Here is a 60,474-nt window from a genome sequence, read left to right as displayed (position 1 = left end):
CCTCTGGACCTCACATGTGTCCCTCATGTCTCTGCACAAGCCAGGACAAAAACAAAGGCATCAGAAGATCTACTGCAGAGTTTTCACAGGCTTAAAGGAGGTGTCTTGGAGCAGCCTTCGCCCACTGAGCCTAATGAGTGGCCTTCTGATATCAAGGTCACTCTCTACATTTGGAAACCACACAGGGAGGTCTCGGCCTTCTGGTTCTAGCCTCTGCCTGACATTGCCACTGGATGTAGCCCATTGGTCCATTAAGGCCTCAGAGACTCGGGGTTCTTGAGCAGGAAAACTTAAGGCCAGGCCAAATGCCATCAGCTCTGATTTTCAGGTTTCCCTGACCATGTGTTGTCCTGCAATTCTGGCTGCCTAGTATGTAGGAGACACAGGAATCTGGAAAAAAAAGATTGAGTTTGTATTCCTCAGAGCTGTTTCATGCTCAGGCGGTTGGGTTTCATGTCTGTGAGGGCCACCTTCCTCCAGGCAGTGTGTCTAGACTTCATAGGTACCTCTGTAGCCAGCACTGCGGGTCTGATCTACCATGACTGGGGTGGGTCCCAGTGGGGGAGACATGCTCCATGATGCCTCCCATATAGCACCTTGGGACACCCACATTTGGGCCAAAGACAATCCCAGAAGGCCTGAGGGAACACTACCCTGACCTTTCTGGGAAACCATCACACTGGCTTTGGTATGAGAGCTAACAGAACAGGTAACCCAAATTCTATATTCCTAAAGCAGAATTTACCATCTGTCCCCAACTCTGAAGCTCCACCCATGTTCTCATCACTTAAAAGGCACTATCATTTACCCAGGGGCCCAAACTAGAACCCTAGATGTCATACCATGGGCCGAGTGACCATGGGCAAGTTACTTAGCCTCTCAGTGCTGCAACTTCCTCATCTGTAAAATAGGGATAATAATAGTACCTAAATCATAGAGTTGATATGAGGATTGGATAAGATAATATATAAAAAGCACTTAGAATGGTGTCTGGCACATTGTAGGTATTATAAGTGTTTTCTAGTATCATGCTTCCTCCCACTTCTTCATCCCTTATATCCAGATTATTGCCAAGGCCTGCCAAGTCTTTGCCCCATCTGTGTGTAATCATAATCATAATAATAACAACAACAATAGAAAATACCTATACCACTTACTATGCTGCTCTGCATCATCATTGTTCCCTCTCATGTTAAGTCCTGCCTGGTGTGGGGCAACTGTGAGAAGGGTGTTCCCAGGGACATTTTGGATTTAAGGAGACCACAAAGAGAGCAGCACCGTCAGGTCTGGAGATTCTCTGGCCCCAAACTTCTCAGACTTTCTGACTTTATCTGTGTGGACAGTCCCCTTTTCAGCAGCCAGGACATTCTTACACACCCTAAAAATAAGATGGGGCCCTAGAAACCCCCCCACAGGGATAGTTGTAATATGGGCAGGAAACCTCAGCTACTGTGCTTGAATAGGAGTAGATGGGGCCCAAGCCCTAGCTAGGAAAGCGTACAGACTCTTCTATCACCTTAAAAATTTCTACTTTAGGGGCCAGCCCCACAGCGTAGTGGCTAGGTTTGGCACACTCAGCTTCGGTGGCCCGAGTTTGTGGGTTCAGATCCCAAGTGCGGACCTATACCGCTCGTCAGCCATGCTGTGGTGGCAACCCACATACAAAGTGGAGGAAGATTGGCACAGATGTTAGCTCAGGGCGAATTTTCTTTCTTTTTTTTTTTTTGAGGAGATCAGCCCTGGGCTAACATCCGCCAATCCTCCTCTTTTTTTGCCAAGGAAGACGGCCCTGGGCTAACATCCGTGCCCATCTTCCTCCACTTTATATGGGACGCTGCAACAGCTTGGCCTGCCAAAGCAGTGCGTCGGTGCGCACCCGGGATCCGAACCAGGGAACCCCGGGCGGCCGCAGCGGAGCACGCGCACCCAACCGCTTGCGCCACCGGGCCAGCCCAAGGGCGAATTTTCCTCAAGCAAAAAAGAGGAAGATTGGCAGCAGATGTTAACTCAGAGGGAGTCTTCCTCAACAAACAACTTTTAAAAAATGAAAAGAAAATTTCTACTTCTCTTCCAAGACCTAGTTGAGAAATCTCTTTCTCCAGGAAGCCTTCTCTGTACCCCATCTTCCCACCTGGATTAGGTGCCACTTCTTTTGTGCTCCTGTGGTGGCCTGCCACGTGCTTGTCACGGATCTTAAGTGTCACACTGCATTAACACTGTGTGTTTTACTTGTCAGCCTTGTCTCTCTGATTCAATTGAGTCCCCAGGCACAAACTCCAAGCTTGGCTTGTTTTAGTATCTATCTTCTCAGCTGGAAGACAAGGTAAGGCCATCTTTGTTTCCTTGGTGTCCAGTGTGGAGCCTGGCCTAATCTCTAAAAAATGTGTCCTTGATCTAGGCTGCTGTGGAAGGCTTTTTAACCAGGGAAGGAAACCAATCAGTCTGGGCTGTGATTGCCAGCTATACTGAGGGGCTTGGTGGGAAAGACATAGGGACATCCCTTATATCTGCTTATCTGCTTTGCAATCCCAGTGCCTCTGTAAGACTGGATCATTCGTTTGCAGGCGAAGATTCTGAAGCTTGGCAAACGTCCTGCTAGGTGGGTAACATTTTACTGGCTGAAAAGGGCAAGGAAGTCTTTAAAGTTAGGTATATAGACCTCCCATCCTCCTCTTATTTCTGTTGCAAGATGCTGTCTCTCTCTGACCCTCATTCATTCCTGTTCTTTTAATTACTCTCAGATTTCCTCCTGCTAATGGTCTGCCAGACCCTAGTTACCAGCACGAGGGTCAGCGATGGTCACAAAATGTGGCTTCGCAGTAGACTCGGGGAGGGGAAGGGTCCTCTTCGCGGTAGACTTGGGGAGAGGAAGGGTCCTCTCCGTCTTTGGGCGTCAGGGACCACAGCGGTCCGTCTCACGGGGAGCCAAGCCCAGCAGGGGAGACCAACGAGATGCGAAGGCCTCCGAGCTTCCTAGACGGACCCGGAAGTTGCTCCAAGGTCCTAAAGACCGCAGAGGTACTCGCTTCCGGCACGTTTTTTTGTTCAGGAGTCGTCCGAGGCGGCTGGTGGGGTGGAGGTGGGCTGGGCGTGCAGGTAGGTTTGTCTGCTCGGGGCCCCAGGGTGAGAGATGTGGTCCCAGGCTGGCCCTGCCCCGGTGGCGGTGGTATTGACCCTCTTGCATGACACAGATGGGTGACAGGCCCAGAGAGTGGTGGGGACCGCTCGGGGATCCCAGCGCTTCAGCGACGGCGTTTGGTGGGAACGCAGGCCTCTGCCTCCCCGCCTAGTACCGCCCGCCTCTCCGTGCTTCCTTCCCGAGCGTTCTACCCCAGTGATCTTTGGAGAGCGGAGCGCTAGACTCCTTGTGCTCTGTTTTGGTTTAATCCCCGCCCCAGGCCTGTTGTCCTGGCCCCCAACCCCCTTACTGGACCTCCAGCTCGGCCTCTGGCCCTTCCTGCTGCAAACCAGGATTGTGAGCAAGGACTTGTGAACCGACGAAGGATCCTTAGAGTTGCTAGTCCAGCCACCACCTTCCTACTTTGCAGATGGGGAAATGGGCCCACACAGGCATGTGAACCGAGACATACTGTTCCCATTGCAGAGATCTTGTCTCTTTCTGAGCCAGTGTCTGTGACCTTGATTCTCCTAAAGCACAGTTCTGGTTTTGGAAATAATAAACTTGACACTATTGGTTGTAATCTTTCAGTTTCTAGGTATTGTCGGACCTCAGATTTGAAATTCATAGTCTTCCAGAAGTGTCTCAAACATAGACTGGAATTTCTTTCCAGCCTATGAGTATGACAGACCCCAGCTCTGCCACTTACTGTCTGGGATTTGTGACCTTGGGTAACTAATCAACTTCTTATGCATCTGCTGAGGCTTAAGTTTCTTCATTTGTGAAAGGGAAAAAAACAATCCATGCCTGTTTACCCCTTAGAGCTAGGAGGATTAAGTGAGGTAAGCTGTGAGCTTTGACATGTCCTATTAAGCACTATACAAACATAACAAAGACATCTACCCAAGAAACTGTTTGGATTCTAGGAGGGAGGGAGATGGGGGAGTAAGTCTGGATCTTGGAGTCAGGGACAAGGGGCAGGCCAATACTGGTGACTAACAAAAGTTAGTATGTGATAGCCAACATAAGAGAAGTTCAGAGAGCCAAGGGAGGGATTGATCTTGAAAGGGTCAGGATTTAGACACGTGTAGGGGGAGAGGTAACGTGATCAAATGTTGAGAGATACAAATTTGGGGGTGGGGTGGGGTCATTATTTTAGTTCAGGTTATTTCCTATTATAAGCTGTAGGGAATTAACAACAACAAAAAAAACAGTGATGTCATCTCTAGTTTAGATATATAAAATCTATGGGCCCCTAAGCCACCATAATGTCCCATGATGATCCTGTTCTTCCACTACTTTAGAGAACAGGTCATACTTACATTCCTTATTGCTAGTTGACAGTGGGAAGAGAACCAAGAAGAAGCTGAGCCCTGATACTCCAGGGAATTTGTAAATTCACTTCATATATGAGATCTCCAGAATGTGTCCATCTGCCCTTGGAGCTCTTCCATGGCTAAGCCTATGTCTTCTTTTCTAAGAGTATCTAGCAGATTACTCTGTGCCCCAATAACACCAATGTTCCACACACTAATGTTTCTACAGATTAAGCATTCAGACCTCCCTAAGTGAGAGGATGTTTCCTCCTTCCTCAGAGGAGGCGTTCTGGAGGGTCAAGCTAGTTCTCCCCAATTAGAGATGGGCAAGAGTATTGTTTCCTCCTTCTCTCTTTCCTAGTAGTGCCTGGAACAAGGCTGTCCCCAGGGGCCACTTGCCTGAAATGAGCTGTGCCTGTTCCCCTATTATCCTAATTCCCTGTCATTTCTGGCTTCCTTCCACTGCCTGGAAACTGATGGAGCCTGGGAGGAGGCAACAATGAAGAAAAGTCTGATACCTCTCTAAGTACTTTTTGCAGTTAGAAAGGGCTTGTTTTTTAGTCATTGGCATCAAGTTTACTGTTAGGGATGCACAATAAGGTTTGGAGAGTAAAGGTCTAGTAGAAACTTCTCCATGTGAAAAGGTCAGTTGCGTATTGGAATTTGGCTTGTGTTTGTTCTTTGCTTCTTGGACTACAACTCTGCTCTAGAAGAAACACCGCCTAAAATTTTAATGTATGTTTTCTTTTCTGATTTTTCTAGCTGTCTTGCCACAATTTTGTTTTATCTCGTTGATCCTAATCACATACCTTGTTCCAGACAATTCCATTCTGCTGTGGTGTCCTCCAGCTTCAAAACTCATAGCAAATACTAACCACTAAAAATTTCTGGAAGCACTGTCTGAAAAATGAACTTCTTATTGCTGGCTTCCACCTATGTTTTTGGATTGCTTTCTCCAGTCTACATTATTTCAAGCAATTTCTGGAATGTCAACTTCATTTAGTTCATGCTATCATTACATATTCATATCTGTTATATCCCAACAGATTGAATGCAGAAGTAGATATGAGAATCCAGCCACCTTCTGTTAAAAGTCTTTAGTCAACTTACAATTTACCACTCCAGGCCACTCAGGTCCAAAATCTCTGATAAGTGCACTTAGAACAATAAATTCAGTTCAATCTAAGATTATCTTCCCTCTCTTGTCAAATTCCTCGAATCTATTACTATGCATATTGTTTGGATCCAATTTAGAGGATTCTCATAAAACCCCAAGTAGATATTACCCTCTTAGGAAAGCTGTATTCTCTTCAATCTCTACTTTCATCATTCTCTTGTAGCTCTCTGCTGAAAGCAGTAAGAAGTAAAAAGCACACACCAAAATTCTGAGTCCTGCCACTTCCTCTAACATTACAGCTTTAGTCAGCATATGGTTTACATTGCAATGGACAACATGTGGCTGAACAAATATTTTTCCACTACATAACAAGGGTCACCAGCAGCATCCCACTACAACAGGGTTTCTCAATCCCAATGCTTTTGAATCAGTAAATTCTCTGTTGTGGGGTGCTGTTCTATGCATGTAGGATGTTTAACAGCATCCCTGGCATCTACCCATTAGATGCCAGTGGCACCCACCTCCAGCCGTGACAATCAAAAATGCCTACAGATATCCCCTGGGGAGCACTACAGGTTCCAAATTCTGTATCAATGAATACAGCACTAAAAAACAGTAGCTGAAACAATAAGTTTATTTTTCTCAATATCCCCAAGCATTGCATCTGCATTCTCATCAGGACTGAGGGGAAAGATCAGGTCTTCTTCCCAGAAGGCTTTAAAAAAAATTATGTGGTAAGAGACACCCTCACCAGGGACTTTCTCTTATACATTAGAACTGTGCATATGGCCACCCTTAGTTCTAAAAGAATCTAGGAGACTGAATATTTTAGGTTTCTAGCCTCTATAGCAGCTCTGTCCAATAAAATGTACTGTGATGATGGAAGTGTTCTATATTTGCTCTGATAATACAATATCCACCAGCCACATGTGGTAACTGAACGCTCAAAAATGTAGTACTATGACTGAAGAAATGACTTAATTTTATTGATTTAAATTAATTTAAATTTAAACAGCCATATACAGCTAGTGGCTACCATATTGGATAGTCACAGCTCTAAAATAAAGGAGGTCAAGGAGAAAAGGGGTTGGACAAGATGTTGGGTGAGCCAACCTAGAGTATCTGCCACAGGGCTACTCTTACTTTCTTGAACTTCCCTTCCACCTTGACTTAGTGATAACATACCCTCTCAGTTCTAATTCTTTGACACACCCTTGCTAATATATAGCATCACACAATTACTGGGCTCTCAATATGGACCAAGCTCTTCATCCACTCCTTAAATGACAGTGTTCCCCAGGGTTTTCCTGACCTTCTTTTCATCTAACTTTTCACACTTGCCCTCTCTGGGTGAGCTCATCTACTCGCTGTTTCACTCAACCCCCACAAATGATGAATTCCAAATTTAAGTATCTAATACTGTGAACTCCAACTTCATAATTTATCTCCCTACTTGTCTCTGCCTACATGTCTCATGGGCACCTCAGACTCAGCCTTTCTCAAGTTGAATAGTTACTGATGGGACAGATATTTGTTTTGCACCAACTGAATGCCAGCGAATGGGTTAGATATGAGGATTAAAGATACAAATAGGCTAGATATGGGTCTTTTTGGTGCTTATAGTTTAGCAGGTACAATAGGTAGATTTTCTCTACTGAACTGGCTTCAGCCATCTTCATTTGGTTCTATTCATTCTCACCTAAGTGCAGAGGTTTTTTCCTTTCACAATGCCATCCTTTTAGATCAGTGGTTCTCAAACTTGTCAGGCTCAGGAACCTTTGACACTCTTAAAATTGTTTAGGACCACAAAGAGCTTTTGTTTGGTTATATCTCTTGAGATTTACTTACTAGAAATAAAACCAAGACATTTAAAAAATATTTATTAATTTATTTAGAAATAATGATAAACCCATTAAGTGTTAATATTTACATTATTTACAACATATTTTTATGTAAAATAACTATATTTTATAAAACAAAAAGATCAGTGCGAATAATGGTGCTGTTTTACATTTTTGCAACTCTCTTTAAAAACTAGTTTAATATGGGCTGGCCCCGTGGCTTAGCGGTTAAGTGCGTGCACTCCACTGCTGGTGACCCGGGTTCGGATCCCGGGCATGCACCGACGCACCGCTTGTCTGGCCATGCTGAGGCCGCGTCCCACATACAGCAACTAGAAGGATGTGCAGCTATGACATACAACTATCTACTGGGGCTTTGGGGGAAAAAATTGTTTAATAGAAGTTGGCTGGATTCTCACATCTGCTCCTGCATTCAATCAGTTGGAATATGACAGATATGTAGCCTCTGACTCCACTGTACCCTCACGAGAGAATGAGAGTAAAGGAGGCAAATAACATATTATTATTATTATTATGAAAATAGTTTGGACTTTGTGGACCTCCGGAAGGTGTCCCAGGGATCCCAGGTATCCTCAGACCATACTTTAAGAATTGCTTTTTCTCTAGACCACGAGAACCACTGTCTTTGCCTTGGGAGGCTTACAAATGATCTAGGCTGTTGAAAAGGTGGTTTGGATGGGCTATGCGTGCTTCAGGTCATAGATTGTGTCTCCCCTGCTGGTTGGCCAAGGATAGTCTGCAGGCAACTGCTGAAGAAAGACCCTCAACAGATGGCTCCTGGCCACAGCAATGTACACTTGAATTTCTAGGAGTGGTCTTGAGTCACTGGCACAACAATATCGACAGTTAACAGTGATGCATGCACAAATAGAAGCTGGGCACATTCCACGTATGCATTTACCTCCTCTCCTTATGGTCTCCCCAGTTCCAGAAGGCCCCACCAAACTCCTCTCTCTCCATGCTTCTTCATTTCTCTTGTGGCCCTAGGTTTTTCCTATGTCCCAGCCCTACTATCCTCTTATATTACCCTTTTTCAATCTAATGTTTATGACAAACCATTATCCCTTGCTCCTTTGATTGACTTATTGTTAATAAACATCTTGGTTTTCAAGACTATTGTCTCTGATGTGCAGTTTCAAGAATCTAATTTGGATATCAAAGCTAAATATTGTTTCATTCTCTTTGCATTCTTGTTGCAACAATTCTAAATTCTCCCTCCTCAGTTCTCTGTTTTCCTCATATCTCAACATTTCACTGACTAAATTTAGTAGTACAGAACCATCAGCAGTTAATTTCTATAGGTAACACATAGATTGGAAGACAATGACAATAATTCTTATGCTCCTATATCAAGAGTTACCATTTAAAAACATTCATCCTCCTCTCTGAGAGGGTACCATTTAAACTGAAAATTGAATGAAAAAAGGCTGCTACATCCTTGAGGGTGTGGAAGAGGAGCATTCCAGGCAGAAGGAAAAGTTGCTGCAAAGGCTCTGAGGTGAGGTGTCACTGACTTGGCTGATCAGGTAACAACAGAAGGGAGGCCACTGTGACTGGATAAGAGCGACGGAGTCAGAGATCCTGTCAGAGGCGGACAGGGGCCAGGTTAAGGCGTTTGAGGTTGCTGGGTGAAAATTGATTACGGGGTCAGGTGGGAAAGCAGGGAGGCCAATTGGCGCTCCATTGCAGGAATACATTTGAGAGAAGACAGAGACCAGGACCAAGGGTAAGGTGCTGTTGAGCAGGAAAGAAAGGGGTGGGTTTGCCATATATTTTGGAAGCAGAGTGAACAGGATTTGCTGATGGTTTAGATTGATGGTGGGGAGAAGTGGAAGAAAAAGAGGAATTGAGGATAACGTTTAGGTTTCCTGACCTGGGGGCTGTTCCTTTTTATTAATATGAAATGTTCCATTTTGTACCTTTTAAATGCTTAACCTTGGAGTCTGTTTTGTTATATATTATAGTTTCACACCAGCTTTTTTTGTTGTTGTTTGGTATATCTATATAATTTGCTTGGTATATCTTTTTCCATCCTTTCTTGTCAACCTTTTCTATTATTATGGTTTTAGGTGGGTCTCTTGTAAATCTCCCTCTTTCTCTGCCTTTTAATAAGAGAACATAACGAGCTTACATACATTAAGATTAGCTGATAGCCTTGGACTTTGTGCCACCATATTAGTGTCTTTTATACTCCATGCTTTCTTCTATATTCCTCCTTTCCTGCTCTTTGATACAGTAAAAAGTGAGTGGGAAAACCGGAAATAGAGAGGCTTAGTAGAAAGTTAGTGCAGTAGAGCAGATATGAGAACAATTACTGCCTGAACTGGGGTGGTGAGAAGCAAGGGGAGGATGTGCGAGACATTCTCAAGGAATAATCTATGGGAGGGAGGAGGGAATCACAGTGGTGGGAGGTAGCTGTGAGAATGCCGAGATCCGAACTGTGGCATGGGGAGAGTTGGTTTTACAGGAGAAGAAAATGAATTTTAGACGTTGAGTTTACAGTGCTGAGAGACATCCAAGTGAAATTCGAGCAAGCAACAGAAAATGCGGGGGAGGCTTTGGGAGAGAGCCTGGGCTCCCGTTTTTCAGAGGCCCATGGGAGTATATGTAGAAAGCCAGTATCTTACTTTACCACATGTCAAGTCCACCAAAAATGAAATCAGCCAGCAAAAATATTTTTACTTCACCAAGTTAAATATCAAAACTATTCACGGAAAATATGCCAAACGCTATATAACAAGGGATGCAGGAGCAGCTGAAACCCTGTACCAAGTGAGAACAGAAGAACATGGGATGAGTTGCCACTGTCTGCCTGGATCACTGGATGGGCAAGGGGTAGCCTCCATGCTGTGAATTTGCCATTTTTGTCATTCTTGTCGTTTTGTAAACAAACAGTAAGTTATTTTGCAAACAAACGCTTGCAGAGCAGAAGTCTGTTTATCTCTGACTGTTTATAGTGGGCACGTGAAATAAATGCTTATAGAATAGAATTGAAATAGTTAGAAGAACTATTTCTGTTAATTTTTCACCCACAATGTTTCCAACCTTCAGTTCTCTGTTTTCATCAGATCTCAGTATTTTACTGACTAATCTTAGTAGCCCAGAACCTTCAGAAGTTTATTTATAAAGGTAACACATAAGTTGGAAGGCAATTACAGAATTCTTCTTCTCCTATATCAACAGGTACCGTTAAAAAAAAAACTTTTTGGGGCCGGCCCAGTGGCGCAAGCTGTTAAGTGCACGCGCTCCGCTTCGGCGGCCCAGGGTTCGTGGGTTCGGATCCCCGGCGTGCACCGATGCACTGCTTGTCACGCCATGCTGTGGCAGCGTCCCATATAAAGTAGAAGAAGATGGGCACGGATGTTAGCTCAGTGCCAATGTTCCTGGGCAAAAAAGAGGAGGATCAGCATTGGATGTTAGCTCAGGGCTGATCTTTCTCACACACACAAAAAAACCCCAAAAAAACCTTTTTATTTTGAAATAATTTAAGACTCACAAGAAGTTATAAATATAGTATGGAGAGTTCTTATATACCTTTCAGCTAGCTTCCTCCAATGATAACACCTTATATAACTAGAGTACATTGTCAAAACCAGGAAATTGACATCGATATAATGCCATTAACTAAACCACAGACCTTATTTGGATTTCACAAGTTTTTACATGCAATCTTTTTATGAGTGGGGAGTGTAAGGTCAAGAATGGCTCCTTTAAAGACATCCACTTCCTAATTCCTGGAACCTGTGAGTGTTAGTTTATATGGCAGGAAAGGATTTGCAGATGTGATTAAATTAATAATCCTGAGATGGGAGGATTATTCAGGTGGGCCCTAAATACAATCACATGTATCTTTATAAGAGAAAGACAAAGGGAGATTTGACACAGATAGAAGAGGGGAAGGCAATCTGACCACAGAGGCAGAGGCTGGAGCGGTGCAGCTACAAACCAGGGATAATGGCAGCCACCAGAAGCTGGAAGAGGCGAGGAACCGATTCTCCCCTAGAGCCTCTGGAGAGAGTGTGGCCCTGCTGTCACCTTGATTTTCGGTCCAGTGAAGCTGATTTTGGATTCTGGTCTCCAGAAGTATGAAATAATAAATTTCTTTTGTTTTAAGCCACTAAATTTGTAGTAATTTGTTATATCAGCCACAGGAAGCTAACACAAGGTGTACAGTATTATGAAATGTTATCACATGTATAAATTCATATAACCACCACCACAATCAGAATAGAAAACTGTTCCATCACCACAAAGAAACTCTCTCATGCTTCCCCTTTTTACTCACATGTACTCTCCCCTCAACCATAACCCCTGGCAACCAGTGACCCATTTTCCATCTTTATAATTTGTTATTTTGAGAGTTCCATAGGTACCTTTGCAATTACTTATCAACAACCACAAAAAGGAAGTAGAGACCATAGAAAACTTAACAAAAGCAATCCAGCATTCATCAGAAAGTTGCATTTGAACTTGATGCAGATAAACAAGTATATCCAACAGAGCATAAGCCCAAGATACTTCCCTAATCCTGATGGAAACACTCTAAAAATATTCTCCCAGGGGGCTGATCTCATTTTCTTTCCCAGCAACTGGGCTCCTGGTACCCTCTGAATTTTTCCCTTCCCTGTTTCACTGTCTCAGGCCCATCGCTTGCAACTGTCAGTGACGTGTAACCAGCATGCCCCCTCCCATACCAATACAGCCAACTCTGCCTTTTGCACTGGTTGGAGCATAGGATTGTTCTTGGGGGAAGCCAGAATATGTTGTATCAGGAGTTGGTGGCTTTTGAAAACCTGGCCAGGCTGGCCTCTGCTCAGTGGACCCTACCTGTACAGGGTTGTGGTGCTAGAGAATTATGGGGACATGACCTCCCTGGGGAAGAGCCTAGGTGGGCCTGGGAATCAGACTCTGCCCCTTGGGGCTCCATACCTGACTTTTTCCTAGAGGCCCTAGAGTCTCAGATGTTTCTAGCATAGAAATAAGGCCCCCTGTCCCACCTCCTCAGGTTGCTGGCCTCCCGGGTCTCTGTTTGGGGCTGCCTTGCAGTCTGATGCAGATGAATTGGCTATGGTGAAAAGGAAAATGAGCTGACCATTCTCTCTCCTCAGGTCTGGCCTCTCTGGGATCAGGATCCAGAGCTTGTTTCCTGAATCCCCTGAACCTTCCTCACTCTCCCTCCTGGGCGTTTCCTTTTTTGTTCCACCAACCCCTACATGAATGAGCCTGGGAAAGGATCTGGGAATAGCTCTCTGACCCTCCACTCATCTTTTTTGTCTCATTTCATTTCTTTGAGTGGCATTTCCATTCCCTAACCCTATTCTTTAATCCAAACTGAAAGATGAAATGAGCCATGGAGTCCTGATCCCTAGGAAGATCTGGGTGGAAAAGATTCTAGCAACAGGAAGAGAGGCAAGTGATAGAGAAAATTCTTTTCTTTCCTTATGGCACTTTCTTTTCCAGTATTTTCACATATATAAGTCTTCTCTGTGGTATGGATTTCTTGATGCCTCAGGAGAGATGAGTGATGGCCAAAGGCCGAGGTCATGAGATATCAGCAGACATCAGAATTGATCTGCCTGCTCAGAGTTCGTCTAGGAGGGCCTGGCTGAAATCTGACCAGAAATGCCTTCTTGGAAAAGACATGCCAAAACTATGCTTTGGGGATTTTCCCTTCTTTTTTGCCAAAAGGGGTTGTGGTCTCTTCACTATAAAAACTGGTAGGTAGGTTGGCTGAAGGAAACAAAGAATTTCAATCACATAAAGACCATGTAGCTCTTTCTCTGTTTTCCAGCAATTGCTTAAATGCTAGTAATGAAAAGGCTTTGTGATCTTTCTTAGTCCCTTTGGGTTGCTGTAATAAAAATACCATAGACTAGGTGGCTTATAAACAACAAAAATTTATCTTCTCATATTTCTGGAGGCCAGAAAGTCCAAGGTCAAAGAACCAGCAGATTCCGTGTCAGGTGAGAGCCTGTTTCCTAGAGAGCCGTCTTTTCAGTGTCCTCACAACGTAGAAGGAGTAGGGGCTCTCTCTTGGGTCTCTTTGTTTTTGTTTTTTTTTTGTGAGGAAGATCAGCCCTAAGCTAACATCTGCCAATCCTCCTCTTTTTGCTGAGGAAGACTGGCCCTGGGCTAACATCCATGCCTATCTTCCTCTACTTTATATGGGATGCTGCCACAGCATGGCTCGACAAGCGGTGTGTCAGTGTGCGCCCAGGATCGGAACCGGCGAACCCTGGGCTGCTGCAGCAGAGCGCGCGCACTTAACCATTTGCGCCACCGGGCCGGCCCCCTCTCCTGGGTCTCTTTTATGGGCACTAATCCCATTCATGAGGGCTTCGCCCTTAAGACCTAATCACCTCCCAAGGGCCCCACCTCTTAATACCACCACTTTGGGGTTTAGGATTTTGCAGCAGCTACAGATGAAGAAAACTGTAGCCAGGAACACACAAGACCGCAGTCACATACCCTCCTTTTCTCCTCGCCTTATAGAAAAACTCCAATCTTTCTTTGGCTCAGGGAGTTACCTAACTTTGAGGTGGTCCCTGATGCGCATCAGCTGAATAAAGCCTTTAACTTCTATTTGATTTACTTTTAACTATTTTGTTTCCTTGACAGTATGATTAGACTTGGTGCTGGAAGAAACTTCAAATGTTGTTCTGTCCAACATTCCTTCAAGAACAGGAAGTGCGATATAATTCCCTGCATCCGGATGAACTATCATCCTTTCATAACCTGTAAATGGATAGCAAGGGGATAGGACTCTGCAGCTGACACAGGCAGAAACAGCTACTGAAAGCTGTGGACAAGCGACACCAAGGTAATAAGTTCAAGGTTTTCCAGAAAGCAGAAAAAGAGCACTGAGTTAAGCAGTGACTGATAAAGTGTAATTTTAAAGTACAAGTTAAACGTGTACCATTTTAATCTTGCCCTAAAGGTATCTTTAACAGATATGAAAAAGGTAGTTATTGGTATGAAAATGTAAGACATTTTTATGGCTAAATAATGTGCTTTTCTAACTTCTCTGCTCTCCATGCCTAAGACAGGTCATCTGTTAAGGTCTCCCTCATGAACAGCTCCTGGACTTATTGTAGCCTCAGAGAATCTACGATTATTTTCAGTTTGCGCAACGTTGAATTTACCTAAGCTTTGTGATCCTAGTAAACAGGAAGGGCTAAGAAATCCCCTCACTCTTTTGTGTTCTGGAAAACAGCTTACTGTGAAGAATCACCCTTCCCCATATGACTCAGATAAGACTCACAGACCCCCTCCTTGTTCACTTATGACAAAGCCAGATACAGACTCTCCAAATTCCCATTCTTTGCCTCATTAACTGAACTACTTATCCACACTGATCAATTGGTACAAAATGCTTGTTAGCCAAACTTTAATCAGGCTTCTCTCTTTCCTACAGGCCCCTCAACTCTGCTTCCCCCCGAGGCTGAGCAAGCACAAAAAGGTGGAATATGTCCCCCCTTATCAGCTTCTCTGGGAATCGGCTGACCATAGGGAGATTCTTTCCTGTCAGATCCCAGTGGTCATTTCCCCTTGCTTGTCCAGCTTCCCCGCCAAAGATTCTGCTTATCTCTGCCTCCTCCTTACCCTACAAAAGAAAAGCCTTCTTCTGTTTGACTTTGAGACACTTGCAGATCTTATGGTCATGATCTCCCTCTCGCAATAGGCCCCCTCCCCTTCTTGCAATAATCGTTTTGAATAAAAGTCTCTCCTTACTAAGTCTGAACTGGTTTTTCTCTGGCAGTTTCCTACCGCATTAGCCATCTTTCAGTTTGCAAACACACTAAGCTCATGACCACTCTGGGGCCTTTGCATGCTGCCCCTTCATCTAGAATATCCCTTCCCATCTTCTCTGGCTGGCTTCACAGCCCTCATGCCTAGCCCCAACCCTGGGCTCCTGTACACCTGGCCATACTTTGGATGCCTACTGCCACAGACCTAGAATGAGTCTGAGGGCCAAAGATCATCAGTAGTATCTAAACTCACATTCAAGAGCTCCTCTTGTTTCCCCCTAGGTAGCTGGGGAAATTTCTGTGCTCTGTGGTACTCTCTATCCAGAATCTAAGTCAGAAGGAGAGCAGGAGAAAATCAAGACCCAGATCAGTCCAGAGATAGGCGGTAGGTCTTCCTGCACCCAAGCACAGTTGTTCCTAGGCTAATTAATACAATTAATCTTCCCTCCACTTGTCATTTCCTCTTACCCTCCCCTTGAAACTTAGAGGTGCTGATACAGCGATTTGGCTTTACATGGGAATATGCACAATGAGGGCCAGGGGTGGGGAACAGGCTGGAGGGACAAGCAGTCCTGTGAGGGCAGCAGTGTTTTCTAAGATTTAAAGTTTCTTTTGATGGTGGGACACACACAATGACCCTCAGATAGTTGAAAGGCAGAATTTTTTGCTGCTCCCAAAAAAAGAAGGCTGACAGGCAGGACCACACAGGGGGATGTACCTGGGGACAGGGTAACAGCAAGCTGGAGCTGTAGGGGCAGCTTATGTGTGGCAAGCAGGGTGGAGTGACATAGGTTTCAAGGGCTCTCTGCGGATTGGCTATTTTGAATAATTTCTCTTGGGCTCTGCGGCATAGGGGCTGCCGATAGTTGTCTGGTATCTGGCCCTGGGGTGATTAGGGCGGGTTTATATCAGCCCTAGAATGTGAAAGCCTATAAGGGAAGTGGTTGGGGTGTGGACTTAATCAGCTGCTCAAAAAGAGGAGCTGACTACTCTATAGGCAGTGCCTCAAAACTGGGTTAAGAGAGCATTTTTTTAAAAAAAACAAACCTGTTATAACTAGTACCCTAAGCAGAACCAGCAGCACTGTTATGGGGGATGTTAATGGCGTGTGCCATTGTTAATGACTGACAGTGTTGAAAGGAGACTCTGCTGTGACCCCCACTTCAGGAGTGTGGACTGCTGTGTCTGTTGGGGTGGAATGGGAGTAATGAAGCAAACAGCCTCATTTATTCAACTATAACTGGGGATGTGTGCTCATTTCTGGCCACTCTCATGCAAGAGGAATGTTGGCAAGAAAAAGCTTAACTGAAAGAGGCTAATCAGGCCTGGAAAAGATACTTGAGAAGGAACTGTTTGTCTTTTGCTCTTCGAGGAGTTGTCATGGGTCAACAAGAAAGCTGTTAAAAGGCTCTAGAAGGTGTCTATGGTTTGACAGGTAGCTCTGCTGCAGTCCCTAAGGCCCTGCTTGCCTCCCTGGGGCAGCCCCCAGCACTCCCTACCTGCTCCTGGAAAAGGGCCCTGGATACCAGTCCCCTGAAAGGCTCCTTTTTCCCCTCTTCACTCATTTGCATTCCTTGGAGCACACCCCTTGCCTGAGCCTCTGGGAACTAGCAGCAAAAAGTTCACTCTCAGGAGGGCTGTAGGGACTAGAGAAGGAGGAGAAGCACATCATTCTTCTGTCTTATATCTTACTATTTCCTAGCATTTTAGTGTCACCAGGAGAGTGGCACCTTAACTCTGTCGCCATTGGTTGCCACTAATATGATTTTTTTGTGTACGTAGTCAGTGCTTATTTCAGTTTACCCACATATTTGCCAGTTTCTTTGCTTATTACTCCTTCTTTTCATTTCACTTTCCTTCTTTCCAAAGTGCATTATGGAGTAGTTCCTTCGATAAGATTCTATTAGTGGTAAACTCAGTTTTTGTTGCTCTGAAAGTATCTTTAATTCTCTCTCATTCTTTTTTTGTAAACAGCTTTATTTAGATATAATTCACATACCATACAATTCACCCATTTAAAGTATATAATTCCATGGTTCTTAGTATATTCACAAAGTTGTGCAATCATGATGACAGTCAATTTTAGAACATTTTCATCACCCCAAAAAGAAACACCACACCCTTTAGTAGTCCCTCCCTATTCCCCGCAACTCACCCCGCCCCCCTGCCCCGAGCAACCACTAATGTATTTTCTGTCTCTATAGATTTCCCTATTCTGAACATTTGATATAAATGCAATCATGTAATATGTGGCCTTTTGTGACTGGCTTCTTCCACTTAGCACAATATTTTCAAAGTCCATCCATGTTGGAGCATGTATCAGTACTTCATTTTATTGCTGAATCACATTCCATTGTATGGACATACCACATTTTGTTTAATCATTCCCAATTGAGGGATATTTGGGTTGTTTCCACTTTTGGGCTATTATGTATTATACTTTACTACAAACATTCATGTACAATTTTTGTGTGGACATATGTTTTCATTTCTCTTTGGTATTCTCAAAACCAAATTCTATTCTGTTGGTATTCTATTAGAAAAACCACCAGTTTTTCCCTCCTGAGTAGGGAAACCCAGTTCTTCCCTCCTGTGTCTTTCTTTCCTGTGTTTCTCCTTTACTACTCACACAGAACACTTCATTTATGACACTCCTGGTCACCAAATGTGTGGAGGTTTTTTCCCCACACCAAGCAATTCTTTGCCACACCACCTGGTTGTCCTACGATTTAACTCAGTTCTGATACTATCTACCTATCTATCTATTGCTACATAACAAATTACACCCAAACTTATGGCTTAAACAAAAAAATTTCTTTATTTCTTTCTTCGTTTTGCTGAGGAAGATTGGCCTTGAGCTAATGTCTGTGCCAATCTTCCTCTATTTTGTATGTGGGTCACTGCCACAGCATGGCTGCTAAGGAATTGTGCAGGTCCATGCCTGGGAACACAACCTGGGCCACTGAAGTGGAGCACACTGAACTTAACCACTCGGCCATGGGGCCAGCTCCAACAAATATTTGTTATCTCACAGTTTCTGTGAGTCAAACATTCAGGAGCAGCTTAGCTGGGTTGTTCTGGTTTAAGGTATCTCCTGAGATTATAGTCAGATGTTGGCCAGTCATCCGTAGTCATCTGAAGGCTTGACTGGGGCTGGAGAAGCCACTTCCAAGATGACTCACTCACTTGACTGCTGAGAAGAAGCCTGAATTTCTCACTAGCTATTGGCAGGAGTCCTCAGTTCCTCACCATGTGGGCCTTTTGTAAGGCTGCTCAAGTGTTCTCAAGACATGGCAGCTGGCTTATCTCAATGTGAGTGGTCTCAGAAAGAAAGAACAGAGAGGAAGCCACAAGGCCTTTTTATTACCTAGACTAGGAAGTGACACATCATCACTTCTGCATTATTCCGTTTGTTAGAAGCAAGTCACTAAATCTAGCCCAAACTCAAGGGGAGAGGAATTAAGATCCATCTCTTGAAGGGAGGAGTAGCAAAGAATTGTGGACATATTTGAGAAACACTACACTTTGACATTCCTCCATGGGTTGTAAACGTAGCATTAGCACCACTGCTCCATCCGGACCACTATTCCACCTGAATTCACAGCCTTTCTTCTTTCAAAGACCTTGATGTCAGCCTTTAGCACCTACTACTCCTCATGTCAGGAATTACACCTGGGTGTTGCCACGCGTGAAACCTGCATCTTGGCCATGGCTAAACCTGGGAGGCCTTAGGAATTGTAACACTTCTTCCAGAACCCAGACAAACCTCAGATGGGTTACCCCAGACCTCATCATTGACCTATGTCCCTCACGTGGTGGCAGTAGATAGCATTGACACACTTCACATGAGTCCCTGTCCACGTCAGTCATGGCCTATGTGTTCATCAAAGAGATGCCCTGCCCCTATGACTATCTAGCCACTTGATTTCTGACTACTGTCTCTTGATTTTGGAAGGAACAGTTGAGGCATTCTTTTTTTTGTGTGTGTGTGAGGAAGATTAGCCCTGAGCTAACATCCCTGCAAATCCTCCTCTTTTTGCAGAGGAAGACTGGCCCTGAGCTAATATCTGTGCCTATCTTCCTCCACTTTATATGGGATGCCACCACAGCATGGCCTGACATGTGGTGCATCGGTGCGCACCTGGGATCTGAACCTGGGCCGCCAGCAGCGGAGCACATGCACTTAACTGCTACGCCATGGGGCCAGCCCCAGTTGAGGCATTCTAACTCTGAATTTACCCATTCTCTGCCTACTTTCCACTGATTGATGACCACATATGAAGGGTCAACTGTATACTCAAGAACATCTTCCTAATAACTCTCATCTCTGGTCCTCTCATCTTGCCTTCTATGAGTCTACATCCAACTTGTTACACTCCAACATCACCAACAGGACAATTATGGCTTCTACACCCCCTGCTTCTTCCACTCCTAGCCCCACTAACACCCTGTCAGCCAGGCCACACAAGAGAATCTATATCTTCTGCTGGTCCAGAAAGTAATGTAACCAGAGCCAGGCCATGTGGCAGGCCATGAGCATGGAACACATCTAGCTCTCCTTCTAGCAAGCACCCCCACATCTCCCACCCATGCATAGAACAGTTATCCAGGCTTGTTGAGAATGGAAGAGGTTCTTAACCCTATGGCCCTCTGATACCAGCTGTCCCTCCCATATGAATCTGCTTCATCTTTCATTGCTCTACAATCATGCCAACCCTGAATCATTCATATGATCCAGCAACTAAAGGGTTAATTAGGGGAGGGCTAGAGGAGCTGAAGGAGCTCCATTTCTACCTGGTCTCATTCTACCTGTGAAGAGGAGTTGCAGGGAGGGGGGATATTAGGCTCCTTCAATGAGTACCAGTACACAGACAGAACTGAAAGTGATACTTCGGTCTCTTTCCCCTGTAGGGGAGGAAGAATATCCCTCTACGCTCTAGTTTCTTCTGGCTGGTCTAAGAAATAAATTGACATGAGACGGAATAACAGGAGAAAATCACACAAAGTTGAATAACATGCATAGATGGGAGAAATGCAGGAAAACTAGTAACTTGCCAAAATGGCCAAAGCACCTTAAATACCATTTTCAGCTAAAGACAAAGGAGGATATTGGGGGTAGTGGTTTGGAACTTCAAAGGGGAGGAAGGCAATTCACAAGGAAATGGAAAAGCAAATGTTTGGTAAACAAATGTTTGCCATGCCTCAAACAGACAATGAGACATGGAGAGGACTTGGATCAAATGTCTTGCTAGGTTCCTCCCTGTCTACCACACCTAGTTCATATTACACTACAGTTATCTATGGTGATAGCTCCTTCCTGGAACAGGTCTTCTATCTTAAATTCTTTTAGGCAGTTAGGGGGAAGGTAAAAATTTCTTCCTAAGTCTTTTGTCCTTAGAAATAATCAAGCCAAAGAGAGAAATTTTGGGGTGGCAAATTCTGACCCCACACAGAGCCATGCCACCCTTTACTCTTCCTCTAGACAGAGGTGGAACAGGAGAGATATGATGGAAAGCTGTAGTGAAAAGACCAAAGGATTTGTCTTGGATGGCTATTCTATTTACTGACCCTATATCTAGGGCAACCCAAACCAACCTGTAGACGGGCAGTGGGCTAGGAGCTACAGGAAGTGTGAGGTGTATGAGAAAACATACAGGCATTATAATCAATCGCTGTCAATTAAATAGCCCTGTTACATTTTTAATTTAGCATTTGTAACCATTGAAATGAAAGTATTAATGTAATGGCTTATCATTTTTCCCCACTAGGCTGCAGGTTGTATCCATAGTAGGTACTTGAGTGTCTTAGTGTTGAGAAAGGCAGCTATGCCTTCAAGGACAGGGCTCAGATTTGTGGCCAGAAAAGGGGTGAAAACTCCACCAGGACAATTTGCTTTCTGTCATCTGGCCACAGCTGATTCTCAGTTTTACAGTCTTATCTTTTTTCTCTGGTCACATTCCAGACCAACATCCCCAAACTTATTTCTTCCGCATTTCAAAATAGGAGGAAAAAAATTAAGGGAGAACTTTCTCCTTCTTTTTAGAGGCAGAGAGCTGATGAATTTTAAATTTGAAAATAGGGCCTGGCCCCGTGGCTTAGTGGTTAAGTGCGCGCTCCGCTACTGGTGGCCCGGGTTCGGATCCCGGGCACGCACCGACATACCGCTTCTCTGGCCATGCTGAGGCTGTGTCCCATATACAGCAACTAGAAGGATGTGCAACTATGACATACAACTATCTACTGGGGCTTTGGGGAAAAAAAAAGGAGGAGGATTGGCAATAGATGTTAACTCAGAGCCGGTCTTCCTCAGCAAAAAGAGGAGGATTAGCATGGATGTTAGCTCAGGGCTGATCTTCCTCACAGAAAATAAATAAATAATAAAAAAATAAATTTGAAAATAAGCAAACTAAGAAAAAACCTTCAGCATGTGGCTTTTGCATGCAGCAGGGAATCAGGGTACTGGAAGAATCCTGGACTCTGGATTCTCAATCTTGGCTATGATGGGGTTCAGGGCAGGCTGCCCCAAGATGTGCCACTCTGGGATGTAGATTATTTCAAGCTGAAGACAATAAAGGCTCAAAAGATTCTGAAAGAAACTTTGACCTCCCCCCACTAACTGCCTAAAGGAATTTAAGATAGAAGGCCTGTCCTGGGATCAGGCCATCACCATAGATAATTTTTATCTATGGTGGGTCTGGATAGACTGGGAGGGTCCTTGCTAACCCTATTCTTATCAAAGCTCTGAAAACCAAGTAAAAGTAGTAGTTACCCTTTGTAAGAGACATTTACATTTGTAAAGGAAATCTCCATTTGTAAAGATATCTCCCTCTCTGTACCAGGAAGAAGGGGGGATGACCTTATCTCTAGGAACTCTTATCAATACTGAAGGTGAGGACTTAAATCTGCATATTAACCTTACTCTTGTTTACTATGCTTTTCTGCTAATCTCCCATAGCTGACTCCCCCCACTTCCAAAAGCCTTCTTTGTCTTTAGCTGAAGATAGTATTTAAGATGAGATCCTCCACCATTTTGGTGAGTTTACTCAGTTTCCCTGGGTCTCTCCCATGAATATATGTTATTAAACTTTGTTTTATTTTCTCTTGCTAACCTGCCTTTTTTAATTATTTGGCCAGCCATAAGAACCTTAAGGGAAGGGGGGTGCGGGATTCTCTCTCTTCCTCAACAGCTACACATTGGAAACACTTGGGGAGTTAAAGAACTAGGAATACCTGAGTCCCATCTACAAATATTTGGATTTAATTGGTATGGGATGTGGACTCTTTAAACTCTCCTGGGGATTATAACCGTGCAGCAACGTTAAGAGCCAGTGATTTACGTTCACAGTTCTTTGCCACTCAAAGCCTGGTACAGGAACACGACATGAGCACACCTGGGAGTTTGTCAGAACTATTCTTTGGCCTCTCCCCACACCTTCTGATTTAGAATCTGCAGTTTAACCAGTTAAACTAGTTTAACCCCAAGTGATTTGTATACATATGCTCATTAAACCTGGAGAAGCTCTGCCTAGGGCTCATATCAAGCAAACTGGCTCATCCTGCAAAGAGGTAAACACTCAGAAACAGAGTTCAGAAGAATAGGCCTCCCACCAGAGGACAGAAGAAACATCCTTGTGAAGGCTCTGTGCTGTGGCTCTCGGAGAAATCAGGTGGTATTGGCAGAGGTGGGCTGAGCTTCAAGAAGCTGTGCGGGACTTCAAAACAGAGCTGCTCTCCTAGTGGCTACTCCTGCAGCTTTGCAAGTGCTGATGGGGCTGATCTGATGGATCTGTTCCACCACACCAGTCTGGGTGCTGCCTGTCATGTTGAAAAACATCCAGTGAGCACATCCAAAACACAGAGAACCTGCTCAAGTTCCTCTATGATGGGAAAATTGTTCTCACACAGACAAAACTCAAAACTCTTTCCTATGGGTGGTTATGAATGTTCAAAACCCCCTTCTCCCCCCAGTAGTCAAGTTATCTAAGAACATTATTTCAAAAGGAAAGTAATGGAGAAATTAGGCATTGACAAGCAGTTCCCATTTTCATTTTTGGGTATGTTGGATATTTTCCAGTTGCCCCTCAACATTCACTCTCAGTCCTTCTCAATCTTGCCCTGAGACTTGGGAGGCTGACCTTCTTGGACTGCCCTCCAGCTTCCAGTTGGGTTGGACCAGTGGCAGGCCCCAGCAGGAGATCAGAAGAGTTGGGTTCAGGACTTATTCCCCATCTCTCTCTGTACTAGACCATGGGTCGGCTGTGTCCTTCCACTGAAGGCCACAGATAGCTTCTGTCAGGTAGCCTGTTCCTAGGGGTGGTAACAGCTTCCAAATAGTGCTAGCCCGGGGGTTCTGTACCACCCCATGTCACGTTTCCTTAACCTTTGTACTTTTTACAAATTGCCCCTTGAACTCGCTTGAGTTATCCTGTTGTAATGTGCCATCGGTTTCTCTTCCACCTCCTCACTATCTCTCTGGTGCTAGGATCCATTCTCTGTTTCCATCCTTGGTGACTGAGAGGTTGAACAGGAACCTGGGGTGGTTCAGATGAGTGGAGCAGAGCCTTAGGGTACAGATGGGCATCCCTCCTACTGAAAGATCAGTTGGCAACATGCTGGGGCCTGCTGCTAGAAAGCCTATACTGGAGGGCAACTGTCATCCATACATATCCCTGGCACACCGATATGTATTCCTAGCAGAAAAACTTAGCTTTGGCCCATGCCTACACCTTCCTTTGAGATGTTTTTCAGCTGAGCTGGGCTTCCACCTCAAAGAAATTGCAACCACAAATCGCTCTAAACCAGCTCTAACCCAACCACAGGAGTAGCACCTGTGCAGAGGGACTTGGAGGTGACCTGAAGTTCCCTCTGCTTCATTACCACACACAAATCTCCCCCCCGTACCTTGCTAGGCACATTTGGTGCCGTGGGCAAATGAAGTTCAAGGACTGTGCATGCACCAACTGTTCCTGCAAGTCTTCACCCCTTTCCCTGAACGCTGATGACACCACGACTCTGCGCTTTAAAAGTTCCCCATTTCCCTGTCTTCGGGGAGAAGGTGTTTTAGTGCACAGGCTCTCACTTCTCCATTCCTTGATCAACAAATAAAGTTTCTGCTCTGCTATTCTGAACCTGGTCTCGTTCTACTGGTGTGAGTGACTCTGGGCAAAAGGACCCACTTGTGGGTCACTGGTCCCTTAGGGCCTGGTAACACGACCAGGACAGCTGACAGGCTCCTTGCCACAGCAGCTTGCAGCATGCCCTCCAATGGCAGCAGACGGTCTTCATGGCATTGGCTCCATACCGCACCCCACCCCCCACTCCCGGTTCTCTGGCACTATTGATAGAAGACATTTGCTCGTACAGAGGCTAGACAGTTTCCCAATGTTGCTTCAGCTCTTCTTTAAACCGTCTCTCCACCTCCAAACCTACTCCTTCAGCACTCCACATGTTGGCAAATGGCCCCATTGTCCCATGTAGATGCAAAATAACCAATAACCATTCTATATAGAGAGATAAAGTGAGTTTTACTTGAGCCAGGATGAGGATTGTAATCCGGGAAGGGAATTTCCACAAAGGAAGAAAGTGTTCCAGAGAAGCATGGTTTTCAGTACAGTCTTATACCTTTTTTAGAACAAATTAAACATACCCAGGATACATATTCATCAAAGTTTCAAAGAGGTATTCAGTTGCAAATGAGCAGGTCAACGTGACCCTGATGTCGGGAGAGGGAATAATATAGGCGTAGATAGAGCATAGGAGGGGAAGTATGCATTCTTATCTTAAAGAAAATGCATTCTTTGATGGTTAAAGCAGATGTACAATGTATGTTTGATAGGCCATAAATCAGGCTTCTTTATCTTTAGTTCAAGCCAAGTCAGTTTTGAACCTGAATAGTTACCCCATATACCTCAATATGTGAAAATCTCTTGTCACTCACTAGGTGAGCCTTGTTAGATCTCAGGAGGAAACAGCTGAAGGCTGTGGGAAGGTAAAGTTTTGTGGGCCTCTGGCTGGGAATGAGTAAGTACCCCTGGTTGTGGTGGTGATGGAGGAAAAGGTCTTCCTGGAAGCTAGCCTCCCTTAGGATCTGGTTTCCCTCATGAAGGAGGCCCCAGGGATGAGTAGCCCCCTAACAGCTCCGCCCAACCAGAACCTGTCAGCTAGATCTTGCTGGTCCCTATTCTGACCCCTAGCTTTGGATCCTATTCTTCCCTGGAGGCAGGGCGGCCTGGAGGGCAGCCCTGCACACACCGGGAGGGATGTGGGAAAACAGGCCAAGACTGATAGAGCTCCGGGGCTCGAAGAGGCATTTAAGAGTGGAGGGCAGACGTCCAGTGCGGGAGGCGGCGGGGTTGGAGATGAGCCCTTCAGCTAGCGCGGCCCTGGGCCGGGGAGAAGCCGAGACGTTGACCCTCCCAGTTTCCTAGAGAGGCCGCCGAGGCCCGGGGCGGTGCCGCGCGTGCGCGAGGGGCCAGCGGGGAGTCGGGCGCGGGGCTGGCGGGGCGGCAGACGATACAGTCTCGGGCGGTCGCCGGAGTTGGTGAGCGTCCTGGCGGGGCGCGGGGTGCGGCGGCGGCTGCTGTGCTCCCGCGGGGTTCCCGGGGGGCGGCAGGGCGCTCGGCTGTGCTCGGAGGGCGGCGGTGAGGCCGGGCCTGGGGGCCGCCCCCGGGGCGGGTGGTCGGGCCGGGAATCCCGTCCCCGCCGTGGTGAGGGCTTAGCTGGAAATGCTTCGGCGCCCGGGGCGCCTGAGGGGGGCGGAGGGAGGGATTCCTGTGCTTTATCACTGCTCCCAATTATGCAAACAAAGCGTACTCATTACAGACAGTTAGATGAGGTGGGTGAGAGTAAGAAAAGTAAAAGTAACCGCAATCCGCGAATGTTTTCTTCTGGAGGCTTCCTGACTATTTAAAATTTATGTATAAATATGCAAACTCGTATACATGTGTATATATATATATTTTATTGCGAAGGGGTTCGTACTATTACTTTTAAAAAACTTTTTAGTATTGTGATAAAAACTATTGTGATGATATATACATAACATTTACCACATGATACATAAAATTTACCATTTTAACGTATATGTATAATTCAGTGACATTAAATACATTCATACTGTTGCTTTTGAAAATTATAATATTTTCAGCTTGCGGAATGCATTTGTTCATATATTGGTTAAAATTAGTGCTAGCATTATGACACCACCAAGACATATTTTTGCAAGTATAATTAAAAGAAAACATTTTGTTTGCAGTTTATTTCCCATAGTACACGTTACATGAAGCTGTAAATGCTCAAGAGACGTTTGTGCAGAAAAATAGCAAAATCTCTTATTAGGATGATTGTCTCTGTTTTCAAAATGGAAGAGTAGTATATAAAATGTGGTTTTTAAACAAAAAGTACAGCTCTAACCTAAAACCACTGTTCTGTCCTCTCACATTGGCCTAAGAAATCAGAGAATGTTCTCCTTCCTTAGTTAAAAGTGGTGGCCAGGAAAGAACACCATCCTTTTTCAAACTGTCAGCAGTTCAAAACTGAAAACTCATTAACACTAGGTCAGTTATTTTGCAGGGAAATGTCAGCGAGTGTTGTTAGTCATATTTTGATTAAGGATTTGAGGGGACTTCCATCGGTTATACACGTGTATATTGTGGGGGAAGAGGGAGAATACCCCTCTGCCCTTTCCCTTAAGGTTCTTATGGCTGGCCAAATAATTAACAAGACAGGTTAGCAGGAGAAAATAATACCAAGTTTAATAACATGTATACATGGGAGAAACCAGGGCCACTGAGTTTCTCAACACAGTGGCAGAGGTTCTCGTCTTAAATACCATCTTCAGCTAAAGACAAAGGAGGATGTTGGGGGTGGGTGGTGTTTTGGGGTTTCAGAGGGGAAGAAGACAATTTACATGAAGAGGGAAATGTAAATGTCAGACAGTGCTTTGCAAGGCCACCTACAGAGAATGTGGCCAGAGAGACAGTAATTATAGTAATCAAGAGTATGTACATTTAAGTCTTCTTCTTCCATCCTGATAAGAGTTTTCACAGATAAGGTCATCCCCGCCTCTTCTCACTACACAGAGGGAGATACCTTTACAAATGTAAATATTTGGTAAACAGAACCTTGAAAAGAATGGGCTTAGTGAGGACCCTGCCAATCTATCTATACCCAGAGTTAAATTCCTTTAAGCAGTTAGTGGGGGAGGTCAAATGTCCATCAGAGAAAATAATCAAGGTAAAGAGACATATTTCAGCATAGCCAAATTTTGATGTCCCACAATATCTAAGTGCATATTCAAGGACTGAGAAATGAGGCTGCTGTTACATGTTATGTTAATGCTGAAGAAAGGCAGACAAATTTGGTTTAAGAAGTAATCCTTACTGTAGCTGAAAAGATCGGAACGTTTTGAAGATAAACCTCAATATGTACTTAGAAGGGAAACTGACAAAAGCATGAAAAATAGTAACTGTGCCACCATTAAGTTTTTTGTGGCTCCTGGTATCCAAAAAGTATTAGTGCATAAGCATTCTATGATGTCAGAGAGTTGTTTGAGAATAAAAATACATAAAGTGTACCAGACAAAACTTACATTATTTTGCAGTCTTCAGTACAGATCTTCCTCAACTTACGATGGGGTTACATCCTGACAAACCCATCGTAAGTTGAAAATATAAGTTGAAAAAGCATTTACTACAGCTAACCTACCAAACATCATAGCTTAGCCTAACCTACGTTAAACGTGCTCAGAACACTTACATTAGCCTACAGTTAGGCAAAATCATCCAACACAAAGGCTAATTTATAATAAAGTGTTGACTATCTCATGTAGTTTATTGAATACGGTAGTGAAAGTGAAAAACAGAAGGATTGTATGGGTACAAAATGGTCGTAAGTGTATTGGTTATTTACCCTTGTGATTGAGTGGTTGACTTGGAGCTGCGGCTCGCTGTCCCACCCAGCATCAGGAGGGAGTATCATACTGCATATCACTAGCCCCAGAGAAGATCAAAATTCAAAATTCTGGGTATGTTTTCTACTGAATGCATATCACATTTGCACCATCATAAAATCGAAAAATCAAATGTCAGACTGTCATAACTTGGGGACTATCTGTATTTTTATGTCAGAAACAATCTGAAAGAGCTCCCTCAGGTGAACCCTTATGTGCTCTACAAGATTGAATTTTTGAGCTTATACTTTTCCTTCCCTGATCTCTCACCCTCCTCCTTGTTTTATTATACTACATGGCACCTGTTGCTGTCTAACATGCCATATGTTTTATTTATTTCATTGTCTGCCTTCCCATAAGCTCCTCAAAGTGGTGCTTTTTGTCTGCCTTATTCACCTCTGATACCTTAGTGCCTAGGATATAGTAGGTGCTCAATAAATATTTGATAAATTAATGAAAGAATGAATCCAGATTGGAGATGAGAGTTGACAGTGTTTAATAGCCTTGATGGCCAAGTTAATCCTTAATATCTAGATAGAAATAAATCAGAAAAAAAATGATAACTCAAACTTTTTGAATTTTTTTTTTTTTGAGGAAGATCAGCCCTGAGCTAACATCCATGCCAGTCCTCCTCTTTTTGCTGAGGAGGACTGGCCCTGAGCTAACATCCATGCCCATCTTCTGCTATTTTATGTGGGATGCCGCCACAGCATGGCCTGACAAGCGATGTGTCAGTGCGCGCCGGGGATTGGAACCCCGGGCCACCAGCAGCGGAGCGCGAGCACTTAACCTCTACGCCACTGGGCCGGCCCCAAAAACTTTTTCAATTTAAAAAACTTTTTATTTTGAATAATTACAGACTTAGAGAGGGTTGCAGATCTGTACAGAGTTCCCTTATACTCTTTACCCAGTTTGCCTAAAGTTAATATCTTGCATAACCATAGTACAATCATCAAAGTTAAGAAATTTACAGTGATACCAACTATTAGTTAAACTGCTGACTTTATCCAGACTTCTTCAGTATCTTGCTAATGTCCTTTTTCTGTTCCAGGATCCAATCTAGATCCCTCATTCCATTTAGTTGTCATGTCTCCTTATTCTTCAGTCGGTGACAATTCTTCAGTCTTGCCTTGTTTTACGTGACCTTGACACTTTTGAAGTATTTTGTATTTGTATTTTTAGAATGACCTCAGTTTGGTTTTGTCAGATGTTCTGCTTGGATTGAGGATGATAGAGATATGTCTTATTACTGGTGATGGTAATCTTGATCCAGTGGTGTCTGCCAGGTGTCACCACTGTCAAGTTACTGTCTTTCCCTTTGTAATTAGTAGTTATTTAGGGGAAGGTATTTCGAGACTTTGCATAGAAATAGCCTGTTTCTCCTTAACTTTCACCCACTAATTAGCATTCCTTGGTCGATCTTGCCTGCAGCAATTATTACTGTGAGGTTCTAATGGTGCCTTTCATTTCTGTCATTCCTTCTACATTTATGAACTGGAATTCGTTGTGAGGCAGAGTTGTGAGGCAGACAGGGAGGCCTTCTCCCCCTTTTGTTTATTTATTCAATTAGTGATATCAGACTGTGATGTTGGGTGTTTATTCTTTGGGCTATAATGCAGTGCTATTGTTATTTATTTTGTTGTTTCAATTATTGTAGCTTTGGCCATCGGGAGCTCTTTCAGCTTGGCTCCTGTTTCCCCTTGACATGCCCCCGTCCTTTTTTGTGTCTTTCCCTGAGTTTTAGGCACCACGAAATAGTCGTCTTGTATTTTCCCTCCTTCAGGCCTGGAATCAACCACTTCTCCAAGGAGCCTTTTAATTGAGAATGGTATTTAGAAAGCAAGTTTTGGGTACTAGATTTGAGCTTATTTCTTAGTTGAACTATTGGTATAAGTATTATGTTAACGTTTTTAAAACGTACTGGAAGCAATCTTCCTTCAGTAGCAATTGTGTTGGAAACTTGTTTGCTTATTATCGGTGTATGGAGTAAAACTTATGTCCCCTGACACTGGTAGGGAGAACATGAGAATAAGAGACTACTTAATGAGGATTTAAAAAGGAAAACAAATAAAATTACATTGCATGTGAAATGAGGGAGGAAAATGACAGAAAGAAGAAAATGTCCCTGAAAAATGCCCAGATGATCGCTTGGGATTTTCCCTGTTCTTTTCAAAGCCATTTTCATTGTGGGAATGAACTGGGTTGAGGCATGAAGGAGGGTCTGGAGAAGAGGCCTGATCCAGCTCAGGTTGCTCCCCAGGCCTGGGGGCTCACATCTGTGGTATCATCTTAACAAGTTGATGAATGAACCTTTTTTTCAGTCCTCAAAAGCTAGCTGGGACTCTGGAGGAACCTGAGGCATTAGGAGACCTGAATTTAATTGGGCAGTTTCAGCTGACGGGCCCCCATCTCTTTCCTTTGCTCTGGGTCTTTCATTCAGAGCTTGAAAGGCCCAGGAGGTCTTCAGCCTTATCCATGTTCATGGTTGCAGAGGCCGGGCTCACCCTTTCTTTGATTGAAGGCCTGGAATCTTGTGGCATATTCACAGGCAGTCACCCTCATTTTTCTGTGTCAATCTTGTCACCACCTCTTTACAAATACTTCAGTGACCTCTTTGGACATTTCTGCCACAGCTGCTTCAGAACAGACCAGCTTGGAGGCTCATTTTTGGTGCTACTTTCACTGTGGGTCTCAATTTCCTGAGATAGGTGGATGCCATTTATATTTCCGACTGTGTGCATTTCTTCAGAATATTTCTCTGTGGCCTCCAGTTCATTCTCTTGAAGCTCACTGCCAGATTTGTCTTCACCCTTAGCAGCATTCTAGTTCTTTTCACACTTCAGTTTTCTTTCTCTTCTCCAGTCTGTTGTGCCAGTTTGTGTGTGGAAGTCTCTCTCCCTCTCTGACGTTCAACTTCCTCCTGAGCAGTTTTCTTCTCCCTGTTTGTGCTGCTGGAGCTCAGCAAGGCTGGAGCCTGCCCCTCTGGCTCCTAAAGCATGCTTTCCTCTTCAGCCTTCTTTTGTGGTTGTGTCTTCAAGTCTCTTTTTTAGGCCTTCAGTGATTTACTTTATCACTTCTCTGATTCTCCTTTGCTTTTGCTTTCTCTGAATACTTCTTCTTCCCCTGTTCCCCTGTTCTCACAGCAAGGCTTCTTCTGTCTGCCCGGACTAGGGCAGCCTCCTCAGACTCATGGTCCCTAGTGTAGTGCTTCACTTGACTCTTCATGCCCTTGGGGCAGGACTGCAGTTTCTTTTAGCTGGATGATGGAAGCTGGTGCTTTCTTCTTCCCATCTCAGTTTACAGTCATCTCTTTTTTGTCAGTCCCAGCAGCACTTGCTGAGTCCAGATGTTTGTAGCAAACGTAGGAGATGATGGCTTCTGGGTGAAGGTTGTGATTCCTTCAAATTTGGTTAACAGTGGTGGGAGACAGAGGGTGCCCCGGTCTCAGGGGAAGGCGACCATCGTCTGTGACTTGGTGTGTGGAGTAATGGGCTGCTTTGCAACAGGTGCCAGGACCTGTTGTCCATATAGTTTTCATATATGATCTGAGGTAGGGGTCCAACTTCATTCGTTTGTACTGTATATCCACTTGTCCCAGCACCAGTTGTTGAAAAGTCTATTTTTTCCCCTTTGTGTGGTCTTGGGACCTTCATCAAAAGTAAGTTGACTGTAGGTGTATGGGTTTGTTTCTGAACTCTTATTTGATTTCATTGATATGTGTTTTTCCTTATGCCAGCACCAGAGTGTCTTGATGAATGCTGCTTTGTAAAGTAAGTTTAGAAATTGGGAAGTCTGAGTCCTCCAGCTTATTTTTATTTTTCATGTTTCATTTGGCTGTGCTGGAACTCTTGAGTTTCCATATCAGTTTTATTCTCAGCTTGTCAATTTTGACAAGGAAGCCAGCTGGGCTTCCGATAGGGATTGTGTTGAATCTGAAGATCAATTTGGGGAATATCTATTCTATGTGTATTTGAAGAAAGGAGAGGGAATAAGAGGTTTTGACCAGTGTCTGGAGTCATTGACAGAACTTGAGAAGAAAGGAAAGAAAAACAGTAACAACACGCATTTTTGACACTGAATTTATGGTAGTGTGGAATACCAGGTGAAATGTCCAGGAGGCAACTGGAAGCTTGTGATAGAGGTGGAGAAGAGAACTAGGAACTGTGAGAGCAGCATTAGAGCAATGAGAGTCAGTGAGATCTCTGACAGAGAGAAGGGAAGCCCTGAGGCCTGACTGCCTGGAGTGTCCATAATGAGAGGGCAGGAGAAGGAAAAGAAACCAGAGAATGAGGGGTCAGAGATGTGAGGTGGAGATCAGGCTAGGCTGGTACTAGGGAAGCCATGGGAGAGAGAAGTGGTCAGAAGTATAGCTTCCTGGGGCCGGCCTGGTGGCGTAGTGTTTGCACGCCCTGCTTCGGCTGCCTGGGGTTTGCGGGTTTGGATCCTGGGCGCGAGCCTACACACCGCTCATCAAGCCATGCTGTGGTGGTGTCCCACATTAAAAAATAGAGAAAGGTTGACACAAATGTTAGCTCAGGGACAGTCTTCCTCAAGCAAAAAGAGGAAGATTGGTAACAGATGTTAGCTCAGGGACAATCATCCTCACTGGAAAAAAAAAATAAAAAAAGAAGTATGGCTTCCTTCAGAGAGGTTGAAGAGAGTGAGGGCTTGCCAGTTGTCAGTGTGACCAGGGACCTTCTACTGTGCCCTCCAGGGTGAGTTCACAGCACACATAGGATAAAGCCTTTATGGAAAGGGGATGAGAGCCAGTGTGCATGGAGCTGCCTGGGTTCTCTTGATCCACTCAGTGGGATACAGATCTTACTGGAGCCAAGGGCAGGGCTTGTCCCACTCATAGCTTTCTTTCCTCCCTCAGCTCAACATGCTTCCCCAGTGCCTGTCCTTCCCCAGGGAGGGAACTTAGGAGACCAAGCAGTGGCAACTGGGCTTCAGATGCTCAGGCCCCAGGTGAGCTTGGTTCTTTCTCTTTTTCCTGAGTTCCCAGGTCTGTGGCCCAGGAATAGCTAGAGCTCAGCCCCAGGGCTCTGGCCCATTCTGAGGTGGCTTCCCTGCCTAATTGCTTTCACTGGAGCTGATCCTGCCTGCTGAGTTCATGGACTCTATCTTGCCCTGGTCTTGTCCTTTTAGATGTGTCATCCTAGCTTCTCTCCCTCTGCCCCTGCTTTCCCCACCAGGACCCTCGCCCAGTGCTCTCAGTACCCCTGATGGCTCTGCCCTTCAGGCTGGGAATATCCTGAGCAATAGAAGCTTGTCATTCCAGGAATCTTCAGCGTACGAGTTCCTGTGTGTGGACTATACTCAGAAAAAGTGGAGTGTTCCAGCAGTCATTCAGAGAGCCCTGTACCAGAACGTCATGCCAGAAAATTACTGCAGCATGGCCTCCCTGGGTAATGATTCTGTTCCCCAGTAACTTAGAGTCTGCACTGTTTGCATGTTGTTTGCTGTATTCTTTTTCTTTTGTAACTCTTACTGTGAAGAATGGCAAGCATAGACAAAGTAGGGAGAATAGTATGATGAACCTTTCTGCACCATCACCCAGCTTCAACAGTTATCAACATTCTCTTTCTTCCTTATTAGTTGACCTAGGGTGGTTTAGTTAGAGTTTGTAGTTGTAAGGAAGAGAGAGCGACTCAAGTTATTGTAATTGATGAGCTGTGTTACTTACAATAAGGCTAAAGAAATGGAAACTCAGAACAAACCGACCAGCTAGACCAGACTTTGGGAAACAGGGCCTTGTGGAGACTGAGCCTTGACCCAGGGCAGCTGAGGAGCCTCAGCAGCAACAGCCAATGAATTAGGCTAGTGTTGCACTGGGCATGCGATGCAGCTGCTCCCTGAATATCTGTTGTCTTCTACCGCTGCTACCCACTCTCTTCACTCTGAATCTTTTGTCCCCTCACAGCTCCTTCTTAATTAGATTTTCTGTTCCCTCATACTTTCTGCTTGCTGTGGCTCCCCATGGCTTGGCTTCTCTTCATGCATCATTTCAGCTTGAGCTCCTACTTGTAATTCTCTTCATTTTGCCCTGCTTGCAGTTCAGAATTTACTTAGAGAGGGACTCCAAGGGTGGTTCAGCCATTAAATATCATCTGTTTGGGCAGAACTTTGGCCCAGGCCACAGCAGAGGCTAATGACTCATCTAGAGAAAAGCTACACTTTGGTCTTGTGCTTGACCCTGGTCCAGTCACCTGTCATCCGTCATGGGATGAGCTCGGTTGCTTGGCACAAAGCGTGGTTGCCTCAGCTTCCTCTTCAAGAAAGACCAGGGCAGGGCGCAGGGCAGCTTCCTGGAAGGGGTTTGTTGTCGGGGCAGTTTTCGTGATTGACAGGTCTAGGACAGTAGCCTATTCTGGAGAGAGTGGGCTTCGGAGTCCCAGACATCTACAACTCGAACATACTAAAGTAGCATGATTGTTTGTAGTCCTGGTTAAGATGTGATTGAAAGGAACCAGCATTTTGTGTTTAGCTATGACCAGGATTGCTCTACCTCCTCCCAGCTTTTATTTATTTATTTTTTTGTGAGGAGATCAGCCCTGTGCTAACATCTGCCAATCCTTCTCTTTTTTTGCTGAGGAAGACTGACCCTGGGCTAACATCCGTGCCCATCTTCCTCCACTTTATATGGGACACTGCCACAGCATGGCTTGCCAAGCAGTGCGTCGTTGTGCGCCCGGGATCTGAACCGGCGAACCCCGGGCTGCCGCAGCGGAGCGCATGCACTTAACCGCTTGCGCCACTGGGCTGGCCCCTCCTTCCAGCTTTTATATTCAGCAATTCCTGGGCCGCCCCCGTGGCTTAGCGGTTAAGTGCGCGCGCTCTGCCACTGCCCTCCCGGGTTCAGATCCCGGGCACGCACCGATGCACTGCTTCTCCGGCCATGCTTATGCCACGTCCCACATACAGCAGCTAGAAGGATGTGCAACTTGGACATACAACTATCTACTAGAGCTTTGGGGGGAAAAAAAGGGAGGAGGATTGGCAATAGATGTTAGCTCAGAACCGGTCTTCCTCAGCAAAAGGAGGAGGATTAGCATGGATGTTAGCTCAGGGCTGATCTTCCTCACACAAAAAAATATATATATGTATATATTCAACAATTCCAGAATTCAAAAGCAAGTATTTGTTAGTTTCCTTATGATTCTAGATTATCAAGATGCCAAAGACAATTGATTTATATTTCAAATTATGGTTATTTTTTTGTGTGAGGAAGATCAGCCCTGTGCTAACATCTGCCAATTCTCCTCTTTTTTTGCTGAGAAAGACTGGCCCTGGGCTCACATCGTGCCCATCTTCCTCCACTTTATATGGGATGCCGCCACAGCATGGCTTGATAAGCGGTGCATCGGTGCACGCCGGGGATCTGAACCTGCGAACCCAGGCCGCTGAAGTGGAGTGCGTGCACTTAACCACTTGCACCACTGGGCTGGCCCCCTATATTTCTAATTATTGATAGGAGTACAGTACTGGTTCCTACCAGTCCATTGCTCCAGGGACTGAGGGATCCCCACTTGTAGAGCTCTGCTCTCCCCTTCAATACTTTTCCCCAGCATTTGTTAACCCATGGCTTCTCCAGATCTTGTCACTGACCTGTCATATCAGAATCACTCCTTTTGTACCCTTTTTCCTTATCATGTTTGCCCACACTGTTTCTCATGTTTGGTTTGAGGTATTTGCCACCACTCTCTCTCTCAATATCTTTGTTGAGAATTATGGAACCGTACAATGTCTTGGTTGCAAAGGACCTTAGAGTTCATTATTTTACTAAGGAGACCTGGCTTCTAAGTGACTTCTGAAAGATCACACCATGCTTTACAATCTGGTCTCTTGCTTTCCATTTGCCCTGCTCTCTTGACTGTGCTAGCTCAACATTTGTCTGTCCTGAGAGCTCTTCCTCCAACCTCTTCCACTAACCATGTTTCCCCTCTTCATCTTTCGGTCCATGAAGAAAAATTTGAGCTATTTCCCATTTTTCTCCTTCTCAATGTGTCACCTCATTCTTTGCCTGTAATATGAAATTTTTTTCGGGTACACAGACTACTGATGATTCTGTTTCCTCAGTTGAACAAAAAATGAATAAAAATTTTATTCTTTTTTTTGGCAGCAGGTGGGAACAGGATGGAGAGTTCAGAGTTGCCTACAAAGCAGGAAATTTCTAAAAGATTGGAGTCATCTGATAGGATGTCGGGAGGACTTTATGGAGTGGTTCCTGGTGGACCAGAAGCTGGAGATGTCTGTGAAGATGCTTTAGAGAAGCTAGAAGGGCAACACTCAGATGAGGAAGGGAGCCGACTGGAAAGTGATTTCTTGGAAATAACACATAAGAATAAAAATACATCTACAAAAGATGGGTGTAATAAATATAAGGAACTTGGAGAACGTCTGAATGTGTCTTCCTGTCCTGAGGAACATCAAGGAGTTCTGAAGGGACAGAAATTCTATCAATGTGATGAATGTGGCAAAACTTTTAATTGGAGTTCACACCTCATTGGGCATCAGAGAATCCACACTGGGGAGAAACCCTATGAGTGTAATGAGTGTGGTAAGACTTTCAGGCAGACCTCTCAGCTCATAGTTCATCTCAGAACCCACACAGGGGAAAAGCCCTATGAATGCAACGAGTGTGGAAAGACCTATCGACACAGCTCCCATCTCATTCAACACCAGAGACTCCATAATGGGGAGAAACCTTATAAATGTAATGAATGTGGAAAAGCTTTCAATGAGAGTTCCAAACTGTTTGATCACCAAAGAACTCATACTGGGGAGAAACCTTATGAATGCAGTGAGTGTGGAGCAGCCTTTAGTCGGAGTAAAAATCTTGTCCGACACCAGGTACTTCACACTGGTAAGAAACCCTACAAGTGTAATGAGTGTGGGAAAGCTTTCTGTTCTAATAGAAATCTTATTGACCATCAGAGAATCCACACTGGGGAGAAGCCTTATGAGTGTAATGAATGTGGCAAGGCCTTCAGTCGGAGTAAATGTCTTATTCGACATCAGAGCCTCCACACTGGGGAAAAACCATACAAATGTAGCGAGTGTGGGAAAGCTTTCAGTCAGATCTCTCAACTTGCTGACCATGAGCGAATTCATACTGGAGAAAAACCTTTTGAATGTAATGAGTGTGGTAAAGCATTCAGTCTGAGTAAGTGTCTTATTCGACATCAGAGACTTCACACAGGTGAAAAGCCCTTTAAATGCAATGAATGTGGAAAATCCTTCAATCAAAATTCATACCTCATTATACACCAGAGAATTCACACTGGTGAGAAACCTTATGAATGTAATGAATGTGGGAAGGTCTTCAGTCATAATTCTAGTCTTATGGTACATCAGAGAACCCATACTGGGGAGAAACCTTATAAGTGCAATGAGTGTGGGAAAGCCTTCAGTGACAGCTCACAGCTTACTGTGCACCAGAGAGTTCACACTGGGGAGAAACCCTATGAATGTATTGAGTGTGGGAAAGCTTTCAGTCAGCGTTCCACTTTCAATCACCACCAGCGAACTCACACTGGAGAGAAGCACTCAGCTGTGGCTCAGTCAGTTTCTTAAGGTATAAATCTCCAAGACAAAGAGCCAAGAACTTTGAATTAAGCTTTCTTTATAAGAAGGATGCTCACTCTGGTCTGGATGCTCACCCTGGTGTCCTCTTGGAACCACTAATTGAAGTGGCCCATTCCCTAAATGCTTTCTGCTGGGTCACAAAGGTAGGAGAGAGAGAGAAACAGTATAATCCTTCCCCGGTGTTGGAGAAGTTAGGAATACACATTTCATGTATTTGTAGGTTTCCTTCTTTCTTTCTGTCTTTTTTTTATTTAAAATCTATCTCATTTCTTAGTTATGTAGCCCATAATCAGACTGTGTGCTTCTCAAGGACAGAGATCATATCTTTTTCTGTTTCAGGTAATCCGTTTGACCATTTACATAAAGTCATTCTCCAAGACTGTTATTACATTCTTTCCTTTGTCTTGGCTGTGGCCCTCCTTATCTACTTTTGAAGCTTCTCCTCTAATCTAGACCCTCATCACTTGTGTTCCCTCCCTAGAAAACCTTTTCTTCCCGTTTGCTAATCTATGTCCCTCAGAACCTTTAAGATCCAGTTCAACTCTGAAAGACTTTTTTCCCGAAATGCTTCTTCCTCCTAAATTTCTGTTGATATGACCTCAATGCTTCAAATTAGCCTGTGCTACAATTTTCAATTGTTACTAAATTTCCTTGTCAGTTATTCTCAACTTAATGCATATGTGTGTACTTTCATACCAATTTAATGTAGGTGCTTTGTGGCTGGGTATGGTATCTATTTCTTTTAGCATGAAGATAATACTTTGCATATACTAGTTGTTAAATAAGTTTTTAAAACTCACTTCTCCAACTGAGTCATTCCTAAAGTGGGCATGAACTCCCATCCCACCACCCAACTTAAAACTTCTAAAGATGGATATCATAGAATATCACATACAAAGGCCTCACTTATGTCTTCTACATCTATCCCTGGGAGTCTTCCTGCTCTTACTTCAGCCTCAGGGAGCTAATGGATTTGTGTTTGAGCACGTGGGTATGTATGTATGTATGTATCTAGGTATTGGAGTTGGCACTTGTGTTCCACTGATATATACTTTGCCCTGCACACTGATTTCAGTTCTGAACTAGCTGACTCCACCCTCCGCCTAAGTAAACAAGAACAGTGTCAAAATTTACCGTAAAGAAGACTTGACTTTTGTGGCTGTGGCAAAGATGATTCAGAATTCCAGTTCGAAGCGTTCTTGGATGATTGGAATTCACAACGATGAGGATTGTGGCAAGACAGAGTCAAACTAATCGGATTTCCTTATCAGTTAGTTCGATACTAACTTCAAGGTGAGAGATGTACCCTTAATTTTTGTAATTATCTTCTGGGCCATCTTTCATTCGTCAAAGGCATAAGAAACAGGAAAACGTTTCAGAGGATTTCCTCTCCTTCAACAGTCACATATCAGACATAAGCTTGAACAACTTTTTCCTTTCACCCTTGCAGTAGGACCCCTTTGGTGTCTTCCCCCTTCCTCTTAGCAATACAAGAAGATTGGCAGTATGGCAGAGGTGGGGGAGCAGGTTAGAGGGGGAATGTCAGGTATGTAACTTGGAGGGGAGAGATTTTTGTGAGGTGTGTGATTTATGTCTCAGATAATAGAGAAAAAAGGAAAGAGAGTTGAGGCTCAGGAAAATAACAATTAGATGTGATTCTGGGGGAAGCATCTCAGACATTGTTAGAAAGAATGTTTATTGGGGGCCTAAAGAATTGCTGAACCAAGGACAGGACTGGAAATTTGCCATTTGTGAATATGTATTTTCAATTAAATTTCTGTTACAGCTATATATTTGGTGTTTATTTGCATTTTTCTTTACAAGATATGCACGTAGGACTTTCTTTTTTTAAGTGTTTTACTTTGGGAGCTCTCAGATCCCAGGGAAGAGCCCAACCCCCATTATGAGCACCTGGGTCCATCCGTCCACCCTAATTTGGACATTACTGGTCATGTCATCAGTAGAACCCCCGGCCTGTTAGATGCTGTAATTTTATCTTCTGGTTCTTGTCCCCTCATTCCCTGCCACACTAAGTCTCTGTAGTGGCAGATCCAGCACTATTCATGACTGTTACCCACCACTAGCAGTCTGGTGGGTGCTCGGTAGAAATGAATGTCTTCACTTCCTGAAAAAGCACTTAGGCTCTTGGATGGAGGAAAAAGGGCTACAGGTGAAAGCCACACCTCAATTTCTATTGGTTATTCGTAGTGTCAAAAAAATTATTGATTTTTAAAAACTTTATCTGGATCTGGTTATCTTGCTAAATTATTTTTAGTTTTAGTAGTTTTTTTAGTTTCATTTCCTAGCTTTTGTAGGTATACAATAAATAATGATTAGTCTTCTCTTAATGGCCATTCTGTATGCCACTTACGTCATGCATTAGCAAGAAAGATCGAATGGTGGATAACAGGTGTTGCATGTCTTGTTCCTAACTTTCAGGAGAAATGTTTTTAGCATCTCACGGTTTTATATGATGTTCACCTCGCTGGTTTCTGATAAATATTCTATTGTGTTTAGGAAGTTTCCTTCTATCTCTATTTTTAGAAGAAGCAATATGGTATCTAAGTGGTTAAGAACACAGATTTTGTGCCTAGCACTCTAGGTTCAAATCCTCACTCCACCACTTTCTTAGGTTTGTGATCCTGGGCAAGTCACTTAGCTTCCTCTGTCTCAGTTCTTCCATCTATAAAATGGTTCTACCTCATGGGGCTGTGAGGATAAAATTAGTTAATATAAGTGTAAGGCACTTAAAACAACGCTTGGCACGTAGTACACTAGCAATTATTGTTAGAGCTTTTATTAGGAATGGATGCTAAGTTCTATCGAATTTTTTAAAAGTCTGTTGGTGTAATTTTACAGGTTATATTTATTTTTGAAATTCATTTTATTGAAAGTTGTCGAACAATTGAAAGTTCCTTACATTCTTGGAATAAAATCCATTTGCTCATGGTGGTTTTTTTTTTTTAAGTACAGAACTAGATTCAATTTGCTTTGCAAAATGAGTTTGGAACTTTTCTTTCTCTTTTATTACTGTGGAAGAGTTTGCATAATGTGGGAATTATTCTTTGAAGGCTAAATGTAACTGGGCCTGATCCTTTTGTTGCGAGGGAGGGGCTTGGGAGGGACATAGCTTTAGCAACTGTCTTAGTTTGGATTACTATAACAAAATACCATAGACTGGGTGGCTTAAACAAGAGACATTTATTCCTCACAGTTTTGGAGGCTGGGAATCCAAGATCAGGTTGGCGGCATGGTCAGGTTCTGGTGAGGATCGTCTTTCTGGCTGGCAGACAGCCACCTTCTTGCTATATTCTCATATTGTGAGGAAAGAGAGCAGCTGTCTGTCTCTTCCTCTTCTAATAAGGGCATTAATCCCATAACGGGTACCCTACCCACATAACCTGATCAACCTAGTTACTTCCCAAAGGCCTTCCCTCTACATACCTGCACACTGGGGATTAGAGCTTTGACATGAATTTTGAGGAGACAAACATTTGATCCATCAGTTCTGCCTCTGGCTCCCCCAAATTCATGTCCTCACATGCAAGATACATTCATTTCATCCCAGTAGCCCAAAAAGTCTTAACTCTGGTTCAGCATTAACTCTTAAAGTCTGAAAGTCCAAAGTCTCATCTAAATATCATCTAAGTCAGATATGGGTGAGACTTGAGCTATGATTAATCTTGAGGCAAAATTCTTCCCTAGCTTTGAATCTGAAACCAGACAAGTTATATGCTTCCAAAATACAAGGGTGGGTCAGTTACAGGATAGACAGTCTATGTTGAAAAAACCTACAGTTCTTGCCTCCTGTGTGTCTCCTTTACTATTCACACGTAACACTTCACTTCTGGTCACCAAATGTGTGGGATTTTTTTTCCCCACACCAAGCAATTCTCTGCGACACCAGCTGGGTGTCCTACAATTTAACTCAATTCTGATACTATCTGCCTGGAGGTGACATCAGAGCCCACAGTTAAGGGCTCATTGGGATGCCTCTTTCAGACGCCAGTTGCAGGCCTGTGCTTCTGACCAAGCAGCTGTAGATCAGAGGTTCCAACGACCCCCTCCTTGGGTTTGGTTAATTTGCTAGAGTGGCTCACAGAACTCAGGAAAACAGTTTAGTTATGTTTACCAGTTTATCATTAAAGGATACAGATGAACAGCCAGATGAGGAGATACATAAAGCGAGGTCTGGGAGAGTCCCAAGCACAGGAGCTTCTGTCCCTGCAGGGTTGGGGTGCGTCACCAGGTACAAGGATGTGTTCACCCGCCTGGAAGCTTTCTGAACCACTTACTTTTGGGATTTTTATGGAGGCTTCATCACGTAGGCATGATCAGTCATTAACTGCTTTCCCAGACCTTCTTAAGAGAATGGGGGGCGGGGGCAGGGCTGAAAATTCCAAGCTTTAATCATGGCTTAATCTTTCCAGTGATCAGCCTTCATCCAGGAGCCCACCTAGAGTCACCTCAATAGAACAGAAGACAGTCCTATCACCCAGGAAATTACAAGGGTTTCACGAGCCCTGTGTCAAGAAGCAGGGCCAAACACCAAATATTAGAACAAAAGATGCTCCTAGTGCTCTTATCACCTAGGAAATTACAAGGGTTTCAAGAGCTCTGTGCAAGGAACCAGGGACAGAGACCAATACAGTCAGCCCTCTGTATCCACGGGTTCTGCATTTGCAGATTCAACCAATCACGGAGCATGTCTATGCAGTTGGTTGAATTCAGGGATGCAGAACCCACAGATACGGAGGGCTGGCTAAGGGACTTGAACATCTGTGGATTTTGGTATCTGTGGGCACACTGGAACCTATCCCCTGTGGATACTGAGGGACAACTAGATATGTTCTATTATCTCACACATTCCAATTCCAAAAAGGGGAGATTGGAAGGAAGAAAGGATGGTAGGCCCTGAGCAAGTCCAAAACTTAGCAAGGCAGATTCCATGAGATTTTAAGGCACAAGAATAATTCTTTTTGGTTCAGTGCTCTGCCCTCCAGGACCACTGGGGTGATAGTCCCACCTTCTGGACCCACTGGGGCCTCAGTCCTGCCCCCACAGCTCTGCTGCATGAAAGTCTTGACCCCAAGGCTCTAGGTGGCTCTGCCCCTGTGGCTTTTGTTGGATACTGTCTTGTCTGTCTGAAACCAAGGCAATGACCCTGATGATCTCTGAATCATCTTTGGGGTTATTCTTCCCTTGTCTTGGAGAATAGCAGACTTTTGCAGCCTGTCTTCCTTTCTCGTTTTAGGATTCCAGACGCAGTCATATTGGAGGTTAGAACTTCAACATACTAATTTAGCGGGGGACACAATTTAGTCCATAGCAATACCTCAATTCCCTTGTAATATGGCACCAGTGGTAGGACTAGATCTGCCACAAGCCCAATTACCCCCAAAAGTACTTGTCATCCACTGTATTGATGACATCCTCATTGCTAGCCTGACTAAAACACAAGTTGACCAGTCCCTACATAAGGTTGTAAATATTATGACAAACAGGATGAGCCATCAACCCTGATGAGATCCAGGGACCTGCTCAAAAGTGCAGTTCCTTGGGGCCAGCCCGGTGGTGTAGTGGTTAAGTGTGCTCACTCCGCTGTGGTGGCCCAGGGTTCGCAGGTTCGGATCCCAGTTCGGATGCTGGGAGTGCACTGACGCAACACTTGTCAAGCCATGCTGTGGCAGCATCCCATATGTTATGAGAGGTTTGGGGATTCGATCGGAGATGTAAAAGACACTTTCCACTCCAAACAAATGGACTGAAGGTATATTTTATTATATAGAGGATAGTAAAGGTGAGAGTCTGCAAACAGATCTGAATAGGTCAAATATTAAGAGGGAAAAAACATATGCTCGACAGGAAAGGGTAAACATCCACATCGGCTGAAGAGAAATGACACAAATCAACCAGAAAGAGAAACACCAGGTTGACCGAAAAGAGAACACATCAAATCAATTACTTCATATCAAATAAATTACTTCACATCAAATCAATTACTCACAACATCCACGCCCCACTGCCGGGAGAGCCCTGTCAATCGACGCGGCTGGGCAAGGATCACACATCCTGGGCAAGGTGTCCCTTCCACAGGTGGAACTCTCACCAGGTCTCAGTTTCCAGCAGTTTATATAAGCAGTTACAGAATTTACAGAGCAAGCATCTAGTGTTCCCATGCACAAAATGGTTATCAGTGGCGTACGTGCACTGAGCCCCTTGGCTAACGTCCCAGCCCAGTAGTTGTGTACGTGCATTGTTCTCTTTGGTTATCGTCTTAGCCCGGCACAGATGGCCAGTCCATCCCGCGCTACGACGCTCCAAGAGTCTTGAAATGTTACAACTTGCAACTCTCTCCGTGGGAGAAAGGCCAGTTCCCGGGAAAAGGCCAGTTCCCACCACACAGAAAGCAGCTTTGTATTTCTTTTTGTGCTGGTGGCTGTAGGTCAATGGAGCGGCCAGACATGGCTGTACTCATGTCAAGACACCATATAAAAGTAGAGGAAGATGGGCACAGATGTTAGCCCAGGGCCAGTCTTCCTCAGCAAAAAGAGGAGGATTGGCAATGGGTGTTAGCTCAGGGCTAATCTTCCTCACACATGCATACACACCAAAAGAAGTACAGTTCCTGGGAGCCACCTGGGCTGGTAATCAGAGGAGTATTTCTGATAAAGTCAAACAAAAATTGTTGTCCTTGGCAGCCCCACCAACAAGAAAGAAGCTCCACAGCTGGTAGGCCTGTTGGGCTATTGGAGATAACATGTACCAAATCTGGGTATTCTTTTGGTCCCTTTAGTCAAGGTGACCTGCAAGGTGGCCATCTTTGGGTGGGGCCCCCAATAAGAGCAGACTCTAGATGCCATGCAACATGCATTGGCGTGGGCCTTGTCATTGGGACCAATGGAGCTTGCCAGCCATATGGAGCTACACGTCTTAGCAACTTACCCATGAGGATTGGAGCCTGTGACAACACGTGACTGGGGTGCATAGACCCTTGGGTTTTGGACATGTAAATTACCCAAGACAGCTGCCAGATATCCCCCGTTTCAAATGGCAACTCCTAGTCTGCTATTGGGCCCTAATGGAAACAGCTCCTGATCACCAAAGAGCTGCATGTGACCTTATGACCTGAGCTACCCATCCTCACGTGGGTACTCACTGATCCTACTAATAAAATAGGACAGGCTCAGCAAAGAGCTATCATTAAATGGAAATGTTAACATCCAAAATCAAGCCTGAGTGGAATTCAAGGGGATCAACTGACTCCGTGAAGTAGCTGCCTTGCCAGAGGAGGACGAACAGACTGTAGTGGATGCTCCTGCCACTCCCTTAACTAAGTGCAGACCACAATTCAAAGATGTTCCAGCTGATGGTATGGGTTGTGCTTTGCATTTTTTTATGAGGTGGTCAGTCAGATGTAGCCACAACAGAAGATAGGAAAGGCACAGGAAAAAAAAAACCCAAAGTTTATTATACTCACTGATCCTAGAGACAAGAAGCATGGCACTCCATGCAGGGCCACATGGGAAAGCCACCAGGGTGGTCAGGAGGGAGAAGACAGGAGTGAGGGGAAGATTTAGGCCACTGCCTTTATAGGGGTTTTCAAGGGAAAAGCAAGGCAGGGCAGGGTGAACAGTTTAGGATTGGCTAGTTTGAATAATTTTGACAGGTTTGGGGCCATAGGGGTGGTCTCCAGTTGCCTAGCACCTGGCCCTGGGGTGGTTAAGTCAGAGAAGTATTGTCTCCTGGGGTGTATGGGCCAGAGAGAGGAGGTATGGCTCTGAATTGGTTAGTTTGCATATGCAAGACATGCTCCTGGCTGGGCCTTTTGCTGTCTCTAAGAATTGGCTAGCCCTAGGAAAAGCAGTCTCTCCCAGCCATAATGGTTTTTTTAGGATGTCGGAACCTCATAATATAGAGAAAATTAAAAAATATTTATAATACAATAGGTCCTCTGGTGTTTTGGCATCATATTAAGGAAAATTTGGGGTAATGATAGTGGAGATTTTAGATAGTAGGGCATAAGTTGCCCTAAACAGGATAGAAAAGACTTTATTATAAGAGTAAAACAGGGTAACACAAGTAGAAGTACACGGAGTCTCTGCAGACTAACCCATAACCAAGTTTCCTATTTACATGGCATTAGCCAAGAAAAATGGATCTGAAATTTTAGGAGTCTCTAGCAGTATCTTAGTGGAGTTGAAAAGTGTGTTATAAATATGCTCAGGTCAAGGGGGCAGGTCTGGCAGGTATGTTGTTGAAGGGTATGTAATGATCAGTTAGTAAAGTATGTGTAAAGATGAGTGGTATTGTGTGTAACCAAGGGGAAGGAGTAACTGTGGTCATCCTGCTCAGGGATGCAAGCAGAAGGTTGTGGTGGAAAGCTGGAGGAGAGTAGTAGAAGGCACTAGGGTCAAAGGTTGACTGATATGAGGCAGGTGTCTCCTAGGGAAAGCAATAATCTCTATTAATTTTTAGACGCAGATAGTAGTAATCTCTACCAGATTTCCCTTTAGGCATGAGAATGTAGGGGTGTACATAGGATATACCAGGATCATGGGCTAAGCAGACAGTGAGCTCAGAAACATAAGGTAAGGCCTTGTATTGTGGCCTTAGTATATGTAGAGACGGGTGATTTTGATTTATATTTTGGGTATTTGTGAGGCAAGAGTTTCCTAGGGTTTTTTTTTTTTTTTTTACCTTGAAGGGGACAGTTTTCAAGTAATGGCCAACATTTTTTATAATAAATGTGAAGATGGGACCATTTCTTGGCCAGGGCATCCAGTGCTAAAATGACTGCCTGAAGTTTGGTCAAGTGTGTTGTTTCTTGGATCCCATTCTTTATTAGGGATCTCCTGGCTAAGGGATGGAAAAGAGCAACATTCCATGGAGCTCCCTCACATATGACAGGTAGCAGTGCCATTCGCATAGTCCCCAAACTCCCATTGCTGTTCACTTAGTTAATCCCAAGGGGTTTCTCAGGTAATCAAGGGGCCTAAGGACAGGGGAAGCCACCCCCTCCTGGTGGAATATACCCAAGGGCCCAGGTTTGGCTCTATCCTGTCTTGAGGAGGTCTCCATAGCTGTGCCAAGCTTATTGGGTGCTGTTTCCATGATCAAAGCATTATGGGAAGCTGGGTATGGAGGGTCACAGGCTCAGGATCTGTGAGAGCCTCTGTTTCCAGGAGAGCCCAGTAGGTAGCCAGTCATTTGTTGTTTTATGGGTGTATACTACAAGGATGAGAGGCACAATTTCTTGCATCAGAAGTCCTGGGGCAACTAATAGCCATCATAAGTGGTTCAGAGACTCCAGGAGGCATGAGAAGAGGTTGCCATAGCTTCTATAGTGAAGGAATTTCTAGACGGCACTAACAAGAGTGCCTGCTGATTTTAATTTGGATGTGAAATTTGTAAATGAGGAATATGTTGCCACCAGGACCCAAAAAGGACTAAAAGATCTTGGACTTAACGTTTCTTTAATAAGTGTGTCAAGTGAATCTCTTTGGAGAAGGATGTTACCAATGTTATGTCATACCTGTGCTCATGGAGAAAGGTGAGTGTAGTGAAAGTCTTGTCTGTAAAGACTGGGTGTGATGGCAGTTGTTGAGGTACCCCATGGGTAGCCTGGAAAAGGTGTATTGTGTCCCTTCAAAGGTGGGTGGGCAGACTGCAATTGAGACGCCATTGAAATAGGCACTGAACAGAACATGTCAGCCAAATCTGTAAGAGTAAAATACTTACTGGTTGTTAATTGAAAAAAATCAGTAATTTTAATAATATTGGGTATTGGATATGGGGGCCTTGTTGGATGAGACCAAAGCACTAGGGTCATAGTAATCCACCAAGATGCGCCCTTTAATTTTTCCATATTTAAGAACAGGCAAAATTGGACTGTCAAGTGGAGAAGTAATGGAGTTAATCACTTCTTTATTCATTATGTTTTATATATAAATTTAATCCTTGAAGTCCCTGTTTAACTTATATTGGGCTATATTAACTATTTTCACTGGGAGTTCATGGGTCCCATTTTCAAACCAGTTTGTAAGTATCAAGGACTTACTTTAATTTTAATTCATTATTTATTGTGTCAGAGCATCTGTGTTCAATGTGGAATATTTTAGGGCAATGCTTAGCATGACTAAGGGAAATTTAGGCAAGGCTACAGTTAAAGTGAGGCTTAACCATTTTTCCTCCATTTTATATATAGTTATCTTTTTAAGATTATTGGGGGCATAATGTTTAAATTTAGTGGGATCCCCAGTATAACTAATTTGAACCCCAGAATTAAGTCCATAAAGTTTTGCCAATTGGTGCATTTTAGCCAATTTAGAACCTATATTGTACACCACGAAAGCTAATCAGTACTCTTTTTATTTTTTGTTATATGCTTTTTTTTTGAGTATATAAATATTGGATTTCCAGTTGGATCAAATTATGAAACTTTGTTTTTATTAAACATGTATACATATACACAATTTTATTTATTACATATTTATATTAAAATATATGTATACATAGTTTAATTTAATGTTCAAAACTTTTGACATTTTTGACAACTTCCCCAAATCAAATTTCCAATGGAGTCTTTCTGACCTCAAACTAACTTTGAGATTTCCCAAAGATCCCCTGGAGAATCTCAAAAGATTTGTCTCTCACCTTGTAAAAGAGAGACGTTAAACTAGTTAGGTTTTTTGGCATATAAAATTACATGGCAAGCATTGTCAAATAAAAAGTGATAATAAACCTTCTTAGGGTATATATGTATGGATATAAGTTACTAATATAGGTATTCCAAAAATTGTTTGAAGTTCATAAAAACTTGTCGATACCTTCATTGTTCAATTATTATCTTTTTTGTGTGTGTGAGGAAGATCAGCCCTGAGCTAACATCCACGCCAATCCTCCTCTTTTTTGCTGAGGAAGACTGGCCCTGGGCTAACACCTGTGCCCGTCTCCCTCCACTTTGTATGGGACGCCACCACAGCATGGCCTGACAAGCGGTGCATCGGTGCACACCCAGGATCCAAACCCGGGCCTCCAACAGTGCAGCGTGCACACTTAACCACTATGCCACAGGGCTGGCCCCTCAATTATTATCTTAAATTGTTGTATGACACAGAAATAAGTAAATTTCCTTATCAAGTGAACTCATCAGATCTTTAACTATGGCCGTTTTTAAGTCTTTTTTCATTTACAACAGTTATTGTTTTACTCTGATGTTTTTGTAAGTGCTTCAACTTCAGAGGGATTTATAAAGAGGACTCTGACAAGTACTCTAGAATACAGGTTTCTGATTACTTTAAGATCATACCACTAAACTAGGTAAGAATTTCCAGAACTCTAATGAAAAAAATGGATTCAAGGAGAACAAGAATTAATAGCATGGGATTAAATGAACTGATAAGGATGACTATAATTTTTTATGACCTTTTTTTTTAAACTACTGGTTCTTTAATGTTTTTTCCAGATTTAAGGAAATCTTTTTCTCTTAAGTTATCTATAACTCACAGCAATTTGGTAAATTATACCTTTGTAAACATAATTAAAACATTTATCTTTTTCTCCCTACCTCCTACCTCCAGAATTATGAAATTCTTATTAAATATTTTCATGGCAATATAGTTATTTGCATAGATACAGTAAAATCTATTCTCCTTGTAACAGAACACAATTGGAAACATTGGTTATATTACCAAGGCTTTAACTGAAATGTCATATTTAAAAATGATGTGCATAAAGTCAGATATAACCAGAGAGTTTTCAGAAACTAAGGTTAGTCAATGGAGCTAATAAAGCCCCTTGGAAAAACCTTCTGTTATGTTGCTTACAAGGTTCCCAGCCTTACCAGTTGAGTAAGAACAGTCACTTCCTGGTAGCCCCAGGAACATCAGGATATTTGGGGGACCTCAAGAAAAGAAGAATTCACCCAAATATGTAGGTATTTGAGGTAATATCTGGCAAGTCCTTAGCTCAAGAGGCAGCAAGCCAGACTTTTAAAAAGCTTATGTGGTCAATCACTATCCTTATTGCACTTATATAAATAATCAGGCTGAGTTTAATAAGACTAGACTTATTTTGCAAATAAATTAGTCTTACTGTGATTATCTTTGCTAAAAATAGGTGTGATTATAAAGACAAAAATTATGTTTCAGTAAAAAAACTATAACACAATCTTGTGAGTATCAAATTCTACTGCTGTTCATTGTCTTTGAGATTTTGTTATATACCTGTAAACTGGACTAGATCCTGAATTTTTCTAGTTTCCAAAAACACCTAGCTACAACTCTCCAACCTAATGTTTCCAACTTTCTCCCACTCTTCTGACTTGGAATCACTAAGAAGAAAGACTGCCCTTGAACTTCATTGAAAGAGAGCATAGCGGAGGTTCTCCTCACTACCCAGATAATAGCCAAATTTCAGGGCCTTGAACCTTAGGTCCACATCTCACAATTAAAAAGGGTTCCTGTAGCCTCTTAGAACTGCATACCAGCTGGAGATCTAAAATTAAAATCGACTAGAGAGTTTCCTCCCCAGAAGCAGATGACATCTTGAGATGGACAGCTCACCCAAGATCATGGATCAGGAGCTTCACCTCCAATATGAAACTTTTGTTCCTTTTGCCTTTTTGCTACTTGCTTTTTCTCTCTGTTAGTGTGTGAGGAAACAATGTTCTTAACTCTGGCAGCTATCACTGAATTTACTTGCCGAGGCCATAGCTGCCCAACAAAAGTCCTTAGACTTTCTTGCTAAGGTGATTTTAGATAATAGAATTGCTTTAGATTACTTATTGGATAAATGAGGAGGAGTCTGTGCCAGAGCAAATACCTCCTGCTGTACCTGGATCAACACCTCTAATATTACAGCAAATAGAAGAAACTAGCAAACAAGTCACTTGGCTAAAACAGGTTGATGCCTCTTCAGGTACATTCTTTAATTTATTTGATACCAACTGGTTTGGTTCATGGGAGCCCTGGCTAAGGAGCATACTTAAGTCTCTTGATATTTTTATCCTCCTCATAATATCATTGTAGTTTCCTTGATTGCTCTGTTCTCTCAAGGGTCCTAAATACATGTTTGCAAACATCAGCAGTACATCAAATGGTCTCACTGCACTTGAAGAGAGAAACTAAATGAACGATGGAATAGAAAGCAAAAATTACTTCCACAAACTTGGTATCAAAACCCACAAGTTTCACAATGAGTTTCATGAGACAAGAACAGCTTAAACCTGATGGTGATTGAGAGTGGCGCTAAGACCAAATGTTTGGTCACTCTTTTATGTATGAGAGGATGACCAAAAGGGGAGAACTGTAAAAGTAATCAAACAGAGAGGCCATTAGACTGAAATGGTTCTAATGCCTTGGTAGCCTACATAAGCAAACCGAAACGTAAGGCAGAGTCAATTTCTGTAAATGCCTCAAGGTTAAGAAAAACAACTAATCACAAACATCCAACCAGGCTTTCCCAAATGATGCAATGGCTTAAGCTATAGCTAATCAAATAATTTCCTTGCTTTGGTTCCACATCTTCTCTATGAAAACCTAGTCACTAGCTCCTGTTGGTGGAGTGCTCCTAAGCACTTCCAGCTTGGTGCTGCCCAATTCAAATTCATGTTTGCTCAAATAAACTCTTAAAAATTTTAATATGTCTCATGAGGACGATGTCAGCATCATGGCTGAGTGAGCTTTCTCCCTTAGACTCTCCCCCCCACAAGATACAACAAAAAGGACATTCATATACCAACAGAGGACATTCACACAACACAAAAGAAGTCTGAGAGACCCATGCAGCCTTACATGTGAAGGTGGAGGTGCTGGTACCCCCAGAGGAAGTGGAAGGAGGTAAGGGGATCTCCTCTCCATCCCCAAAGGCAGTGACTCCAGGTCCGTGTGGCTCTCAGAAAGAGAGGGGAAAAGGGTGGCCTTCCATGGGAAAACCATTGCTCTCCAAGTTCTCTCACAGCTCATGGGACTGAACTGTTGCAGGAGTGTCTTCATCAAGCTAGAAGAGCAGATAGCAAGGGAAGAACAAGAAGTCCCCAGGATTGGGCAGGTGAAAGAAAGAGCCCCTCTCCCTGCCAAGCAATCCAGCACAGCCAGTTGGCCAGAGTGCCCACAGATCATGGCGGGCTCAGAATACACAGCTCTTGACCCCATCTGGTCATGCTGTGGCCAGATATCTTCAGCGTGAGGAAAAACAAGCCCATGCCCTCAAGCAGTATGTAAAAATGTATTAAATCTCCAGAGCAGAAGGAAACAGACAAGCACTCAGAAATCAATCCTGAAGGCACAGAAATTTATAACCTAAATGACAGATAATTCAAAATAGCTATCATAAAAAAGCTCAACAGATTACAAGAAAATGCAGATAGACAATTCAATGAAATCAGGAACTTCTTCACAAAAGAGATGGAAACTATAAAGAAAAACCAATCAGAAATGTTGGAGACGAAAAATACAATGGAGGAGAGAAAAAAAAATCTGGAATCTTTAAACAACAGAGCTGACAATATGGAGGAAAGAATTAGCGATATTGAGGATACCAATGCAAAAATGCTCCAAATGGAGGAGGAGAGAGAACTAAGACTAAAAAGAAATGAAGAAATTCTCCAAGAAATATCTGACTCAATTAGGAAATGCAACATAAGGATTATAGGTATTCCAGAAGAAGAAGAGAGGGAAAAAGGAGCAGAGAGCTTTTTCAAAGAAATAATAGCTGAGAACTTCCCAAAACTGGGGAAGGAGCTGGAAATACAAGTGAATGAAGTCAATAGATCTCCTAAATCTATCAACACAAAAAGGCCCTCTGCAAGGCATATAATAGTAAAGCTGGCAAAAGTCAATGATAAAGAAAAAATATTAAGGACAGCAAGACAAAAAAATAACATACGAAGGAATTCCTATCAGGCTTTCAGCCGACTTCTCGGCAGAAACTTTACAGCCTAGGAGACAGTGGAATGATATATTCAAAATTCTGAAAGACAAAAACCTTCAGCCAAGAATACTCTATCCAGCAAAAATATCCTTCAGATATGATGGAGAAATAATAACTATCCCAGATAAACAAAAGCTAAGGGAGTTCATTGCCACAAGACCCCCACTACAAGAAATGCTCAAGAAGGCCCTCATACCTTAAAAAAAAAGAGAGAGAGAAAGGGGATACAAAGCTTTGAGCAAGGAGAAACATAGGTAGACAAAATCAGAAAAATTGCAGCTCTCTATCAGAATAGGTTAGCAATAATTATAACATCAAACATTAAAGGAAGGAAAGCACCAAAAATAAATATAACCTCATCACTTTAACCACAAACTCACAACACAAGATGGTATAAGTTGTGACAATAATAACTTAGAAGGAGAAGAGGAAAGAGATGGAACTTGCTTAGACTAAGGAAATAAGAGGCCATCAGAAAATGGACTATCTCATGTACGAGATTTTTTATTAAAACTTCATGGTAACCACTAAACAAATAATCAGAACTGAAACACATACAATAAATAAAGAGAAAACTAAGAAAACCATCATACAGAACGGCCAAACTGAATTGGTAGTCAGAAACACACAGGACGTGAAACAAAGGAAATGCAAATGAACCTGGAATATGAGGGATAAAATAGCAACATTAAGCCATCATATATCAATAATCATTCTAAATGTAAATGGATTGAACTTTCTAATTAACAGACACAGAGCCGTGGGATGGATTAAATAACAAGATCCAACAATATGCTGCCTCCAGGAAACAGGTCTCAGCTCTAAAGACAAACACAGGCTCAGAATGAAAGCATGGGACAATACTCCAAGATAATAGCAAACAAAAGAAAGCAGGTGTTGCCATACTTATATCAGACAAAGTAGACTTCCAGATAAAACAGGTGGGGCCAGCCCCGTGGTGTAGCAGTTAAGTGGGTGTGCTTCACTGCTGGCGGCCCAGGTTTGGATCCCAGGCATGCACTGATGCACCGCTTGTCAGGCCATGCTGTGGCGGCATCCCATATAAAGTGGAGGAAGATGGGCACAGATATTAGCCCAGGGCCAGTCTTCCTCAGCAAAAAAAGAGGAGGATTGGCATGGATGTTAGCTCAGGGCTGATCTTCCTCACACACACACACACACACACACACAAAATTACCAGATTACAGAACAGACTAAAATGATTTATTTAAAAAAAACAGATTAAACAGGTACTGAGAGACAAAGAGGGGCAATATATAATGATAAAAGGGACACTCCACCAAGAAGACATATCACTTATAAATATATATGCACCCAACACAGGATCACCAAAGTACATAAAGGAACTATTAACAAACCTAAAAGGAGATATTGACAACAACACAATAATAGTAGGGGATCTTAACACCCCACTTATATCAATGGATAGATCATCCAGACAGAAAGTCAATAAGGAAATAGTGGACTTAAATAAAAAATTCGACAAGATGGACTTAATAGATATAGAGAGAGCACTCCATCCAAACACAGCAGATTACACATTTTTCTCAAGCATGTATGGGATATTCTCAAGGATAGACCATATGGTGGGAAACAAGGCAAGCCTCTGTAAATTTAAGAAGATTGAAATCATAGCAAGCATCTTTTCTGACCATAATGCTGTGAAACTAGAAATCGACTACAAAGAAAAAAACTGGGAGAGTGACAAAGATGTGGAGACTAAACAACATGGTATTGAACAACCAATGGATCATTGAGGAAATTAAAGCAGAAATCAAAAAATATCTGGAGACAAATGAAAATGAAAATACACCATACCAACTCATATAGGATGCAGCAAAAGCGGTCCTAGAGGGAAACTCATAGCAATATAAGCCCACTTTAACAAGCAAGAAAACTCTCAAATAAGCAGCCTTAAACTACACCTAACAGAATTAGCAAAAGGAGAACAAACAAAGCCCAAAGTCAGCAGAAGGAGGGAAATAATAAAAATTAGAGTAGAAATAAATGAAATTGAAACCAAAAAAATCCAGTAGAAAGGATCAATGAAACTAAGAGCTGGTTCTTTGAGAAGATAAACAAAATTGACAAACCCTTAGCCAGACTCACTAAGAAAAAAAGAGAGAAAGCTCAAATAAACCAAATTAGAAATGAAAGAGGAGAAATTACAATGGATACCACAGAAATACAAAGGATTATAAGAGAACACTATGAAAAACTATGCCAACAAATTAGACAATCTAGAAGAAATGGATAAATTCTTAGACTCATACAATCTCCCAAAACTGAATCAAGAAGAAATAGAGAATCTGAGTGGACCAATCACAAGTAAAGAGATTGAAACAGTAATGAAAAACCTAAAAAATAAAAGCCCAGGACCAATGGCTTCTCTGGAGAATTTTACTAAACATTCAAAGAAGAATTAATACCTATCCTTCTCAAACTATTCCAAAAAATAGAGGAAGATAGAACACTTCCTAACACATTCTACGAGGCCAACATCACCATTATACCAAAGCCAGACAAGGACAATACTAAGAAGGAAAATTACAGGCCAATACCACTGATGAACATAGATGCAAATGTCCTCAACAAAATATTGGTAAACTGAATACAGCAATACATTAAAAAGATCATACACCATGATCAAGTGAGATTTATACCAGGGACACAGGGATGGTTCAATATCCGCAAATCAATCAATTGATACACCACATTAACAAAATGAGGAATAAAAACCACATGATCATCTCAATAGATGCAGAAAAAGCATTTGACAAGATCCAACATCCATTTATGATAAAAACTCTCAACAAAAAGGGTATAGAAGGAAAGTACCTCAACATAATAAAGACCATATATGACAAACCCACATTCAACATCATACTCAATGGGGAAAAACTGAAAGCCATTCCTTTGAGGACAGGAGCAAGACAAGGGTGCCCACTCTCACCACTCTTATTCAACATAGTACTGGAGGCTTTGGCCAGAGCAGTTAGGCAAGAAAAAGGAATAAAAGGAATCCAAATAGGCAACAAAGAAGTATAACTCTCTTTGTTTGCAGATGACATGATTTTATATATAGAAAACCCTAAATAATCCACTGGAAAACTATTGGAAATAACAACTACAGCAAAGTTGCAGGGTACAAAATCAACTTACAAAAATCGGTTGCATTTCTATATGCTAATAATGAACTAACAGAAAGAGAACTCAAGAAGACAATCACATTTACAATTGAAACAAAAAGAATAAAATATCATGGAATAAATTTTAACCAAGGAGGTGAAAGACCTATCAAATGAAAACTATAAGATATTATTGAAAGAAATCGATGATGACATAAAGAATTGGAAAGATATTCCATGCACATGGATTGGAAGAATAAACATAGTTAAAATGTCCATACTACCTAAAGCAATCTACAGATTCAATGCAATCCCAATCAGAATCCCAATGACATTCTTCACAGAAATAGAACAAAGAATCCTAAAATTCCTATGGGGCAACAAAAGACCCCCAATAGCTAAAGCAATCCTGAGAAAAAAGAACAAAGCTGGAGGCATCATCATCCCTGCCTTCAAAATATACTACAAAGCTATAGTAATCAAAACAGCATGGTACTGGTACAAAAACAGACACACAGATCAATGGAACAGAATTGAAAACCTAGAAATAAAACTACACATCTACAACAGCTAATCTTTGACAAAAGAACTAAGAACATACAATGTAGAAAGGAAAGTCTCTTCAATAAATGGTGTTGGGAAAACTGGACAGCCACATGCAGAAGAATGAAAGTAGACCAGTATCTTTCACCATACACAAAAATTAATTCAAAATGGGTTAAAGATTTGAAGGAAGGACGTGAAACCATAAAACTCCTATAAGAAAATATAGGCAGTACACTCTTTGACATCGGTCTTAGAAGGATCTTTTTGAATACCATGTCTACTAGGGCAAGGGAAACAAAAGAAAAAACAAATAAATGGGACTTCATCAGGCTAAGGAGCTTCTGCAAGGCAAAGGAAACCAGGGTCAAAATGAAAAGACAACCTACCAGCTGGGAGAAAATATTTACAAATCATGTATCCAACAAGGGGTTAATCTCCATAATATAAAAAGAACTCATACAACTGAGCAAAAAAAAATAACCCGATCAAAAAATGGGCAGAGGATATGAACAGACATTTTTCCAAGGAAGATATACAGATGGCCAATAGGCACATGAAAAGATGTTCAACATCACTAATCATCAGATTGATATGCAAATCAAAACTACATGAGATATTACCTTATACCTGTTAGAATGGCTATAATCACCAAGACAAAAAATAACAAATGCTGAAGAGGTTGTGGAAAAAAGAGAACCCTCATTCACTGCTGGTGGGAATGTAAACTGGTGCAGCCTCTATGGAAATTCCTCAAAAAATTAAAAATAGAAATACCTTATGATCCAGCTATCCCACTATTGGATATTTATCCAAAGAACCTGAAATCAACAATCCAAAGAGGCTTATGCACCCCTATATTCATAGCAGCATTATTCACTATAGCCAAGAAGTGCAAGCAACCCAAGTGTCCCTCGACTGATGATTGGATAAAGATGTGAGATACACACACACACACACACACACACACACACACATACACACAATTGAATACTACTCAGCCATAAAAAAAGACAAAATCGTCCCATTTGCAGCAACATAGATGGGCCTGGAGGGTATTATGTTAAGCGAAATAAGCCCGACAGAGAAAGACAAATACTACATGATTTCACACATATGTGGAAGATAAACTAACACACAGACAGAGAGAACAGTTTTGTGGTTACCAGAGGGAAGAGGGTTGTGGGGTGGGCACAAAGGGTGAAGGGATGCATTTATATGGTGACTGACAAACAATAATGTAGAACTAAAATTTCACAATGTTATCAACTATTATGACATCAATAAAATTTTTTTTAAATATGTCTCATTTATCTTTAGCAGTACTAAGTGTTGGTGATATTAAAGGAACATGGAAACCATCATGTACTTGTGGGGGATCAGAATTTGCCACCCCAAAATGTACCTCTTTGGCCTGAGTATTTTTAAAAACAAAAGACTCAGAAAGAAACTTTGACCTTCCTCCTAACTGCCTAAAAGAACTTAAGATAGAAGGCCTGTTCCAGGAAGGAACTATCACCATAGATAACTCTAGGTATGGTAGACAGAGAGGAACCCAGCAAGGCCCATTTTATCAAATTTCTCTCTCAGATCCCATTGTCTATAGGTGGCACAGCAAACATTTGTTTACCAAACATTTGCTTTTTCATCTGCATGTGAATGGCCTTCCTCCACTTTGAAGTCCCAAACCACTACCCGCAACATCCTCCTTTGTCTTTAACTAAAGATGGTATTTAAGGTAGTGGCTTCAGCCGTTTTGGCAAGTTACTCAGTTTTCCTGGGTTTCTTTCATGTATGCATATTATTAAACCTTGTTTGATTTTGTTTGTTATTCTGTCTCATGTCAATTTAATTCTTAGACCAACCAGAAGAACCTAGAGGGTAGAGGGATATTCTTCCTCCCCTACACACTACTAGTGGAAATACACTGAGTATTTTGGTGAGAAGTCTGGCATTACTTGGAGAATGGCATGAACACTCATAAAAATCAGAACTGGTCCTTTTTGTCCAGGAGCTCTCAAGCTAACAAGGGGCATAAGATCTATAAAAACATAAATAAGGGCCAGCCCCGGTGGCCTAGTGGTTAATTTTGGTGCACTTTGCTTCAGAGGCCCTGGTTCGGTTCCCAGGCATGGACCTACACAACTCGTCTATCAGTGGCCATGCTGTGATGGTGGCTCACATACAAAATAGAAGAAGATTGGCAACAGATGTTAGCTCAGGGCAAATCTTCCTCAGGAAAAAATTAAAAAATAAATAAATAACTATGGTGCAGGCTGAATGTAAGAAGTGTCACAAGAGAAAAGGCCTAATGACTTGGCTTAGACTTAGAGAATATTCATTTGTTTAGCCAACAAATATTTATTGAGCACCTGCTATGTACCAAGCACTATTCTATGTACTTGAAATATAGCAATAAAAAAAACCAGATTCCATAATCTCTCTTCCCCATGCCTATGGGGTGACCCAAAAATAAACAAATCTCACACCCATTTAGACTCTCCATGAGAATAGACTTTAGACTCCCCATGAGACATTTCCTGGCTTCCTGATCCTCTATCTCTACCCCTGCATCCAGAGGCAAAGAATACTGTCTTCGGAAGAAGATTGGGGAGGACTTAGAGGGGTGGGGAATGGGGGAAGGAGGTGTGTAGTCTCAAGGGAGGGGAGGCTGAATTCCATTTTAAATCCCTTTTTGTACTGCTTAAAGTATCAGTATTTCTTTGAGATAAATTACAAAGTAATTAAAAAATTCATTTAAAAACAACTCCTTCGAGGGATGGAAAAAGATACTCCATGCAAACAGCAATGAAAAGAAAGCTGGGGTAGCAATACTTATCTCAGACAAAATAGACTTTAAAACAAGAGACAAAAAGGGCACTGCATAGTGATAAAGGGAACAATCCACCAAGAGAATATAACACTTGTAAATATCTATGCACCCAACGTATGAGCACCTAAATATATAAAGCAATTAATAACAGACATAAAAGGAGAAATAGACAGCAACACAATAATAGTAGGAGACTTTCACACTCCACTTACATCAATTGATGGATCATCCAAACAGAAGATCAATAAGGAAATATTGGCCTTAAATGACACACTAGACCAGATGGACTTAGTAGATATATATAGAACATTCCATCCAAAAACTGCAGAATACACATTCTATTCAAATTCACATGGAATATTCTCCAGGATAGATCACATATTAGGCCACAAAACAAGTCTCAATAAATTTAAGAAGGTTGAAATAATACCAAGCATCTTTTCTGACCACAATGGTATGAAACTAGAAATCAACTACAGGAAGAAAATCAGAAAAGCCACAAATATGTGGAGATTAAAGAGAATTCTACTTAACAACAATTGGGTCAATGAAGAAATCAAAGGAGAAATCAAAAAATACCTGGAGACAAATGAAAATGAAAATACAACATGCCGAAATTTATGGGATACAGCAAAAGCCATTCTAAGTGGGAATTTTATAGCAATTCAGGCATACCTCAACAAACAAGAAAAATCTCAAATAAACAATCTAACAGTGCACTTAAAGGAACTGGAAAAAGAAGAACAAACAAAACTCAAAATCAGTTGAAGGAAGGAAATAATAAAAATCAGAGCAGAAATAAATGAAATAGAGACTAAAAAAAAAAAAGAAAAAGAAAAAATCAATGAAACCGAGAGGTGGTTCTTTGAAAAGATAAACAAAATTGACGAGCCTTTAGCTAGACTCACCAAGAAAAAAAGAGAGAAGGCTCAAATAAAAAAAGAAACGAAAGAGGAGAAATTAAAATGGACACTTCAGATACAAAAGATTATAAGAGAATGCTACAAAACACTATATGCCAACAAATTGGATAATCTAGAAGAAATGGATAAATTCTTAGAATTATACAACCTTCCAAAACCGAATCAAGAAGAAATAGACAATTTGAATAGACCAATCACCAGTAAGGAGATCGAAACAGTAATCTAAAACCTCCCAAAAAATAGAAGTCCAGGACCAGGTGGCTCCCCTGGTGAATTCTACCAAACATTCAAAGAAAACTTAATACCTATCCTTCTCAAACTCTTCCAAAAAATTGAAGAGGAGGGGAAGCTTCCTAACTCATTCTATGATGCCAACATTACCCTGATACCAAAA

The 60,474-nt window shown here is 42.7% G+C and overlaps 1 protein-coding gene and 1 long non-coding RNA gene across 7 annotated transcripts; both read left to right on the top strand.

Moving 5' to 3' along the window:
• The first annotated feature begins 3,013 nt into the window (after positions 1-3,013).
• LOC147917022 (uncharacterized) lies at positions 3,014-15,148 on the top strand. Its single transcript, XR_015552209.1, has 3 exons — positions 3,014-3,096; positions 14,032-14,233; positions 14,828-15,148. It is a non-coding gene; the product is annotated as an uncharacterized LOC147917022 (long non-coding RNA).
• A 10,507-nt stretch (positions 15,149-25,655) lies between these two features.
• On the top strand, positions 25,656-40,645 carry LOC101402141 (uncharacterized). Of its 6 annotated transcripts, none has more exons than XM_087430833.1 (4): positions 25,656-25,701; positions 32,987-33,078; positions 33,392-33,518; positions 36,236-40,645. In XM_087430833.1, the coding sequence occupies exons 2-4, from the start codon at positions 33,064-33,066 to the stop codon at positions 37,684-37,686; spliced, it is 1,593 nt and encodes a 530-aa protein (XP_087286959.1). In that variant the 5' UTR covers positions 25,656-25,701; positions 32,987-33,063; the 3' UTR covers positions 37,687-40,645. The 6 variants fall into 6 exon arrangements, with proteins under 6 accessions (XP_087286959.1, XP_014646680.2, XP_087286960.1 ...); XM_014791194.2 differs by having other exon boundaries at positions 25,657-25,701; positions 36,233-40,645; XM_087430834.1 differs by lacking the exon at positions 32,987-33,078 and having other exon boundaries at positions 25,684-25,701; positions 36,233-40,645.
• The last annotated feature ends 19,829 nt before the right edge of the window (positions 40,646-60,474 follow it).

This window comes from Ceratotherium simum, chromosome 5, assembly GCF_057802395.1.
Source record: "Ceratotherium simum simum isolate JZ-2026a chromosome 5, ASM5780239v1, whole genome shotgun sequence".
NCBI lineage: Eukaryota > Metazoa > Chordata > Mammalia > Perissodactyla > Rhinocerotidae > Ceratotherium > Ceratotherium simum.
Note: the sequence above shows the minus strand (reverse complement) of the source record. Positions and strands in the feature narration are given on the sequence as shown.

Excerpts from the sequence above, each read along its gene's own strand:
- LOC101402141 (XM_087430831.1), top strand. The coding sequence starts at position 33,224 with ATGGACTCTATCTTGCCCTGGTCTTGTCCTTTTAGATGTGTCATCCTA. Across the intron at positions 33,519-36,232 it reads CTGCAGCATGGCCTCCCTGG|CAGGTGGGAACAGGATGGAG; the intron begins GTAATGATTCTG and ends TTTTTTTGGCAG.